The sequence below is a fragment of the Rhinoderma darwinii genome, chromosome 7 (genome assembly GCF_050947455.1).
Source record: "Rhinoderma darwinii isolate aRhiDar2 chromosome 7, aRhiDar2.hap1, whole genome shotgun sequence".
Taxonomy (NCBI): Eukaryota; Metazoa; Chordata; class Amphibia; order Anura; family Rhinodermatidae; genus Rhinoderma; species Rhinoderma darwinii.
In genome coordinates, this window is record NC_134693.1 from 16129397 (window position 1) to 16201485 (window position 72089).

The 72089-nt window shown below is 43.6% G+C and overlaps 2 protein-coding genes across 4 annotated transcripts in view; one reads left to right on the top strand and one right to left on the bottom strand.

The window, feature by feature from the left end:
• Positions 1-5943: 5943 nt before the first annotated feature.
• On the bottom strand, positions 5944-35001 carry LRRIQ3 (leucine rich repeats and IQ motif containing 3). 2 transcript variants are annotated; one of them, XM_075832839.1, is made up of 9 exons: positions 34890-35001; positions 32155-32433; positions 28570-28893; positions 25962-26095; positions 22126-22279; positions 20643-20732; positions 11673-11808; positions 9682-10390; positions 5944-6214 (listed from the first exon to the last, which is right to left on the bottom strand). In XM_075832839.1, the coding sequence occupies exons 2-9, from the start codon at positions 32407-32409 to the stop codon at positions 6010-6012; spliced, it is 2007 nt and encodes a 668-aa protein (XP_075688954.1). In that variant the 5' UTR covers positions 32410-32433; positions 34890-35001; the 3' UTR covers positions 5944-6009. The 2 variants fall into 2 exon arrangements, with proteins under 2 accessions (XP_075688954.1, XP_075688955.1); XM_075832840.1 differs by lacking the exon at positions 34890-35001 and adding an exon at positions 34634-34872.
• A 5016-nt stretch (positions 35002-40017) lies between these two features.
• The window catches only part of LOC142657627 (serine/threonine-protein kinase TNNI3K), a 227442-nt gene continuing 195370 nt past the window's right edge, over positions 40018-72089 (top strand). The window contains exons 1-4 of one of the 2 annotated variants that reach the window (XM_075832841.1): positions 40026-40187; positions 47927-48094; positions 51402-51494; positions 56344-59649. In XM_075832841.1, the coding sequence (XP_075688956.1) occupies positions 40115-40187; positions 47927-48094; positions 51402-51494; positions 56344-57767 (1758 nt within the window). In that variant the 5' untranslated portion in view covers positions 40026-40114 and the 3' untranslated portion in view covers positions 57768-59649. Of the gene's footprint in view, positions 40188-47926; positions 48095-51401; positions 51495-56343; positions 59650-72089 lie in introns of those variants that run through there. The other variant, XM_075832842.1, reaches the window with a different exon arrangement.

The following is a 72089-nucleotide window of genomic DNA, read 5'->3' on the forward strand; positions in this document are numbered from 1 at the left end:
GGCCCCTTTGCCACATAAGAAGACACCAGCATAAGTGGCAAATAGTAGGTGGGGGGGGGGGGCACTGTTACAGATTTTGCACTCAAGTTTTATACTTTATGTGTTTTATAGATCAGCAAAACGAAAAACATTTTAGCTTTTATAAAAATTATTTTTAAAATGTGTCTTTGGCCAGACAATAGTGGGGGTCTATGCGAGGCCACGTATACAGAATAGTCATTGTAAAGGCTGGATTGTCCCTTTATCGCAAGCATATTGAATAAGTTTAAACTATTATTTATACAATACTCAGTCTTATAGGATATTTATACTTTCGCAACCTATTTTTATTGCTTCAGTGCATCTTACATACATTACGTTGTCTGTAGTCTGTAACCATGGAGACCCATAGCTCTGCATAGGAGCTATTTACACAGAATGTTACGATATATTAAAAGAATAGCAAAATTGCTTCATTTTCTTTTATAGAAATTTGGTTGCGTGACATCAAATTGCAAACAAATCGCGCAACAAAAAAAATTCGCTATAGCACAACAATTTTGGGATGCGATTTGCTTGCGCTTTAGGCTTTGTAAGATCCAAAAGACACCCCAAAAATAGAAAAATCTCTGACGTGCCACAAATAAGTAACACGTGGTGTACACAAAAGTCTATTCAGACAAAGTCATGTGACAACGTCATGTGACATTCAGACAAAGACCAGGTTTGGATTCTTTAAACTGTTGTGTGGCGGTGGCTTTAAGCCACGTGTCGTAACACAACCACATTCACAGTCATTACATACAATGTCGCATTGCGACATTGTGATCTTCATGTTGCATTACTAAGGTCACCATGTAGCGCTAGCCTTAAGGCTATGTTCACACGCTTACTAAAAAACATCTGAAAATACGGAGCTGTTTTCAAGGGAAGAGAGCTCCCGATTTTCAGCCTTTTTTTTAGCAACTTGCGTTTTTGCGCCGTTTTTTTACCGCCGTTTTTGGAGCTGTTTTTCTACAGAGTCAATGAAAAACGGCTCCAAAGACATGCACTTCTTTTTCGCGGGCGTCTTTTTACACGCCGTTTTTTGAAAATGAGGCGTAAAAAAACGCCCCGTTGGAACAGAACGCCATATTTCCCATTGAAATCAATAGGCAGATGTTTGTAGGCGTTCTGCTTCCGTTTTTTTCAGCCATTTTTCCAGGCGTAAATGCCCCAAAATACGCCTGAAAACACTACGTGTGCACATACCCTCAGTGGCTACCACCAATAGGTGAAATAATCACATAGATCTCATGAACACACCTGGTCAAATACCTGCACAGGTAAAACAAGACAAAACTAACAAAACTATAGTAAAGAAAACCCACCCTGTTCACACTGAGATTTTTGTAGGCAGAAAAATCTGCCTTAAAATTCAGTCTGGAATTTTGAGGCAGATTTTTACCTGCCTACACACCGTTTGCCGCGTTTTTGCCCGCGGCCACTAAGCGCCACGGGCAAAAAGGCGCCATGAAAAACGCTTTCTCTGCCTCCCATTGATGTCAATGGGAGGTCAGAGACGGAAATGCCCGAAGATAGGGGGAAAAAAAAATTTCTGCCTCACATTGAAATCAATGGGAAGCGTTTTTTGGCGCGGTTTCCGACGCGCTTTCCGCATCAAAAAAACTGTGAACAAAGGGCTGAAATGTTTTTTACTTTCCAGGGCACGCGGCGTTTATAGATGGCTGTGTATTCACGTTACACAACATTAATGACGCCACACGTTACGAAGTCGCCCTGTCAATACTGCTGCTTTCTTTATTAATTGGATTGCTTCACTTCTAGAGCCGGGAGAACCTGAAATGAGATAATCTGCGCGCTGTCAGCTGGATCTACAGCCAACATTAGATGCTGCGACTCTGATTTATTACACAAACAAGCTGATTTGTTTTTCTAACGTACACCCATCAGGATCGCAGCAAGCAGTTATACAATCTTTCCCACCGCCACCTACTTATAGCAGACAAACCTGCGTACAGAATTAATGTAAAGCTCCTCCTATGATTCAGAGCTGTGCACGGAGCCTGTATGGCGACCCGCGGTTCCTGACTACGCACCTCCGTACTGTACTGAATTACTGAGGTGTTCTCTCCTATAATGGAGAATATCTGTCAGATCCTCTATGAAATCGTAGGGCACAGTATTGGACCATATACATCTATGGGTGCCGTATTCTGGATCTGTACAACTCATGACCTTGTGCATGAGGCTAATGTAAAATTTAGCATCTTTGTAATATATCTTCATTGCCTGTTTGCTATTCCTATATAGAAATAAAAACATCTTCTACGGCATGGAAACCATCAACAAGTTGCTATTGACGGATCCTGTTAAGACAATCGGGCTCAGTAACTTTTGAATACATGATGTTCTTTCAAATGTGAACATCTGCGATTGGCTGTTGTAGTCACATGGCGTTTTTCCTGCGTTGCAGTTTCGTGTGGCGTCAGTGTGTGTCCCGGGTGGCATCCGTTTTTTATGTCAGTGTTGGTGCACATTTTTTTATTTACTTCTTTTTTTCCCTGCATTTCGTTAGCAACTGGTGCGTGAATCACGGACAGCTCACGGCAGACATCCGTGTGCTGTCCGTGATTTTCACGCACCCATTGACTTCAATGGGTTCATGATCCGCAAACACGCACCAAAATAGGACATGCAGCGAGTTTCACCCAACGGACACACGCTGCGTGAATACTCACTCATATATGAATAGTCCCATTGAGTTGCATAGGTCCGTGTGGCGTCCATTGTTTTTGATCGTATATATTAGCAATATCCTATCAATGTCTACACTGAGACAGCCCACTAACGCCTCATGCAGACGACCGTGTGCGCCGTCCGAGTCCCGTCAGTGATCCGAGGAAAGATAGGACATGTTCTATCTTTCGTCGGATCGGAGACTCGGACCATTTTTCACGGACCCGATTCACCCACTAAAGTGAATGGGTCCGTGAAGACTATCGGGTGCCACTCGGATGCCGTCAAAAACGGCCCAAGTGGCACAACGGTCGCGTGCAAGAGACTTTATGGTACAGTACATACTACATTGGCTGACTGTTGTATGTCCTCTTGCCCCATCATTCAGTTTTCCCTCTCAGATATGAATATTTGCAGACTATATACATAAAACGACTCATCTGAATCTTCCCGCTGTCATCGGGCCGGCAGAATATCTGTATCACCGTGTGTATAATTGTGAAGACACCGTTCCCAGAAGACCTTCATGAATATGTCGTTGCGAGTTGTCACTGAATTAATCGTGTTCTGAAATAAAGGGTTCCCCTAGAAAATACGTCTGTGCGCTGATATCCATAGACGGCAGCGACATGAAAATCCCATGTAAAAATGATCACCGACCTTCACGAGTGACACAGAAAGATGACAAGATGTCCCAAAGGAGCAAATACTTCGGCACAGGATTCTATTATAGCATTGTGGGCCAACATCCTGTAGGACATCTACGCTTCATGCCCATGACCGTTGCCATTGATCGAGCCGCAAACTACTGATTCTAGTGTCCGTAATGCCTCCGACTTGCTACCGCAACCATTCCGTATGTCTGTATTTTACAGCCGTGCTGTTTCCGTGTGTCATGCGTATTTCGCGGTTAATGTATCCACAAAAATACTGATATGTGCATGGCCCCATAGAAATGAATAGGTCAGTGTGCTACCCAACAAAAAAATGTGGCTAGCACACTGAAGAAAAACACGTCTTGTGCCCTTACAGTTAGATTTTTATCTACTTTCCAATGGCCTTCCAATAATCCAGAATGCTTGATAATTCGGCGCCGGTCGATGTCGTGTTGAAAGCCTTTAATGTAATATGAAATTAGGTGAATGCTTGAGAAAGTAATACAAAATTAATGGGAACCAGTGGCACTTTATTCATAGGGCAAAGGGTGTAGATACTCCAGAATTGGCGTGACTGATCACGTGGTGATGACAACACGTCTGACATTATCACTTGAGGTGCCACAGGGGGTCCACATGTCAGAGTAACTAAATAACGCCTAATGCACACGACGTGTGTGTCCCCCAAGTCCCGTCCGTGATCCATAGAAAGATAGGACATGTCCTATCTTTCCACGTATCTGAGAGTCGGGTCAGTTTTCACGGACCTGATTCACCAGCTAAAGTGAATGGGTCCATGAAAATTATCAGGTGCCGTGAAAAACGGGCCGAGTGGCACTCGGTCGTGTGAAACTGGGCTAAGCCAAGCCCAAAACATCAGGTATAAATGGATCGGGTTGTGGGGCAAAGAGGCCTCTGTAGCTGGCATACTGGGTGGCACATGTGGCTGGAACTCTGGGTGACTTCTATGACTGCCATCTGAGGATTAGGCACTGTATGGGGGCATCTGAGACGCAGGGGTTTTTGTTTCTATCGGCCCCAATGTTGTCTCTTTACAGTCTATGCCAGCCACAGGTATGACCCCTTAAGGAGCCCTCATAAGTCCCTGCCACAGATGCCCCTAGAGTGCCTGCCACAGATGCCCCAAGAGTGAATTTCCACAGATGCCCCAAGAGTGCCTGCCACAGATGCCCCAATAGTGCCTGCCACAGATGCCCAATAAATACCCAGCCTTACCTTTTACCCTAAGCTGGGTTTCACTTTGTGTCTGTTGAGCTACACACATAAGTTGTAGTAGTCGAGCGCCAAAGTCAATTACAGTTAAGTGACGATGCCTCATCGGTAAATTGTGGCTCCTTCTCAGGAATTTCTTCCATTCAGTCAATCGATTGGGCCAAATTGAAGAGAAATCTGAAAAATCTGTACCATGCCCATAAACCTGCCTTCTCTTAGGGTGTATTTACATGGTGCCGTTTTGCCACGTGGCTGAAAACTTCACTGCAAAACTGCATGTGTTTTTACTGTGGCTTCCATGCTAACTGCAAAACGGTGGCATATCGCATTAAAAACGCATGTGGTTTTGCAGTGCGGTTGTTGAACGCGTGGGAAAAAAACACGCACTGTGTGATTACACCCTTAGGCCCTGTTTAAACTGAGTTTTTTTGCAGGCAGAAAAATCTGCCTCAAAATTCCATCTGGAATTTTGAGGCAGATTTTGATCTGCCTGCCCGTCGTTCTCCGCATTTTTCGCCCGCGGCCATTGAGCGCCGCAGGCAAATATACTGCGAAAAACGCTGTCTATGCCTCCCATTCATGTCAATGGGAGGTCAGAGACGTAAACGCCCGAAAATAGGGCATTTCACTTGTTTTTCCTGCGAGCAGTTTTTACCAATAGCGGGGGAAAAATGCCTCCACCTCCCATTGAACTCAATGGGAGGTGTTTTCGGACGTTTTTTGGCGCATTTTCCGAGGCGGTTTCCGCGTCAAAAAAGTGTCATAAAACTCCATGTGAACTCCCCCTTAAAGTTCACACAGAGATTTTTGACACTGATTTTGACGTAAAAACCGCGTCGGAATCAGTGCCAAAAAACATCCAAAGTCGCCCCTCACTGATTTCAATGGGAGGCAGAGGCGTTTTTTTTCCCGGGCGGCTTTTGGCCACTCACGAAAAAAAACCTCTGACCTTCTATTGAAATGAATGTGAGCCAGAAAAAACCTGCAGCGCTCAGTACTGAGTGTTTTTCGCTACATTTTTTGCCCACAGTCCTTGCATTAGCTTCAATGGCCGTGGACAAAAATCGCTGTGAAATAATACGTGCAGGCAGTTCAAAATCTGCCTCAAAATTCCTGAAGCAATTCCGAGGCAGATATTTTTCTGCCTGCAAAAAAACTCTGTGTGAACAGGGCCTTAGAGGGTCTGTTATAGTGGGGAACATTGACCGGCCCGCCCAGTACTTCAGCAATTAACCTTCCCAGACAAATGCAGTACATTGGGTTAAAAGACCTAGAATAATTTCAATCTATTTGATCATTTAAAAAAACAAAACAAAAACAAAGAAAAAACCCTTATTTTATTTCAATGCAAAAATAATGGCACTGCGGCTACCTCCGTGTTGGAACGCTGCCTACAATTATGTTAAGTGCTGCTATGTATTCGTTGCGTCCCCTTGGAAACCGGCTGTTTCACGGGCACTTTATACATAGGCTCCGCCGTGACGCTTTGACCCTTCATGGCTGTGGCATGAGCCCGGGCTTCATGTAACCTGTCATTAGCTTTCTGCAGAACAAGAGACCCGAGCGTAACCTTTTCCGAAGCATTTTCAATCTGCAGCACCAGCTGCCTGTAAATAAAAAAAAGATTGAAAATATAAAACCTTTTGTCTCCAAATTGAATGACTATAATTGAGTAATATTTGCTCTCCGTACATGTAGCACGAGGACTAGTCACCCAAGGTTATTTTGCTAAATTTATTAAATTAAATGTATTTTCATTTTGCTGCTGTGAGGCCTGAACAGGATATAATGCTGAGGAATACATTGCCATTTGACTCCTATATATATATATACATACATACACACAGGGTGGGCCATTTATATGGATACACCTAAATAAAATGGGAATGGTTGGTGATATTAACTTCCTGTTTGTGGCACATTAGTATATGGGAGGGGGGAAACTTTTCAAGCTGGGTGTTGACCATGGCGGCCATTTTGAAGTCGGCCATTTTGTATCCCACTCTTCACACACTGATAGCAACACTGCAGAAGAAATGCTAGCACAGGCTTCCAGTATCCGTAGTTTCAGTTGCTGCACATCTCGTATCTTCACAGCATAGACGATTGCCTTCAGATGACCCCAAAGATAAAAGTCTAAGGGGGTCAGATCGGGAGGCATTTCTTCTGCGGTGTTGCTATCAGTGTGTGAAGAGTGGGAGAAGAGGGTTGCATTGACAATCCAACACAATGGGCAGCACTTTGAACACATTTTATAAGTGGTCAGAATCTTGTAAATAACTCATGAAAGAATAAAGTAACGTTAAAACCAAGCACACCATTGTTTTTCTTGTGAAATTCTCGATAAGTTTGATGTGTCACATGACCCTCTTCCCATTGAAAAAACTAAAGTTGGATACAAAATGGCCGACTTCAAAATGGCCGCCATGGTCAACACCCAGCTTGAAAAGTTTCCCCCCTCCCATATACTAATGTGTCACAAACAGGAAGTTAATATCACCAACCATTCCCATTTTATTTAGGTGTATCCATATAAATGGCCCACCCTGTATATACATATATATATACTAAATAGATGTATAAATTTCCCCTTAAATCAGAAAGTTGTCTGCTTTATACAATCCCTTTTTTTTAGAAGGATCCCCCAAAAGTAGAATGATCACAGATTGCTCAACTGCTAGAACCCACTGCTGTAATCCGCAGGGCAAGTGTTAAATTTGTCTACAGCGCCACCAGAGTGGAAATGAGGTATTACATTAAACTCAATGGACTGTCCGTGTAAAGAAAGAATGTGCCAGGTCCTCCAGAACAAGATGCCCTTTGCAGCCACTCTCGGCTCTGTCTAATTAACAAATGTTCCAAACTAGTGACCCCCCTCCATTAATTATCCTAATGGAGATATTTTGAATCAGACAACTTCTCTAAGTTCTGTTCAGTGTGTTTTAGTCATGTCTGATTCTGAAAAAGATGGGTGACAACCAATATCTGGGCTGCTACCATAAATTCCAGGATTTTCATATTGACACATACAAACTAATTTATGAAGTGAGGAATTCTGGGAAAGTTAAATGAGCACCCAGGGAGTACATGTCCTGTAATGGTTGGATTTGTGTTGGTGGTATATACGGTCAGTGTTTCTAGGTCACTCTCTAGAATGTCAGAGTATATTAAAGTATTAGGATAGCTCTTCATTGGAGCTAAAGGGACCAGCCCAAACCATGAGGAACTTATCCAGATCATATTCCTCCTCCCCACTTTAAAGTTATCATTATGCTTTCTGGCGGGAGGTGTTCTCCTGGAATCCACCAAACTTGGATTTGTCCATCTGACTGCCAGACGGTGAACCATGAAAGGACTTCTCCAGAGAACTTGATTCTGCTGCCCTAGAGTACATGGTGACCTCAGGCTTGCTCAGTAATGGAAACCCAATCCATGAAGCTTTAGACAAGTAGCTCTTGGGTGAAAAGTTGCGCTCAACGGTAGTTGGTAGAAAGGGAAAATAATTCTTGCCCCGCCATTGCTTCAGCACTTAGCCAACCATTTGTGATGAGTGTCTGTGGCATCAGAAGAACTGTTTTTGCTCCTAGACATCTCCACGTCACCAAACTATGGATATGTTGTCTAATAACAATGTCATATTCAGAGTCAAGAAATTCTATATTCTACTGCACATATTTGTCTATAGCATGAGTCTCCAACCTGTGGTTCTCCACCTGTTGCGAAGCTACAACTCCCAGCATTACCTGACTGGAGAACGACAGGTGTATAGCGACTGCAAGGCTGTATGTGTGAACCTGGATGATCGTGGTATGAATGGATGTGGCCAGACTGGCAGATTTTTATCCATACAAGCAATAAAAAATGTGCCATGATCATAAAGTAGAATATAATAAGAAAAAACATTCACATTTTTACAAATTCAAGAGTTTGTGTTTGCCAGGTGTGTCCTTGGAGGCCAAAATACAAAAGAGTAAAAAAGTGAACATTGACGGAGAAAAAACATTGACATTGAGTTAAAAATAAAAAATGTCCATTATTTCTACGAGGCCGAGTACAAGATGTCCAATCGCTTAACGAGAAATCAATAGAACCAAACAAGATTGTAATTGTCTGGTCAATGTTTCTAACTAGACTAATATACTCGGTCATATCTCAGGATCCCACACTGGAGACAACATGCCATTCACAGGAGAACAATGACTGTGGTTGGGTAGTGTTAGAATGATATTACACGACACGACGTGGCAGCTCGTTGATCGGCGCTCATTTGCTCCTTTCACAATGAGTTAGTATCTGGACAAGCTCTCGTTACTCCGATCGCTTGTCCCATACATTTTTATCATGTCGGCAGCACAGGGAGATGTGCTGCCGACAATGATAATAGTTTAGGCACTTAAAATGATGCAATCAGCCGATGAAGGAGCGTTTGCTCGTTCATCTGCTGATCGCTGCCCAGTTTACACAGGGCAATTATCGGGAATGAGCATTCTGTGAACGCTCGTTTGCCCGATAATTGGCTGGTGTAAAAGGGCCTTTACGCACCTCGCCCAGTAACAGTGCCCAGTGCGCGGCCGCAGCTCCTGGCGATGGCTGTATCCAGTTACTAGCCAATCAGATGCTTCCTCTTGCCCTGGCTCCTGGATTCCACCGCGGCACTGCTGGTTCGGACCATGGCTCCCTTGATTGCAGTACACAGTGGTGTCAGGTTGCCAAGACAACTGGCACCAAAAGATGACGTCAGGCTTGGCGGCCTATTTCCAGGAGCATTGTCCTCTGATGCATTGCCTGGTTATTCAGATACATCCTTCCTGGCTCTGTTCTGGTGCGTTGAAATTGCTATTGATCCTGACCTTGGACTTGTTCCTGACTATGCTCCAGCCTTTGGATGCTACACCTGGTAATTGAAGCGCTACTTCAGGTCCTGTTCCTCCGGATATCTCCTGACTACGCTCGTGTCTTATCCCTGAGACAATCAACATGTGTGATCAATGAACATCTATGGTTGCCCTGATGCTATTGCTTGGACCTCGGGTTGGGCAGCAGAGTGTGGAGAATTGATAAACCAGATTCTTACCGGTGTTCCTGGAGACCCTTTGTAAATTCCTTCTTCCTTTCATGCTCTTCCTTCAAAGTTTTCACACGTCTGATCTTCTCCTGCATCTCCTCCTGGCTTCGGATCATTCGATCATGTCTCAGCAAAGTCTTCGCAACAGACGCATGGTGGATATTAAACTCTTTGGCCAGTAGATGTTCAGATTTCTTGGTCTCCTTTTGCTTACAGAACAGTCGGTGTCTATGTTTGACTTTGTCAATAAAGTTGGAGTTGTCCAAGATGTTGCCTTGTGCTTGTCGTTGTAGAGTCCCAGAATCCTTTGCACCTTGATCTACGGCCTCTTTAACTCTGTCTCCTAGAAACTCCTCGATGTTATACTTTGCTTGTTTTCTGTCAGCCTGTATCTTCATTATCAAATTTCTTTTCTTCAGTTGACTGTCATATTTTTCACGATTTTCATAAGCTTTGTCTACGGCGCACAAGGGTAACAGCTTAATTAAATGTCTGCCGTCTCCTGTACATCTCATAGGAGGCTGATCTTTTATGAGATGTGCCGCTTCTCTCTTGGCTTGTATATCTGAGTGGATTTGTTGAATGGAGGACCGGATGTCCTCTGCTGACTTTTCGTTGGACGTCATGACGTCTTTTGAAGGGTCTGACTCGTAGACGATGGCTTTTCTTCCAAAAAGTCCAAGTTCGGTTTCACTTTTTTGGTCTGGCCCTTGATGGTCTAAAAAACACAAACAATTTAGACGGCGTGAATAGTTCAACCTCGTCAAAAAATATTTTTCAAGACGCACAAAACAAGAATTAGGGCACCGGAAACATAATTTACATACAAATTCCTTTAAACCAGTAGTCCAGAAATTCTGATAATCCAGAGTTTGATGCTAACACAGAACTCTAGGACTGGAATCTCCCAACACCAGAGCAAGACAATTTACGAGACTCCGAATGGTAAATTGTTTAAAATCTTCCCGGAGTTTCTCTTCCCTTCAAGTAAATTTGATATACTTTTATTACTGCCTGATAGTCCAGAATATAAGAAGCCATTATTCCGGATAAAAAAGATTTGACTGTGTATTTTGTTAATCTTATAAGGTGTAGCATGAATTTACCGTTTAAATCTACCTGTAATGTTGACTTATACTCTAGTCACATGCAGAGCTGCGTCAAAATGTTGGTTTGTCCAATGACAGAGTCATGTTGAGAGTCAAGAAACTTTTTCGCACGACCCATTCTACTGCACATATTGGTATATAGCATTGGTCTCCAACCTGTTGCTAAGCTGCAACTCCCAGCATGCCCTGACTGCTGGAAAAAAACGGGTGTATAGAGATTGCGTGGTTCTATGCTTGAACCTGGCTGAACCTGGTATGAATGGATGTGGCTGGACTGATATACTTTTGTCATGTGTTATACTTCAGTCACATCTAGAGCTGCATTTAAAATGTTGGTTTCCTGTTAGTTTTCAGGTTGCATGACTTTAAGATAGGTTATCAATGTGTGAATGGTGGGGGTCTGACCGCTGAGACCAACACCGATCAGCAAGAGAAGGGGGCCACATCACACAGGAGCATATTCGTCAATGCGGCTGTGCTTGGTACTGCTGAACAGCCGCATGTATGGAAGCACCGGTGTGTCTGGAACAATAGTAAAGGGGCCATGGAGCTTGCTGATTGGTGGGTTTCCCAAGGTTAGGGATAGGCCATCAATGTCAATACTGGAAAACCCCTTTACATCTTCCTGTCACTTTTGTTATTGCTGCAGTTTTAGTTTCTATAGAATTAATAAGCTGCTAGTCAATTATTTCTGCACACCAATAAATTTATATACAAATCCTGCCCTAGAATAATGTATAAACTAACAATGAGGAGCATGGGAATGATCCCGCCTGCTGGTCATCAATGGGATTGCAATTTAATTTTTTTTCTTGTATGTTTCAAACAGAATATGGTGATCTAATAAAAACAGCTAAACAGTTGGTAAAATAAAAGCCGGGAAGCACCAACCTTGGTCTTTGTGTTTAGAAGCCATTAATTTGATGTCCTTTGCTCTTTTTTCTTCATGTAAACCCTCTGTTATAGGAGGTGGCAGTTGCTGATTTTGCTTCCCCAGATCATAAACAATTTCTGCTTCGGGCAAATCCTGCTCATAAAAGTGACACTCAGTTTCAATTGTGGAAATCAGCTTCTATGCCTGAGCGTTATCTGATACAATAGATGTTCGGCTTTGTTAATGTCATATTGTTTTAAACCCATTATGACTTAGAGGATGTTTTTTTTTACAAGGATATGGGTCCAATGCCGAGAGCGAGATTAATCCTGTTTAAAGGGGTTCTCCAATTTGGACAATCCATACTTGCTAGAAGGGTCCTTTGACAATAAGCTAGTCACAAAGTTTCCCCCTGCTTGGAGCCCTAGCGATCATCTGTAATCTGTGGGAAAACCGGGCAGTAAGTGTCCAATTTCCCTGCAGCGCCACCACAGGGGACATTAAGCATTACACAGTGTCCATTTATATCAATGTGTTGTCTGTGTAATGCAGGACAGGACAGGTCCTCCGGAGCGAGAGATGCTCTATATAAGCGCTCTCCACGCCGGCTATGAGATGAGAATCCTGAACGGAGGATCCCCCTCTATTAACTTAGAAATCCCTCATATAGTATATGACAATATGTTTTCTAAATTAGACAACCCCTTTAAAGGGTAACTAATTGTTCAACAGACTTCTGACATGTCATAGTGAGATTTCAGAAGTTTTGATTGGTGGGGGTCCGAGCACTGAGAACCCCACCAATCGCTAAAACGAAGTGACAGAAGTGCTCGTGTTAACGCTCAGCCACTTAGCTCTTATCGGCTTTTTCCGGAAAGCCGATGTATCGGAATACATGCTCATAGACTTTTTATTGATCCCGTACTCCGCTACATTGATTTCTGGAAAAAGCCGAACTGACACGGAGCGACTGAGCGCTTAAACGAGCACTCCTGCCGCTTAGATTTAGCGATTGGTGGGGGTCTTGGTGCTCGGACCCCCACCAATCAAAACTTCTGACGTCACTATGACTTGTCAGCAGTTTGTTGAGCGTTTAGTTTCCCTTTAACTAGCCAATGAAATTGGAAAAAAGGCAAATACTGATGTGCCCAAAAATACAAAGCAGGCTTCAAAAAGAAAATGTACCTTGAAAAGCTTCCATTGAAAATCCCACAAAAAAGAATTAAAAAAAACATGTGGTTTACTATGCTTTGTTCTTACAAACCCTAAACAAATTGAGGTATAGGGTCACGCAGCCGCCAAAACACTAAAGAAACAAGACAGGAACGTCTCCTAACTGCTAAGGCTATGTCCACATCTGCGTTCAGTACTTCCGTTGCTCTGCGGACACCAAAGCCAGCCAACAGAACCAATCGGCTTTAATGGGTTCTGTCGGGGCGTCCATGGTTTTACTGGAAACAATAGTGCAGCATGCTGCGCTATTGTTTCCGGTAATTTTGTCTGAATCTGCGACAGGGGCTCCTTACGGAGCCTCCAACACAGATGCGAACAAAGCCTTAGCTGAAATCCCATCATGCAACTTATTGAGGAAGATTTGGTTCTACTGCGACGTATAGAAGGAGGTCTGGTTATTCGTACAGACACTGATCCAGCAGAGAGATCTTAGACTTGAGAGCTAACAGGAAAGTAGCAGAATTTTCAATGCAGCTCTGAAGGCGATAAGAGCAAAAAAATTAGGATACTACATAACTATGTACCTCATGAAAAATATTTGCAAAGTTTTTCAACAATGTATGTGGAGTATGGCTGGATCCACATTTTAATGTACATATTACGACTCTAACACCCGCACCTGCTATGTTGCTACTACACCGAATATAGATCACAAGAGAACCGCATGGTCTTAAAGGGTTTGTTTCATAACAAACATTGGCCACATACTGCATGCATGTGATACTATTGTCAGATGGGGGTGGGGTCCAACGGCTGTGACCTCTCCTGATCACTACAACCAGGGGCGGATTAGGGGTACCATGGGCCCCGGGCACTTTTTCAGGTCTGCCCCCCCCCCCCCCGAAAACTCTGAAGACCTTGTACCGTATATATTTGCAGATTTCTGTTTAGGCGGCCGCAGACCTGGCACGGTTTTAATTTAGCTGTAAAAGCAGAATGAGTTATATAGAAGAAAGGAAGCCAAATACTTTGAGACACTGAAGTGGTCAGGAGCTTTATAACTTTTTTATTTTTACGTCAATGGAGTGGTGTGTGAAGGATTTTTTTTTGCGGGAGGAGTTATAGTTTTTTATTGGCACCATGTAAAGTACCATATAATGGGTGAATTGGAAAAAACTGAGATTCCTCCATGGTTTTTTGGATTTAGTTTTTACTGTATATATTTACCTTCTCTTAAGGTAAAAGTAGATTTAACATATACATTTACCTTAAGAGAAGGTAAATATATACAGACCCAGAACCAAGCTCAGCACATATATACAGCCCCAGAACCAAGCTCAGTACATATATACAACACCAGAACCAAGAACAGTACATATATACAGCACGAGAACCAAGCTCAATACATATATACAACACCAGAACCAAGCTCAGTACATATATACAGCACTAGAACAAAGCTCAGTACATAAATACAGCCCCAGAAGCAAGCTCAGTACATAAATACAGCCCCAGAACCAAGCTCAGTACATATATACATCCCCAGAACCAAGCTCAGTACATATATACATCCCCAGAACCAAGCTCAGTACATATATACAGCCCCAGAACCAAGCTCAGTACATATATACAACACCAGAACCAAGAACAGTACATATATACAGCACGAGAACCAAGCTCAGTACATATATACAACACCAGAACCAAGCTCAGTACATATATACAGCACTAGAACAAAGCTCAGTACATAAATACAGCCCCAGAAGCAAGCTCAGTACATAAATACAGCACCAGAACCAAGCTCAGTACATATATACAGCACCAGAACCAAGCTCAGTACATATATACATCCCCAGAACCAAGCTCAGTACATATATACATCCCCAGAACCAAGCTCAGTACATATATACATCCCCAGAACCAAGCTCAGTACATTGGTTCTGGGGATGTATTACACTGTATACACTGCACTCTTGAATATAATAGTACAATGCACTGCGCCCCTGAATATAATAGTACTATACATTGTACTCCTGAATATAATAGTACTATACACTGTGCCCCTGAATATAATGGTACTATGCACGGTGCCCCTGAATGTGTGTGTGTGTGTGTGTGTGTGTGTGTGTGTGTGTGTGTGTATGTGTGTGTATAGGAGACAGCATATCTATTGCACTACGACCCTACAAACTATGGATAGGATTAGTTTGTCTCATAACAAACATTGGCCACATACTGCATGCATGTGATACTATTGTCAGATGGGGGTGGGGTCCAACGGCTGTGACCTCTCCTGATCACTACAACCAGGGGCGGATTAGGGGTACCATGGGCCCCGGGCACTTTTTCAGGTCTGCCACCCCCCCCCCCCCGAAAACTCTGAAGACCTTGTACCGTATATATTTGCAGATTTCTGTTTAGGCGGCCGCAGACCTGGCACGGTTTTAATTTAGCTGTAAAAGCAGAATGAGTTATATAGAAGAAAGGAAGCCAAATACTTTGAGACACTGAAGTGGTCAGGAGCTTTATAACTTTTTTATTTTTACGTCAATGGAGTGGTGTGTGAAGGATTTTTTTTTGCGGGAGGAGTTATAGTTTTTTATTGGCACCATGTAAAGTACCATATAATGGGTGAATTGGAAAAAACTGAGATTCCTCCATGGTTTTTTGGATTTAGTTTTTACTGTATATATTTACCTTCTCTTAAGGTAAAAGTAGATTTAACATATACATTTACCTTAAGAGAAGGTAAATATATACAGACCCAGAACCAAGCTCAGTACATATATACAACACCAGAACCAAGAACAGTACATATATACAGCACGAGAACCAAGCTCAATACATATATACAACACCAGAACCAAGCTCAGTACATATATACAGCACTAGAACAAAGCTCAGTACATAAATACAGCCCCAGAAGCAAGCTCAGTACATAAATACAGCCCCAGAACCAAGCTCAGTACATATATACATCCCCAGAACCAAGCTCAGTACATATATACATCCCCAGAACCAAGCTCAGTACATATATACAGCCCCAGAACCAAGCTCAGTACATATATACAACACCAGAACCAAGAACAGTACATATATACAGCACGAGAACCAAGCTCAGTACATATATACAACACCAGAACCAAGCTCAGTACATATATACAGCACTAGAACAAAGCTCAGTACATAAATACAGCCCCAGAAGCAAGCTCAGTACATAAATACAGCACCAGAACCAAGCTCAGTACATATATACAGCACCAGAACCAAGCTCAGTACATATATACATCCCCAGAACCAAGCTCAGTACATATATACATCCCCAGAACCAAGCTCAGTACATATATACATCCCCAGAACCAAGCTCAGTACATTGGTTCTGGGGATGTATTACACTGTATACACTGCACTCTTGAATATAATAGTACAATGCACTGCACCCCTGAATATAATAGTACTATACATTGTACTCCTGAATATAATAGTACTATACACTGTGCCCCTGAATATAATGGTACTATGCACGGTGCCCCTGAATGTGTGTGTGTGTGTGTGTGTGTGTGTGTGTGTGTATGTGTGTGTATAGGAGACAGCATATCTATTGCACTACGACCCTACAAACTATGGATAGGATTAGATACAGTGGCTCAGCACAGTATCACACATGATAGGATTAGATGCAGTAGCTCAACAGACAGTATCACACATGATAGGATTAGATAAAGGGACCAGCTCGTTGACATTGCGGTTCCAGCGCTGGACCCAGAAAAGGTAAGTATAAGAATTGTTTTGCTTCTTTATCTGTTACTAATTATATTTGTGTGTTTGTGTTATTTTACAGGTTCGGTTGTTGGACTACGTCGGATTCGAGGACTACTTCAATGGTAGCGTTTTTTTTATTCTCAATAAAATGGTTAATGAGGGTTGTGTTTGTTTTTTTATTTCAATAAAATATTTTTTCTATGTCCTTGTATTTTTTAAACTTTATTATTACCGCCTTAATAGCTGCTGGCTGATTGACAACATCCATTACTAAGGCGGGGCTTAATGTTAGCAGGCAGAGAGGCTAACACTAACCCCCATTAGTGGTACTGGGAAGAGCCGGGTACGAACCAGTACCCGACCATCTGTAGTGATGGTCGGGTACCGGGTCAGCCACAGGCCGGTAATATCAGCCTGGGAAAGGCCAAAAAAAGTGACCCTTCCCCCCTGGTAATGCTAGGAAGCTGCTGTGGTATCTGGCGGGGTCCCCCCCATTTTTCATAACCAGCCAGAGACAAGAAAGCAGCAGCAGGTTAACATTACCAGGGGGGAAGGGCCACAGTTTTTGGTCTTTCCCAGCCTAATAATACCATCTTGCAGCCGCCCCATTGCCCGAGCATCACTACAGATGGTCAGGTACTGGATCATACCCGACTTTTCCCGATACTCCTGGTGGCCGTGGGTACCGGGGTAATAATAGGGGTTAGTGTTAGCCTCTGTACTAAGGATCACACATGGGCCATGTATCTAAGCCTACCATGTGCTTATGTAAGATGCTTAGATACAGGGCCCAGCAGACGGGATCACACATGGGCCATGTATCTAAGCCTACCATGTGCTTATGTAAGATGCTTAGTTACAGGGCCCAGCAGACAGGATCCCACATGGGCCATGTATCTAAGCCTACCATGTGCTTATATAAGATGCTTAGACACAGGGCCCAGCAGACAGAATCACACATGGGCCATGTATCTAAGCCTACCATGTGCTTATGTAAGATGCTTAGATACAGGGCCCATCAGACAGGATCACACATGGGCCTTGTATCTAAGCCTACCATGTGATTGGCTTAGATACAGGGCCCAGCAGACAGCATCACACAATCTGTGACCCTGTCTCATGAGCCCTCTAAGCCTGCTACATCGTAGGCTTAAAAGGGATTGTCCAGTCCCTAAACATTGATGGCCTATCCTCAGGATAGGCCATCAATACCTGATGGCTTGGGGTCAGTCTCCCGGGACCCGCCTATCACCTGTTTTGAAGGGGCCGCAGCGCTGTTACTACAGCTGCTTCCCCTTCATTTCACTTACTCGCTCACACTGTGAATCGCTGACACGGATTCACAGTGTGAGCAAGTGACCGGAATGAAGGGGAAGCACCAGCTCTCGTACGAGCGCTGCGTCCCCTTCAAAACAGGTGATTGGCGGGGGTCCTGGGAGTCAGACCCCGCCAATCAGCTTTAAGCAGACAGGGATATGAAACACCCTCCTCTTCAGCAGCGGTGGATGTCCTGACTCTATCCAGGATCAGGATGCTGTGCGCGGCGCATAGCGTTGTGACATCATGTGCTGCGCACCGGAAACAGGAAGGTAAGTACTGTAGTTACTATAGTAAAGGGCCCACGGCTTCCGTTACTATAGTAACTTTTTACTGTGTAGTGCGGCCCCTATAGCTACGCCACTGGTTGGGTGAGCGATCCCGCTTCACTCCGGTTCTCTGAACCGGCTGTAATTTTAACAGCCGGTAAGGGAGAAACGGGGCAAACTGGGCCCCATTCCAGCTTCGAGCCCCAGGCACTTGCCCATATTGCCCTCATTATAATCCGCCCCCAACTACAACACAATAAAAACGGTCCAAGGAATGCACCATGCCATTTCGACTCTGCTTTGCTTTTTGCAGGTGGCCACATGGTCGGCCATTGTCTATATTGGCTGGCCATGCAGCAGTCTGGATAAAGCCAGGCATAGCCGAAAGAGACCAAGTGGCACAATGCTTTCTATGCACTGCTGCCATTTCGGACCCCCAACAATCTGACTTTGGTGGCACATCCTAGCGCTATGCCACCAATGTCTGTGATGAGACGACCCCTTGAATTTGTAAATTAATGTAACCAGATGCTGTATTCTAATTGACTCAACCATTGGGTATCCTCCAGGAAAGATGGCATCCTGGTATTAGGCGTAGGTATCATAGGTACAGTCTACAACTTGGAACATGATGCCCATTTCAGCCAGGAATTCTTTGCATATTGGCAGGGCCAATTTATTCCCTTCCTCTTGAAAGAGAAATCATCTTAATGTACAGGACATATATCTATTTCCATGTCAATATTTGGAAAGATGGCGTGCACCCAAGGCAGGGGGAGCAGTTACGGGAGATCATTTCCAGATATGCAGAAGAAGGCATTAATTTCTCATTTTTACTGTACAATGCAGAATTTACGATTCTAACTCTCATCATAATTTTATTGTTTATAGATTGAAAGCAGGTTCCGCTTCACGAAGCAGAATGAGTATTTAAAACTTAAGCTGATAAATCCAAGAAGCCTAAATAGCTTTCTTAGAATGAATTCTGTATGCTCTTAAGCCATTCATTGCTGTATAAATTGTCTACCGGCCGCAAGCATAAAAACTCCTACAAATATATTAGTGGTGAATCAGTATCTCGTAATGAAATATACACAGAATAATGTAGATTAATCCGCCACGTGACAAGCGCTGATGGACAGAATGACAAAACCGTGTCACACGGGGACAAGATATGTTTTCTTTATAGGAGTTTCCCCATCTTACAAAGTGATGGCATATCGCGCGATGCCATCACTTTATGATCGTGAGGGTCTGACCACTGGGATCCCCATCGATCCTGAGAATGAAGGGTCTGCAGCTCTGATTTAGCGCTGTGTCCCCGTCTATGTTTTCCCTCCAAAGTGATGCTCCAAGCCACACAGCTGTGCAGGGAATTGCATCCGGCTCCATTGAAAGGGAACTAGGCAGGCTGCGGTCCCCCGCACATCCGAGAGGCGCCAGCGTGCAGGGAAAAATAGCGAAGGGGACGCAGCGTTAATTCAGGGCTGCGTCCTCTTCAATCTCAGGATTACTGGGGGTCCATGAGTTCGGATCCCACCGTTTATAAAGTGATGCGATATTCTAGAGATATCACTTTATATGATGGGAATACCCCTTCAGGCCGGGTTCATACCGTAAATACTGCGGATATGCTATAAATGTCTGATTGATTCGGGTACCAGAACCTATGTAAAAAACGGCGGTCACTCGAGTATGCGGGTTCGGCTGTTTCCGCAAACTCCCATAGGAATCAATAAGGAAAGCAGCGTAAATGTGTGTTCTCGGTGTAATGTCCGTGGCTGCGGGCCGTCAGCTTCAATCCCTCCCTGACAGCCGCAGCCACTAGTCGGCAAGCGCTGGCCCCAGCCTCCTCCTCAGGAGACGCCAGCGCTCACTTCCACTCACCTCAGCCGGATCCCAAAGGGTGCGCACACACACTCGTGCCCGCTCTTAAAGGGGCAGCGAGCGCACCGGACCTTTGATGAACTTTGAAATCGTGAGTACCCTGGACTATAAGAGGGGTCCAGTCCCCTGCTTCTATGCCTGAGCGTTGCTGATGTTTCCTAACTTTGTCTATGTGATGGCCTCCTAGTGTTTTCCTGTTCCTGTTCCCAGCATTCCATACTATCCTGGTTGAGCACTGTGCTGTGCCAAAGCCGCGTCGTGCTGTATCCCACGTCTGACCTGCTTCACCTCGCCTGACGTCTACCTGCTGCCTAGTCCAAGCCGAGTCTGCCCTGCTGCTGTCCGAGCTGCCACAGGTACCTATACGAACTATAGACATTGACCTGCGCCCTGTTGGCCAGCTGCCTTGCCGCCAAGGCGGTACGGCCCAGTGGGTTCACAGACCCTTCGTGACACTCGCCTGGATGCGGCGGGACAGAGGTCAGGTGACGCGCATCTATTCTGTGGATATGCTATAAATAACTCAGGTGGGAATACCCCTTTAAATAAACCCCTTCAGCTCCATGTTGTGCTCCTCACCTGCAGAACATCTTTTTGTAGTTTCCACAGATCCACCGTAATGTGCATCACTGGCTGCAGGTCCGGGGTGCTGTTTACTCTTCTCACGGGCTGTTAAATGTTAGTAATAGAAAAAAGCCTCATGAAATAGCGTCCTTATACACAACAATGTCACAGCGTTATGATCCCGTCTCACCAAGGTCACACAATGCAGTTTATGGTTTAAATTATGTTGTGTTTAACTTTTGTAGTCCAAATAACCTCCCCCGTCCTCAATAAAGCAGAACTGTCACCATCTTCATAACCTCCATATACTTTTTATTTATACTTAAAGGGGTATTCCGGTTACAACAAGTTACCCCATATCTGTAGGGTAAGGGGTAACTTGCTGATCGATGGGTGTCCGACAGCTCGGACCCCCACATTTTACAAGAACGGGGACCCCGAACTTGCCCGAACTCCTGTTCGAACCAAGCAGCATGTCGCTCATGCGCACTGCTGCTCCATTCATTTATCTAAGGGAGCGCCGGAGATAGCAAAGTGCAGTGTTCAGCTTTTTCGGGTGCTGGCATAGAGAATAAATGGAGCGGCATTGCGCATGAGCGACCTGCCACTCGGTTCAAACTTGGGGTTCGGGCAACTTTGGGCTCCCCGTTCTGTCGGACACCCACCAATCATCAAGTTACCGCTTACCCTCAATATAAGGGGTAACTTGCTGAAACCGGAATAGCCCTTCAAAGGGAAACTCCACTTTTGATCAAAAATGTATAACATTTCACAGTTAAATTCCACGTCCTTGTAAATACTTTGCACTGATTTTTTTTTACTTTAGACATAAATAGAGGAGAGATCAGAATTCTGTCGGTTTCCTGTTCCCAGAGAGCAGTGCATTCTGGGAGCTCCAATGGCAGATACACAGTCAGAGCTTAGCTGTCAGGTCACATGTTTGACAAAAGGGCGGAGGTAAACCACTGTCTGTTTCCAAGGACGACCAGCAGAATTTTGAAAGCAGCATAAAGTAACTCAACATCTGTCAGAAATAGTATTTGGAAGTTACTCAATATGTTATGGTGATTTCGGGGAAGAAGTGTGTTGGAGAACCAGATTTAAACATTTCAGATGCAAGTAAAAAAAAAATAGGAAGCCTGACAACACATTGTCCACAGTGTAGTCAGCCACGCCCCCTTCCCTGCATTACTCACAGGTCTTGCCCACCTTAATGTCCTGCTATGCAGATTCCCGGTCAGAGATAGAAGAGATGCTACTCTATGGGTGTTCTGCTCGTTGCACGCACACAGCTTCAGACAGGCTTTTAGAGGAGTGGCTGTTGCTATACACATGCAGCAGCTCCCTTGCAGCGCCACCACAGGGGAAATTCAGAATTCCCATTGAAATCAATGTGCAGGAAACGCTCTTTGTAGCCGCATAGCCGATCATAAATAAACATTATGCCTTTAAGGCATTTATTTATATAGATACCAGATACCTCCTTTTTATTTTTTACCAGTTTAATCACAGGGACTCTTCTGCGGTTCAACGGAAGGTCCCAAAAAGGATGTCTCAATACAGCTTTAACAAGAGGGCTCGTTCTGTTCTCCTGGCTTCCCCTGCTCCGATAATGTAATTTCTTCCTCTGCTTCTCCAGCTGAGAAATAAGGCTACAAATATACACACACAACATATTATTTTTTTAGTATACTTTGCAAATATTCTAAGCCTGGGGTAATATATGAAGGATGAAAAGTCGCAAAGTGACCCTGCACATTAATAATGGAGATTCGTATTGCAGTCATAGTGAAGATTGGATTTTCTGTATCTTATTTTATTTTGTATATGGATACTTCATTTTTCTTTTTTATGTCGCCATCACTTCTCCCTAAGTCCCAGTGCTCTCTTTAGCTTTGAGCTATCTCTCATCTACCTGCTCTGTCTGAGCTCCCTTCAGTTTCTAACTCTTCACTGAGACAGGTATATCTCTCGAAGGAAAACTCAGCAGCATTATCCAGATCAGGGGCTTAGTGAACAGTAGATCGTGGGCCGGGATTATGAGCAAATGCAGCAATATTGCAACAAAACAAGGCAGAAGTCTAAATATGTTTTAAGCCTTGGATTTAAAGGTGTTGTCCACTTTGGTCAATTTCTACTTGTTAGAAGGTTTTCTTGACAATAAGCAAATGACAAAGTGTCCTCCTGTTGAGACCCCCAGTGATCAGCAATAATAAGTGGGGAAACCGTACAGTAAGTGTTCAATTACCCTGCAGCGCCACCACAGGATTAACTATGCATTACATCGTGTCTATTCAAAACAATGGATTATCTGTGTAATGCAGGACAGGACAGATCCTCCACAATAAGAGACACTCTTTGTAGCCGCTCATGAGGATCCTGAACAAAGGATTCTTCTATATTAATTCTGAATTCCCTTATAGGGATTATGAAACTGGGTTTCTAAACTAGAAAACCCCTTTAAAGTAATAAAAAAGGCGATTAATGTATAATTTGTAATGAAAAAATAAAAATGTAACTTGTATTTTATGGATTTTAATCCTCACACTCTCTTATAAGTCCACAATGGTCTTACTCAATGATTGACAGGGTTCCTGTTACTCACCTCGCACCATCCCAGCAGCGCATCTCTGCGAGAGGTCATCTCCATGTCCATTGTACAGTCCGTTCTCCACAGCCAGAAAACTCCAAGGCCTAGGTAAGAGAGGGGAGATCGCTTCGGGCCTGACACTTTCTTGCCCGATGATAAAATCCTGTTACTTCCTGGATTCTGGCACACCTGGAAATTTTATTGAATATTAGATTTCAGATTCCTCTCGTGTCTCTTCAGAAGCCCATATGTCTCACGTCGGTCAATGGATACTTTACACCACAGGGATACGTCACGCTTCAAATGGTTCCAGTCCGGCTTCAAGTCGAGGTCCTTCATGACAAAGAGTTCCTGTCCCTGGTCCCTCAATGTTCTTGTGGTACTGTGTTCTTGGGATTACGCTGGCTCAGACTATACTCTTCTACTAGTGACTGGACGTCTGGCCAAATTTTCTCGCTGGGGATCTTCCTGTTTTTAGTATTGCCTTCTTGAATTGAATTGTAATTTGGAATTACCGCTCAGGTCAGCTGCTCAATCTGAGCTGCCCCCTCCATGCTAAAACTTTGATGGCGTATTTTCTAAAAAGGTAGCAAAGACCCTCCCAGCACATTGTCCCTACGGCTGTGGTATTCTGCTCCTTCCTGGCCACACTCCTCCCAGGTGTAGGGAGTACCCGCTATCCCTACCAGAGACTAAAGCGGTGTCTATATCAAAGAGAACTTGGAGAAAGGGTTTATTCCGGAACACTCTTCCCTAGCTGGAGATGGATTCTTCTTCGCCAAGAAGAAGGATGGAAGCCTGATGAATTGATTATCGTGGATTCAACAAGATCACTGTGAGGAACAGACACCCGCTCAGAATTGTTTGATCGGATTAACGGAGCTCGTTATTTGACAAGTTTGGATCTGCTGGGGCCTATAATTCAATCCTGATCGAGGAGGGAGAGGAGTGGAAAACCGTCTTCAACACCCAGGATGGGCATTATGAATTCCTGGTGATACGTCCTGGTCTACCTAGATGACACCTTAATCTGCTCGCAAGATCTGAAAACTCAAAGTGCTCACGTCTGTTAAGTATTTCTTTGGATCCAACAGAATTCTCTAAATGCCAAGTTGGAGATCCAGTCAAGGATTCTTATTTTCCAAATTGGCCTCAATTAGTGGGTCTCATGGCTCCCCAAAGATTCCTGAGCTTCACAAACTATTATCGTAAATTCATTAAAAATTTGTCCCTGGTGTCCTTTCCACTCACTGCCTTAACCCGAAAGAAGACTAATTGCGTTATTGACCAGCTTTTGCAGTTCAAGCCTTCTTCCATTATAAGACATGCTTCTCTTCGGACACGGTTCTCCATCATCCTGATCCTAATAAGCTGTTCTTCTTGGAGGTTGATGCTTCCTCAATTGGAGTTGGAGCTGTTCTCTTCCAACAGTCGGAGGGTAACAAACATATTCCATGTTGTTTCTTCCCTAAGAAGTTCTCTCCTGCCAAGAAAAACAATTCCATCGGAGACAGAGAATTGCTAGGAGTGGAATGTGCCCAAAAGGAATGGTGATATCTATTGAAAGGACACAAAATTTCCCATCACTATCTTCACTGACCACAAAAATTTGGAGTATCTCCAGCCTGTAGACTCAATCCACACCAAGCAGGTTGGAAACTCTTCTTTTCACCTTTTGATTTAATCTTTCTAGATCTCTATAGCATGTATGTATATAAAAAAAAATAGAGTGCATGCAAAAGGTGAATAGACAATTTAAAGGGGTTATAACATGTCAATAGGAGATGTCAAAACTCAAACTGGATGGTTTCTAACGCATTTCGGTGGATGAGAGTTACAGAAACTGCTCTCACTCAAAAAGTTTGCACAAGGTCTAGACATAGACATGTTATGAAGGACTATTTTGGAAAACCTATTAGCGAATTTTTTGGAGTTAATAGAGGGGGGTGCTACGTTCAAGATCCTCATCTCTTGGCCAGAGTGGAGAGGGGTTACATAGAGCCTCTCTCTCTGGATGACCTGTCCTGTCCAGCATTACACAGACTACCCATGAATTTAAATAGTCACTGCGTAGTACTTTGTTTCCCCTGTGGTGGTGCTGTTAGGAAATTGAACATTACTGCTAGGCTTCCCTACAGATTTCAGATGATCGCCGGGGGTCCCTGCTGGGAGACCCTTTGTGATCTGCTTATTTTCAAGGGACTCTTCTAACAAGTTAGGACTGCCGAAAGCAGAGAACCCTTTAAGCTTGTTATCACATGACCGGAATACGATTTGTCGAATATTATGAACTCAATGTTTTATTTTATCAAGGGCTACATAAAATAATGATGTTGGGGCTGCAGAGAGTTACCTTACTTGATGGACCGGGAGTCTTAATGCTGTAGGTAACCCCAATAACCTTTATTTATAGCCTGAAATGCTACACTGAGCCAGATGAACTCCGAGACTGCATTTTCTACTCTTTCAGCCACTTACACTCCAACGTACACAGGAGAATGAATATTTTCACTGTGCTCATGCCCTCCAGACTTTGCTACTTAAGACTTTATTTCACCCAAAAGATCAGGGCTAAGGGAGGTACGGGCTCTTTATGGAGGCCTATTACTGTTATATAGCAGTATGTTCATGACACGCTGGGGCCCGAAAACTTTATGGGAACATAAACCACTTTCTGAAACATGGTTTTTTTTGCCCATCTTGCTCGAAACAAACATAAAATAATGTGAACGTATTCCACGTACCCCATTCTCCGGCGCACTAAATATCCTCGTATCCATTTCTGGACAATTAGCACCGGGGAACAACGTGCCAAAACGCGATTGATTTTTCTAATGATTTCATTCACTACTTTCATTTCATTCTCCAGGCTGATATCCTGCAACATAACAAGAGCATAATCAATGCGACACGTGATGTCCTAACAAAGAGACGCTGTGCACAGACGCTCGTTTGAGGCTTAAGCATGAAATATTGAAGATTCGCCACGGAGAGGGAGCTTTCAGGTTGTACGGATTTTAAATTCGTAGTAAACAAAGCATTGTCTCATTAATGTGTTACAACTGGATGTGTGGAATAAAGGAAGGCCGAACGTGATTACCGAAAGGACAATTCCATTTACTGGAAAGGTCGATAGGGGATGTTCTAACCTTAAGGCTGGATTCACACGAGCACATTATGTCCGTAATGGATGGAACGTATTTCGGCCGCAAGTCCCGGACCGAACACGCTGCAGGGAGCCGGGCTCCTAGCATCATAGTTATGTACGACGCTAGGAGTCCCTGCCTCGCTGCGGGACAACTGTCCCGTAATCATGTTTTCAGTACGGGACAGTAGTTCCACGGAGAGGCAGGGACTCCTAGCATCGTACATAACTATGATGCTAGGAGCCCGGCTCCCTGCACTGTGTTCGGTCCGGGACTTGCGGTCTAAATACATTCCGTCCATAATGTGCTCGTGTGAATCCAGCCTGACACCTAAGACGTAACCCGTGCACTAATGTCTCACTTACCAGCGCCTCGTTCTATAAAAAGGACTTTCTGGCATCCTAAAATATACACTGGAGAGCGGAGGAAAAGAATTGCAAGACCAAAGTGATATTAATTATTTGTGAAATGTAAAAATAAATTTTGGCAGATGGACAGTGAGACGTATCCTTATTTTTTTCTATCCTTCACATTTTCATTACAAAGATTAAAGTGTAGGTCAGGGTTGATCAGGACAACCGGAGAATCCTCTGCTGGACCCAGGTCCTGATGTGATAATTGCTCCTGCTAAACGTAGTACCCATGAAATCCAACAAGAGGTGTAACTTGAAGCTACAGGGCCCCCACTTACTATGTGCCATTTATAATACTGGCGTCTTCTTATGTGGCAGAGGGACTTTTGGGCCATCTCCGGGACCAGGTGTCCGACTGCTATCTCTGCCCACCTATAGGGTGAAATTACGCAGTGAAACACGCTGCATTTCCGCAATGGAGTGGACACCCTGCGGATTCTGCAACAAGCCCTAAATTATTCACGGATGTTTTACACTATATGTGGATGGAGTTATCAAAACCTCGCTCACATGGATTGTACTGGATTTTCTCTGATTTTCAGTGCGAAATCCAAATAGAAAGTCTGCTACAAATACACGTTTAAATGTGGCCTAAGTGTGCAATTATCACCCCCCAACGATCGCGAGAATCCCCCGTTCTTTATTGAATGGAACTGCATTTACGCATGTGCACTGCCGCTCCAATGTCTATGGGGCCAACACAAACAGCGCTGTACTTTAAATGTAGCGGCAGCGTGAATGTGTGACCGCCACGCTATTCAAAGTCCTCTTCACCGCAGTTGAGCAGTGAGGAGGAACATGGGGTTCGGGACCCTCCCTGTTGAGATCGTTGGGTGTCCCAGCGATCAGACAATAATCACCTATTCTGTGGATAGGTGATAATCGCCAATTCTGGTACAATCTCTTTAAGCTTAAAGGGGGTTTTATACTGGACGATTATGGGGCAGACGAGCGTTCATAAAACGTTTATTACCAATAATTGCCCCGTGTGAATAGGGCAGCGAACAGCATATCATCTGCTGATCGTATAGTTTTAAAAAAGTAAAATATTATGGTTGTCGGCAGCACATCTTGCTGTGTAAACAGGGAGACGCGCTGCCGACATGATAATAACGTATAGGGGACGAGCGATCGGAGTAACGACCACTCGTCCCCATCCATAGCACCGTGTGACAGGAGCAAATGAGCGCCGATCAACGATGTCTTGTTGATCGGCGCTCGCTGCATCGGCCTTTACACAAGGCTCATTCATATCAATGTGTTGTCTGTGTAATACAGGACAGGTCCTCCAGAGACGCTCTATGTAACCGCTCTCCACTGAGGCCAAGAGATGAGAATCCTGAACAGAGGACCCTCTTCTATTAACTTATAAAACCCTAATAGGCTGTGTGAAAAAGGGTTTTGTAGACTGGACAACCACTTTAAAGCAGGGGTTTCCAACCAGGGTTTGGTAGACTCACTGAGGTTCTTTTGAACACAGTCAGTGGTGCCCTGGCAGAAATCTTCAGTGCAAATGGAGGGTTAATCTTTAGTTCATTTTAAAATGTTTGTCATGTGGTGGACATTTACGGGGTGTTCACACGTCGTGGTCAATTTAGCACCCGTAATGCTTTCCCTGCCCTTACAATGACTGTTATTGTACGGATAATGAAAAGGGGTTCTTCAGGATGGGAAAACATAGTCCGTCACTGCCATTTTTTAATTGTAAACTGTTGCTAAAATTTAACTTTTTGTAAATTTGTCTTTTCATGTTGTATATCCTTAGATCAAAAGAAAGTCCAAACTTACATTACCTTGCTGGACACGGGTAACAGGTTGATGTATAATTCAGGACTAAGAGCCTTGAACTTTCCCTGAAGGTTCCAGTCCTCAATAATTTCTTCATCAGAAACCACAAAGTTATCCAAGGCTTTTAACGACCATATACTGTTGACGACCATATGCCTGTAACTCTTCTGTAGGCTCAGTGGTGTATCATACAAACTCAATGCAATGAGATTTGGACAAGAGGACAGCGATTCGACATTTTCCACATTTCTGATCCTGTTGTTGTGCAGATAAAGCAGCTTCAAGTCTTTTAATTCCTTCCAAAATCCATGACCAGGAAGATTCTGAATCTGAAAGAGACAAGTACTGTGGACATTACTCATAAAGGCCCAGAGGGGTAACTTGGCCCCAATGCAAAATCTTTATCCTTCCATGTGCCATTTATAATACTGGCGTCTTCTTATGTGTCAGAGGGACCTTTGGGCATCTCAGGCAGCAAGGCCCGGGTGTGGATGCCACCTCTGCACCCCTGTAAAGGCCACATATGGTCACTTATATAGTACACCTATTATTTTATCAAGAAAAAAAAATTATGTAACTACACATTCAAGGACCAATAGGTCAGTTTGCTTAGTAAGAAGACTAGAATGGATAAATACGTATAGTGGATGAGTTAGAAGATGGTTTCATTTAAAGGCTATGTACACCTTTGAAAAAGTTTTTTGTTTTATTTTAATAAAAATGTCTATCCGTGTGTTTAATGAAACTTTCTAATTACATTTTATTAAAAATAATTTTTACTTTTTGAGATATAGCTGCTTTGTATCCTGTAAACAAAGCAACTGTATCTAGGGCTGAAACCTGTATCCATCAGGTCAGCGGGACTGACGGGTTTAGTGTCAGCAGGTCCTGCGTTTCTCTGACAAGCAGGATCGAGCTGTTACCAATCACATCTAAGTTCACAATATAGATGTGATCGATAACAGGTGGATCCTGCATGTCAGAAACGTGCAGGACCCGCTGACACTGAACCCGTCAGTCCCGCTGATTTGACGGATTCAGGTTTCAACGCATGATACAGCTGCTCTGTATACAAGATACAAAGCAGCTGTATCTCAAAAAGTTTAAATAATTTTTAATCAAATGTAATTAGAAAGTTGTACCAAACACACAGATTTTTATTGAAAACAAAACAAAAAACATTGTTTTCAAAAGGTGTGCATAGCCTTTAAGTACAACATTATTGCATGGATACGGTTCTCAAAAAAATATCCATTCTAGTCTATTGACAGATAAGGGCAGTTGGGACCCACCTGTATCACCCATGTCATATTTGGTCACTATGTTGACTGGATAAAACTGTGACTTATCATAGTATCCAACCCACGAAAACATCTGTGTATCCATATTTAGGGGCAGTTAACATGGAGGACATGCTCCCACCCACTGTGTAGAAGGCTTAACCCTTGCATTGGTTTTTAGGCTTCAGTTCCTCCCTCACTACAAAATGCCAATTTCCAGTGGTGAACCTGCCATTGAGATAAGCCATGCCACTATTATTGGGTCTGGAAAGTGAGGGAGTCCGATGCCAATTTGCTTCCCCCCACTCCATTTATGGGGAGGGGTCTTTAGCACTGGGTAAGCCACGCCTTTCTGTTGGCAGACGCGCAGCTCCGCCCCTGCGGAGCAGATGATACTAGAAAAGTGGGATAAATGCAGTTGGTAGATGGTGACGACTACTGGAGGGTGAGTGTGGTGACCAAGGGCCAAGACCAGAATGGCGGGAGGAACCACATTAATTTTGCTATCTAATCCGCTTTCCTTTCTGTGCTCCCCTGCCCATTTCCAAAGTATCTCTGACATTGAAATATAATGTTTAAGTTGATTAACTTTTAATTTTATATATTTTAAAAAAAGATATTTTTGGAAATGTTCATCTTGAAGCCGGAGCAATGTTCTCAGACTCCAGAAAATGCATATTTAAATTACTTTATTTTTAACATTCATTTGTTCATGCAACAATGGACAGCCGGTCACCTGATCGCACTTATGGACCTGATTAAAAGTGCTGTCAGCTGGGAGAAAGTACAGAGGAGATAAATTATGCTCTTCCAATTAAATTGTTCTTATTGTACTTCAACAGGAAGCTTCCCTGGTTAGTTCACTAAAAATAAATGAGATGCTGTGAACTCTTTTCATCATCTGTTCCTTAAGAGTTCATACCTAAAAGTTAGAAGAATGTTGCAGTTACTTTAAAAGTTTTTCATGTTAATTATAGGATGCTTATAAGTATCCGCATTAGGGCAGTCCATCTGCTAACCCTATGGGTTGTATTGGGTCCATTGTTTTGGTCCCTCTGAACCCTTCAATAAGCCTCAATGTCAATGACTATAATGAGAATGAAAATCCTCCGTCATTACAGCCCCTCTAAGGCCCTGTTCACACAGAGTTTTTGCAGGCGGAAAAATCTGCCTAAAAATTCCTTCAGGGATTTTGCGTCAGATTTTGACCTGCCTGCACTCTCTTTGCAGCGTTTTTCGCTGCATTTTTCGGCCGCAGCCATTGAGCGCCACGGGCCATGAAAACCGCTTTCTCTGCCTCCCATTGATGTCAATGGGAGGTCAGAGACAGAAATGCGTGAAGAAAGGGCATGACGCTTATTTTTCCCGCGAGCGATTTATTTATTTTTTCGCTTGAGGGGAAAAAAAGCTCCACCTCCCATTAAAATCAATGGGAGGCATTTTCGGCCGTTTTTTGGAGCGGTTTCTGCATCGAAAACCGCCCAAAAAAAACTGTGTGAACATACACTTAGGGGTCCGGGAGTCCAGGAAGTTTTTATAGTCCGGGGGCTGTCATTGGAAATTTTTTGACACGTTGCCTAATGAACACGACCGTGTGTGCCACCCGAGTCCTGTCCATGATCAGTGGAAATACCAGGCCCAGTTTATGGACAAGAGTGGCGCTGTTTCTGGACAAAAGCAAAAGTGTTTCTGATCTCAGACAAAGCATTAAAGATTATTCTTACCCTTTAAATAAAAATGTTAACATTTTAATTGGGCTGAGCTGCAATACCAATGCAGCCTATGGACAAAAGTGGCGCTGTTTCTGGAAGAAAGCAACCATGTTTTTCGAATTTCGTACAAACCCATTGACAAATATTTCCCATTTAAATAAAAAATAGATGGATACAAGTTTTAACGCTTGAATGGAGCTGAGCTGCAAAACCTCAGGACGCAGATACAATTGAATGCAATGGTAGAGCAGGGGTCCGTTAGCTCCCTGCCCTACAATTCACTATGTAACGCCGTCCGCTCATGGCTCAGCGCAGACAGGCGTGATGACGTCACTGCCTCGCACCTGCCTGTACTGAGCCATGAGCGGCTCGGCACAGAAAGACGTCATTACGCCTGCATGTGCCGACGCACACAGGCCGGAGGAGCAGAGGACTCTCCTCCACTCTTCTTTCGAACGGAGTTAGGTACGTATGTATTTTATTATTTTTATTAGGCACAATTGGGGCTGTGTGGAGGGCCGCTATTGGGGCATCTGTGGGGCATTATACTGCGTGGACGAATCTGTGGGGCACTTATCGGAAAAACGACAGTACCTACCTGATTGCCGTGCAAGTCTAACTTAATGATCTGTACGCAGTTCCTGAGCGCGGTGATGTCCGTTATGTAGTTATTAGCCAGGGCGCAGGACCTCAGAGCGGTGCAGGACTCCAGGACGTCCACTTCTTTTAAGAGCCGTTTATTTAAATATAAAATGACAAGTTTCTTGAGCTCCGCAGTCCGACGATTATCAAGGGAGCGTCCGTGTTCAAGTAAAACGCTCTCCGAGGCGAATACAAGATAACTTTCCTCCATGTTGTCAAATCATTGACCGGGATCCTATAAAGATTCAGAATGTCACAAATAAAAAGTGTAAATCTATATGGATGCGTTCACAAGTCGTGGCCAGGGCCGGTATTAGAGGGTGGCAAACTGGGCAATTGCCCCCTAATACAGGAACACCACCCAGTATGAGGGTATGTTCACACGGCTTATTTTCGGCTGTTTTTCGGGCCGTAAACGCCGAAAAAACGACCGAAAAATCGTAAGCAGAACGCCTCCAAACATCCGCCCATTGATTTCAATGAGAAAAACGGCGTTCTGTTCCGACGGGCCGTTTTTTTACGCGGCCGTTTTGAAAAACGACCGCGTATAAAAGCAGCCGCGAAAAAGAAGTGCATGTCACTTCTTGGGACGTTTTTGGAGGCGTTTTTCATTTACTCTATTGAAAAAAGCTCCAAAAACCGCCGTAAAAAACGCAGCGAAAAATGCGAGTGGCACAAAAAAACGTCTGGAAATCAGGAGCTGTTTTCCCTTGTATTAGGGCACATTCAGACGTGGCGAACAGTCCGCAGTTGAATTCTGCAGCAGCCGTTTTTTTTCTATACATTTTTAGGAAACTTAGTTCAGACGTTGTAGAAAATAACTGTGTGTAAATCAGGCTGCGGTGCAGATTTTTCCCTCCGCATCATGCACATTACATTGCGGAGAGGAAGCGGAATTTCACTGCGTATTTCAGCCTTTGCCATGCAAAAACTGAAATCTGTGGCAAGTCCGCTGTGTTTTCTGCAACGTCTGAATTACCTGTCAAATATGCAAATGTTGGTGCAGATTCGTTGCGTAATTCCGCCACGTGTGAACATGGCCTTAGGATATGTTTACACGGGCTATTTTCAGCCGTTTTTGGGGCCGTGAATGTCGTGATTCGGAAGCAGAACGCCTACAATCATCTTCCCAATGATTTAAATGGGAAATACAACATTCTGTTCCGACGGGGCGTTTTTTTTACGCATCATTTTCAAAAAACGGCGCGTAAAAAGAAGTCCTGTAAAAAGAAGTGCATGTGGTAATGCGATAGATATTGATTGCAGAGTCAAGGGATGATAGACAAGATAGTTGTTGCTGGCGATGGCGGCTGTCAATCAGAGCCATGCCCTCACCGGTGATTGCACGGGCACAACTATGTACAAGCTCCCAGCGCCGCTATATTTAGGTCTGGACGACCCCTTCTTATATTGCATATCACCCTGCAGCCGCTCAGTATTCATTGCTGTCAATGGACGGCTGGTGTCCTCCGCTTTGCTGGACTTGGTTCTTGGGATTGGCTAACAGACTATGGCCCCATGAGCACAACCGTAGTTTTCAGCCGTCATTACAGACCCGTTCATTTCTAATGGCCACGGACACCTTTCAGTATATATATCGATGTGTGTCCGTGCCGTAGAAAAGAACCGCAAAATATAGAACATGTCCTATTCCTGTGCACAATTGTCGCCCATAAAAGTCTAAGATGTGTATTCGTAGCCGTCGGATCCATAAAGGTGGACAGTAAAAACCATTACGTTCCTGTGCATGAGGCCTAAGGGTCTCCTCTGTTATAGATGTAGCAGGGCTGTATTTGTAATTTAAAGTTTTTTTTTCTTTTACAATAGACATGTATGGAATATCAGCAGGATATGCCATAATTTCTGATAGGTTGGGGTCCCACTTCTGAGGTCCCTTCTTATAAGGAGAATTACGGTCCGCTTATTGAGGCGTCCAGGTGGAGAATGAATGAAGAGGTGACCACGCAGCTGCACATCTCCCTTCAAGTCTATGATAGGTATGGAAACAGTGAAGCAAACTTTTTGGGACCCGCCCCTATCAGAAATGAATATACCATGAATGTATATGGTGAGAAAAGCCCTATAATTGTTTCCTTTGTGGAATAAGACAATGCTACAGGTTTACATATGAAAAACCCACAGATAACCAAATGACAAACTCAGCTCTGCTACAACTGCATATCATAATTAGAGGACAACTCCTTTCACAACACACTATGGTAAGGGCTACAAAGCCATCGTCGCAGGTGACTTTGCGACCCGAACCCAAAATGTTTTTGCGTCCTTGTTTTTAATAGGGAAAGATTAAGGTCAAGTCTGTTTAGTCGCGCCACATACGCCCCTGTTTAGCTGCAGCCTGATACATGAACCCCAGATTGTTTGCAACTATTTCTACCAATATTGTGGGTGCAAAATAAAGTCAAAGAGAACTATACCTGCTATTTATAATAATCATACAATATCACATGGTGATACCGGCAAAGACCAGCGGGAGAGAAAGAGTTAATTATTATTGCAGAGGTCCCTGCGGCTCAGTCCTGGTGAGTTACAGGACTGCACAAACCCTGACAGCAGGGAAATCGGCGCCGGCTCATGTCGTCAGCGCCCATTATAGTAGAGGGCGGTGTATAATATACATTATATAGCTCGCTATTCCCAGCTGGCAGCTTCCTGAGAGGCGGCGACAATTACCTGTACTCAGCCGCTTGTCTCGCACTGGGAAGTTCGGATACATGATGTGTGTTACATTCTGCTGCCATGGAAACCACAGAGGGCCAGAGCCATCAGGACTGACACGCCTCTCCGTTGTCACACTGCAGGGCCAGGACATGAACAGTTAATAACAGCCGGGATCTGCAGAGGTTCTTACCGTGAACAACCGCGACAAAGACGCTTCAGATGCTGCGAATACTATGTGATCCTCTCACAAAAATAGATTTTTTGCCATTGAAATGTAATAGTTTGTAATATTAATAATAAAAATAATGTAATAAAAATAATGTAATAACAATATAATAATAATACAAAAATAATAATGTAATAATAATATAATAATAGTAATGATACCTCCGATTATCTTTATTATTATTATTATTATTGTGTAGCACTAGAATTAACAATTTTTGGTCTTTGGGACCACACAAAAAAAAATAATTATTCATTTAAGAATTTATTTATTTGTTGTCTTTTTATATGGCTGACATAAAATCAATATATATATATTTATTGTACATGTTGTTACAGATATGGGAATACCAAACATCACCAAGGCCACAGCCCTCTACTGCCCCCCTGACAACGCCCATGTGAAAATTGTCTGCCACAATGTTATGTGGGCATCTAAAAGTGTTATAGGAGGTTTCTGAGGATGGCACAGGGCTAAATAGACATGATACTGGCATAGAGTTATATAGACACATGAGACTGGCACAGAGTTATATAGACACATGAGACTGGCACAGAGTTATATAGACACATGAGACTGGCACAGAGTTATATAGACACATGTGACTGGCACAGAGTTATATAGACATATGAGACTGGCACAGAGTTATATAGACACATGAGACTGGCACAGTTATATAGACACATGAAACTGGCACAGAGTTATATAGACACATGAGACTGGCACAGAGTTATATAGACACATGAGACTGGCACAGAGTTATATAGACACATGAGACTGGCACAGAGATATATAGACACATGAGACTGGCACAGTTATATAGACATGAAACTGGCACAGTTATATATAGACACATGAGACTGGCACAGAGTTATATAGACACATGAGACTGGCACAGAGTTATATAGACACATGAGACTGGCACAGTTATATAGACATATAGGGCTGGCACAGAGATATATAGACACATGAAACTGGCACAGTTATATAGACATATAGGGCTGGCACAGAGTTATACAGACACATGAGATTGGCACAGTTATATAGACACATGAGACTGGCACAGAGTTATACAGACACATGAGACTGGCACAGTTATATAGACACATGAGACTGGCACAGAGTTATATAGACACATGTGACTGGCACAGTTATATAGACACATGAGATTGGCACAGTTATATAGACATATAGGGCTGGCACAGAGTTATAGACACATGAGACTGGCACAGAGTTATATAGACACATGAGACTGGCACAGAGATATATAGACACATGTGACTGGCACAGTTATATAGACACATGAGATTGGCACAGTTATATAGACACATGAGACTGGCACAGTTATATAGACATATAGGGCTGGCACAGAGTTATATAGACACATGAGACTGGCACAGTTATATAGACATATAGGGCTGGCACAGAGTTATAGACACATGAGACTGGCACAGAGTTATATAGACACATGAGACTGGCACAGTTATATAGACACATGAGACTGGCACAGAGTTATATAGACACATGAGACTGGCACAGAGTTATATAGACACATGAGACTGGCACAGAGTTATATAGACACATGAGACTGGCACAGTTATATAGACACATGAGACTGGCACAGAGATATATAGACACATGTGACTGGCACAGAGATATATAGACACATGAGACTGGCACAGAGATATATAGACACATGAGACTGGCACAGTTATATAGACACATGTGACTGGCACAGAGTTATATAGACACATGAGACTGGCACAGAGTTATATAGACACATGAGACTGGCACAGAGTTATATAGACACATGAGACTGGCACAGAGTTATATAGACACATGTGACTGGCACAGAGTTATATAGACACATGAGACTGGCACAGAGTTATATAGACACATGAGACTGGCACAGAGTTATATAGACACATGAGACTGGCACAGAGTTATATAGACACATGAGACTGGCACAGAGTTATATAGACACATGAGACTGGCACAGTTATATAGACACATGAGACTGGCACAGAGTTATATAGACACATGAGACTGGCACAGAGATATATAGACACATGAGACTGGCACAGTTATATAGACACATGAGACTGGCACAGTTATATAGACACATGAGACTGGCACAGTTATATAGACATATAGGGCTGGCACAGAGTTATACAGACACATGAGATTGGCACAGTTATATAGACACATGTGACTGGCACAGAGTTATATAGACACATGAGACTGGCACAGAGTTATATAGACATGAGACTGGCACAGAGTTATATAGACACATGAGACTGGCACAGAGATATATAGACACATGAGACTGGCACAGTTATATAGACACATGAGACTGGCACAGTTATATAGACATATAGGGCTGGCACAGAGTTATATAGACACATGAGACTGGCACAGAGTTATATAGACACATGAGACTGGCACAGTTATATAGACACATGTGACTGGCACAGTTATATAGACATATGAGACGGGCACAGTTATATAGACACATGTGACTGGCACAGAGTTATATAGACACATGAGACTGGCACAGAGTTATATAGACACATGAGACTGGCACAGAGTTATATAGACACATGAGACTGGCACAGAGTTATATAGACACATGAGACTGGCACAGTTATATAGACACATGAGACTGGCACAGAGTTATATAGACACATGAGACTGGCACAGTTATATAGACACATGAGACTGGCACAGAGTTATATAGACACATGAGACTGGCACAGAGATATATAGACACATGAGACTGGCACAGTTATATAGACACATGAGAGTGGCACAGTTATATAGACACATGAGACTGGCACAGTTATATAGACATATAGGGCTGGCACAGAGTTATACAGACACATGAGATTGGCACAGTTATATAGACACATGAGACTGGCACAGAGATATATAGACACATGTGACTGGCACAGAGTTATATAGACACATGAGACTGGCACAGAGTTATATAGACATGAGACTGGCACAGAGTTATATAGACACATGAGACTGGCACAGTTATATAGACACATGAGACTGGCACAGTGGTATAGACATATAGGGCTGGCACAGAGTTATAGACACATGAGACTGGCACAGAGTTATACAGACACATGAGACTGGCAGAGAGTTATATAGACACATGAGACTGGCACAGAGTTATATAGACACATGAGACTGGCACAGAGTTATATAGACACATGAAACTGGCACGGAGTTATATAGACACATGAGACTGGCACAGTTATATAGACACATGAGACTGGCACAGAGATATATAGACACATGAGACTGGCACAGAGTTATATAGACACATGTGACTGGCACAGAGTTATATAGACACATGAGACTGGCACAGAGTTATATAGACACATGAGACTGGCACAGAGTTATATAGACACATGAGACTGGCACAGTTATATAGACACATGAGACTGGCACAGTTATATAGACATATAGGGCTGGCACAGTTATATAGACACATGAGACTGGCACAGAGTTATATAGACACATGAGACTGGCACAGAGTTATATAGACACATGAGACTGGCACAGAGTTATATAGACACATGAGACTGGCACAGAGATATATAGACACATGAGACTGGCACAGAGTTATATAGACACATGAGACTGGCACAGAGTTATATAGACACATGAGACTGGCACAGAGTTATATAGACACATGAGACTGGCACAGAGTTATATAGACATATGAGACAGGCACAGAGTTATATAGACACATGAGACTGGCACAGAGTTATATAGACACATGAGACTGGCACAGAGATATATAGACACATGAGACTGGCACAGAGTTATACAGACACATGAGACTGGCAGAGAGTTATATAGACACATGAGACTGGCACAGAGTTATATAGACACATGAGACTGGCACAGAGTTATATAGACACATGAGACTGGCACAGAGTTATATAGACACATGAGACTGGAACAGAGATATATAGACACATGAGACTGGCACGGAGTTATATAGACACATGAGACTGGCACAGTTATATAGACACATGAGACTGGCACAGAGTTATATAGACACATGTGACTGGCACAGAGTTATATAGACACATGAAACTGGCACAGAGTTATATAGACACATGAGACTGGCACGGAGTTATATAGACACATGTGACTGGCACAGAGTTATATAGACACATGAGACTGGCACAGAGATATATAGACACATGAGACTGGCACAGAGTTATATAGACACATGTGACTGGCACAGAGTTATATAGACACATGAGACTGGCACAGAGTTATATAGACACATGAGACTGGCACAGAGTTATATAGACACATGAGACTGGCACAGAGTTATATAGACACATGAGACTGGCAGTTATATAGACATATAGGGCTGGCACAGTTATATAGACACATGAGACTGGCACAGAGTTATATAGACACATGAGACTGGCACAGTTATATAGACACATGAGACTGGCACAGTTATATAGACACATGAGACTGGCACAGAGTTATATAGACATATAGGGCTGGCACAGAGTTATATAGACACATGAGACTGGCACAGTTATATAGACACATGAGACTGGCACAGTTATATAGACACATGAGACTGGCACAGAGTTATATAGACATATAGGGCTGGCACAGTGGTATAGGGGCATTTCAGGCTGGCACATATTGGATGCATTTGCGGAAATGTATTAATAATCAGATATACTTCTAGTCTAATACACTCGAAACATATTTTATTATGAGTAGATGACAGATAAAATCCGTCTAAGAACATCCATCCCACACACGGGTCACTGTACCCCGGTCACCCGTCACCCTCCCCTCAAACAGAGCCCCGCCTACTGCGCGACATCTCACGCTCACCGCCTTACCTTTCAGCCTCGCCCATAACAAAAATGGCCGCTGCTAAGTAGACGTGGTAGGTGACGCCAGAGGTCAGAGGTCGCGGAGCTTGTGATTTGCCACCACCTCTGTCTCTACTGCCAGGATGTGTGACCTAGGAGCTGACAGTCTACAGGGGGAGACGCGCCGTAGGCTGGCACAGTACAGCTCCCTCCGAGGTACAGACATTCCGCCCACCTGTAGATCACGTCCACATAAGTGTGCAGTACATTATAATAATGCTGGGAGTAGTAGTACATGACTTTACTGCAATAATAATCCTGTCATGTAATATGTGTATAATGATCTCTTATTTAAGTTCGCAATATGGTGGCTGGTGTCATGTGACTCTGTTTCCTTTAAATGGACAAGACGCACAAGATGGCTGTTTTTCGCTTCTTAGTGTCGTATCGCGCAAAAGATCCAACTGCTGAAATTCTCCGTATTATGGACACATGAAAAATTGCCGCAGGAGATCAGCGCACTTCTTACTCATAACAACCAATCAGAGCTCAGCTTTTATTTCCTGAACCGCACTGGTAAAATGAAACGTGAGCGCTGATTGGTTGCTATGAGCAACGTGACCGGTATCTATCTGTAATAATAGGGATGCACGGCGAGTTCTTATCAGACAGGAAAAACCTCCGGAAGACGCAAACGTGTCTGAAAATTCTGCTGTAATATGTCGCCTGTCGTTTTTAATTTTTTGCCCTATACGGAATAATAGAAATTGGAGAACGCTGTAGTTCCGATACAGTGCAGCAATTGTGAGAGATTTAGGGCTAGTTCACACAGAGTATTTTTGTGCTGTTTTTGACGCGGAGACCGAGTCGGAAATCGCGCCAAAAAACTTCCGAAATCACGATGGGTAAAAAACGCTTGTTGGAAAAAGAAGCGACATGCCCGTTCCTCAGGCGTTTCCGTCTCTGACCTCCCATTGACATCAATGGGAGGCAGAGATCGCGTTTTCCGCGGCTACATGCACACGTTGCGTATTTTGCTGCGGAAAATACGCACTAAAACCACAGCAATACGCCGGAAATTCGCAGGTAGAAACCGCACCTAAATGTGTTTTCCACGGCAGATCCAATTCGCATTTGGAAACGCAAGATAAATTGACATGCTGAGGATTTTAAAATCCGTACCGCGGGTAAATTTACGTGCAGAAAAATACCGCAGCGTGTACGCGAGATTTCCTGGAATCTCATTGACTATGCTGGTACGGTATTACGCTGCGGATTTACCGCACGCAAACACGCGTGGCAAAACTGCACGTAATACGCGTCGTGTGCACTGAGCCTTAAGGGGTTTTCCGGTTTTATATCAGCGAAGCTTAATCCCTGTGTAATGATTCTGCAACTTTCTAATATAATTTGTGTTTCTGTTTAATATCTCTGCTTGCTGCCAGTGAATGGAATCACACAGAGTCTGAAAACCTGTTCTGGCTATTTCCAGCTAGCACAGGTGAATGGGTCAATATAAGAAAGAGCTCTAAAGCCGGGTTCTCACGTTGCGGACGCACTGCAGTCAAGGTGCTCCCGCGATGCATCTGTAGCAGCGCCGACATGTAGATTGGCGCGTTTTTCAAATTGACAGGTGAAAGCGTTTTCATTGTTAATGACTGAACAATAAATTGACGTTTAGCTACAAAACCGCACGGCCATTAAAAGTTGAAGCGCCTTTACCTGCAGTGCTTTTGCCCACCGTGGACGATCTACATGTCGGTGCGGTTTTAGCCACATCACAGGCACACCTCAGCCGCGGGGGCGTCTGCAACGTGAGAACCCTGCACCTGTGTCACTGGTCCATAGTCGTGACATCCTCTGTCTACCTCAAAAAATATATATTCACCGACTGCAAGTAGAGATCTTGAAAATCGTTACATTTTATTTACAGGGCGGTATTAGCACCAAAATCGGTTGCGTTTTTCATTGTGTTTTTTTTTTTTTTGTCCAATTCAAGTCAGTGGTGGGAAAACGCAGGTGTAAAAGCTCAATGAATTGTGGGTATTTTCTGTGCAGATTTTGCCTGTAATCTGCGCCAAAAATACAGTGACCGTTTCATCACATCTGAACCAGTCCAAAGGAGGGGGAGGGGAGTAGTCACACCCGATAGCCGTATCTGCACATAAGACGGCTTTGTCCCCGAAGTCCCCCATAAGCGTGCACACTCGAACCGGCAGAACACCCAAGCTTTCTGCCATAGTGAGAGGAGGATAAGCGGCTGACAGACACTACTGGCACCGCTTATCTCACAGTGGAGGGGGGGGGGGCAAAGTATCAGGCATGTTGAAATCCAAGATTTTTATCGTTTCCTACGATGCAATCCCCTCCCGTTGCCGGTGACAAATGTACAGCTCCATGAAAACACGCAGAGCGCTCGAATCGGAATACGTGTGGCAGTGTAGGGGTTAACACCGGCTGCCAGCCGACTGGCGTGGAGAATGGGATAATGCCGCTGCTTAACAATCCGGCGTCCCGCCTCATCCTCGTACCTGCAGCCATTACTGATAGGCGGCAGCACAGAGGGGAACGCTCGTAATTAAGTCTCATTTAAATATCCGGTGACAGAATCTTCGGTAAATGAACAGTAAACGCTTCCGATTTGACAAGCGAAGACGCGGCACCGGAGCCTCCGCACCCTCAGGCCACTCCTAAGTTTTAATGAATCTTGTTTCCTTCCTCTGTCTTTAGCCGCCGCGCCTCCTGCAGGTCCCCCGGGAGCCGGGTTACTGTGTCAAAATTGATTCTGTCACCAAGCGGAGGCGCTGCATGCAAATGGGAAGCGAACGGGCGCCGTGTCTTATGTGACGGGGATCTAGCGGGAGGGAACTCGACGGCCGGGGACTGTCATTTATTTTCCTGGGATTGTCAGGGATGTTACAATTCTGCACTCACATTCTATTCAGGAATATGTTATAGATAGTTATCTGTTTCTGGGAAAGCTGGGTGAAGGGTTGGATTTTGGCTTCCGCAGTGGTTACCACTCAGCTTTCCTAAAGTTCTGAAGAACCATTCTGCCTAGTTCTGCAAGTATATGAAAACGGGGGATGCATGGCGGCATTACTAGGCAAAATTGACGTTCAGGAATCTGGGCGAGCTGGGTGACTACCCCTGTTGCAGGTACACATGAGCGAGTGGTTTCTCCTCATTCGAGACTCGTCGAGTTTATCATTCGGGCTTGTCCACACGTAACGGATTTGCTGCAGAAAATTTCTGCAGCATTTACGCATCAACCAGCAGATAATCGCCATCATTTCATGCATGTTTTTTATTGCGGAAAATAGTGCAGATTATTGCTGTGTTTTTTTGGTGCGTTTTTTTCGAGGGCTGTGTCATGTGATATTTATTTTTCCTGTGATGTCATTTCCACCCCCTGTAAGAATTTCCGCAGCAAATGACGCAGAACATCAGAAAAACTCAGGAAATCCGTCCACTGTCTACAACTAAATTTACACACCCCGGGTGAATTTCTGGACTGAATTTTTCTGCAGCGTGTAGATGACATTTGTTTAAATCCCACCCACTTTGCTGCTACCGCAAAAACTCAGGCCAAGTTATTTTACGGTCCGGATTTGCAGATTCACATCCCCATGTGGCCGGTGATTCCACTTCAGGAAAAGCCCCTGTCGTCTGTGTCCATTTTTGGACACTGAACGTTACTGGCTTCTCCTGGTGTGGAATCCCCGGTCACAGAGTGTTCGGGGATTCCGCTTCAGGAGTTTCCCCTGATGTCACCGTCCATATATGGACAGAGACATCAAACGCTCTCTCCAGCAGCGGAATCCCCGAACACACGGGGATTCCGCTCCTTCAGGGAGCTAAAGTGGGACTAGCACGCACATAGCAGAGCAGAGAGATACCTCGCTGCTGTGCTATAGTGGCGTCGCTACAGTAGTAGCAGCAGCTGCTAGCGGCGCCATCGGTCATGGAAGGTGTCGCCGGGCCAGGGCGCTTTTAAAACAAGCAGGGGAAGGGAGCCAGCGCAGCGCTCCCTTCCACCTACTGTACACCCCGGCCCTGCCACACAGTACCCCTGTATACAGCACCCCCACATTGTAGAATCTTACCTCCAGCATACAGCGCTTCGTCCGAATGGCATAAACTCCTCCTCCTCCTCCTCACATGCACTCTGCGCTGTGAGGAGAGAGCGAGCGACGGTAGACACGGCCGTCACTAGGGACATATTCCAGTCATGGCCGTGTATTACCCCACCCCATAGAACGGCCGAAAATAGGGCATGTCCCATTTTTTGACGTCCGGGTTTTCCCGGCCCGTCAAAAAATCGGCCGTGTGAATAGCCCCATTAGGGGTATATTGTTCCTACTGTGGCCGGGTGACGGCCGTTTTATGAACGGCCGTCACCCGGCCGGGAAACCCTGACGTGTGAATAAGGGCTTAGACAGTTTTATATATGGGGCCTAATGTTTCTATTGGAGAATTCCCCTGTAATTTGTCATCTGATGAAGCATGGCAAAATATTTTTTTTTCAAACAGATTCCATATGTGAGAATAAAAACGTCCATATGGAATGGGAGGCGAGCGGACGTACAATATGGGCCCATAGCGGTCTATGGGCGCCGTGTTATGGATCCATAGAACTCGTTGCCCATAGCAACCAATCAGAGCTCAGTTTATATTTCCTAAACTGCTCTGGAATAATAAAAGCTGCACTGTGATTGGTTGCTATGGGCAACAAGGCCAGATTTTCCATTAGACTGTCTTGATAAAAAAAATAATTTTTTTTGTAGAATTTGAAAAGCCTCGTAATTATCTTTCATAGATAATTATATGTGAAATGGGTCAATTGTGATTAATAGGAATTCACGCTGCATTAATCAGGAGTTATATAAGCAGCATATTGGCAGATTTTACACCTCTTGTCATATATATATATATATTGCCTCCAACGCGCTGAAAATATTGAATATTGAGGGGGTGTCGTCAAAGTGAGCACCATCTGTAAAGCCTGTCTGTATATTATAATAATATATCACTACGGCAGGGCTGGGCTAATCCCGGCCCGGCATCTGGTCTAATGACCTGAACTAACTGCGTCGTAGGATCTACATTGCTGGTAATTCGGATTATTAGGGCTTGTCCGCACGCAGCGGAATTGTGTCGTTTTCTCCATCCGGTATTGCGGACGGAAAATATGCAGCAGAATACGGTAGCACCAAAGTGGGTGAGATTGAACAGATCTCATCCACACGCTGCGCAAAAATTCAGAGCCGAAATTGACCTGCGGTGCGTAATTTTCGGACTGCAGCAGGTCAAATCCTGCTGCGGAAAGTGGACAGATTTGCTGCGTTTTTCAGAGGAGACGTCACCATCCCCCAACATTGTGAAAAACGCAGGAAACGGTGCATTTTAGCCGCAGCGGAAAGTCTGTAACTTTCAAAGGAACTGCTGCAGAATTCTGTTGTGTGTGGACAAGTCCTCAGACCCGTGGTCAGGTCGGGGTTTGTGGTTCTAATGTTGGCGCAAAAATATACTCATCTGGTACAATTTTATGGTGCCCACAATGTTGTCCCTTTTTTTGCCCCATGTAGGAGTAAGGCCAGATAAACACGAGCGTGTGCGTTTTGCGCGTGCAAAAAATGCGGCGTTTTACGCGTGCAAAAGGCACTTAACAGCTGCGTGTGTCATGATCATATGATGCCCGGCTGCGTGCTTTTCGAGCAGCCGCCATCATTATGACACTCCATTTGGATGTTTGTAAACAGAAAAGCACGTGGTGCTTTTCTGTTTTCATTCATACTTTTCACAGCTGTTGCGCGGATCATGAGTGTACCACGGAAGTGCTTCCGTATGGTGTGCATGATTTTCACGCACCCATTGACTTCAATGGGTGCGGGATGAGCGAAATACGCACAAAGAACGGACATGTCGTGAGTTTTTCGCAGCGGACTCACGCTGCGTAAAAATCACGGACTGTCTGCACGGCCCCATAGAGTAATATAGGTCCGTGCGAGGCGCGTGAAAATCACGCGCGTTGCACAGACGTATATCACATTCATCTGAATAAGCCCTAATAGGGCAAGGGAAGCTCCTAATTGGGGCACCGTGTTGTCATGTCCTTCTTTAGGCCCATGAAAAAGGCATTTAGGGCCCATTTACTAAGCAGTGTGCACTAGTTGGTGGCATAAACTGGGCCAAAAAAAGATGCAAGCGGTGACGTGCCACGAATCTGCGATAAAATTTGGGCTTTTCGTGTCATTCGCCAAGTTTAAAAGTGATGAGTAAATGTGGGGTTTGTTCTCTAACAAGGCTGAGTTTAGGCTACGTTCAGACATAGCAAAATTTCACTGCAAATCCATGCCGAATCCGTGGCAAAATCTGAATGCGTTACAAGCGTATTTTGCTGCGGATTTGCTGTGCATTTCACCTTATGAATTGAAAAGAGTGAAATTCACTGCGAAAATCTCCAGCTTTTCCACAACATAATGAGCATTCCCACCTACGAGAAAGGGGCTTGTACTAGCTCCAAAAAGGAAAACGGGTGCTGTCTAAAAATTAAAGGGATTTTCCACACATATCGGACAACTGACGACCTATCCACCGGATTTTTCATCCGTATATGATCGGTGCGGGTCCGACACCCAGACCCCGCACCAATCAGCTGCTCCGGCTGCCTCCAGGCTTCGGACGTCCATGTCGGCAGCAGATGGCTCCGGTCACGGAATAGCGGCCGAGGTCCTATTCAAGTGAATAGGAGCAGAGCCGCAGTTCTACAGAACGGCCACTATGCAGTGGTTGGAAGCCATCTGCTGCTGGCTCCAACTACTGCATACCGTTCAAAACATCCCAGAGGCGGCTGATCGGTGCGGGGTTTCGGGTCTCGGACCCTCACAGATCATATACTGATGACCTATCCGGTGGATAAGTTATCAGTTGTCCGATCGTGGAAAACCCCTTTAAATACCTCCTACTAAATGACAGAAAAGGGAAAGTGCAAATGCTACGATCAATGTAACCGGATAAGTATACAAGGACCGGAGAAAAGTATAAAGTGCAAAATGCATAAAATAAGCCAATCAGATACCTAGATACAGGAGAAGTGGAATATACAGACCATGGGGTAACAGAACCCCAGAAGATGCAGGGCGAAACGCGTGTCGTGGCGTATTACCCGTTGGTCTGTATGTTCCACTTCTCCTGTATCTGGGTATTCGATTGGCTTATTTTATGCATTTTGCACTTTATACTTCCCTTTTCATGTATTTTTATCTATTTATATGTAACAATAAAGTTTTCATTGAATTTATAATTATTTTGCGATGTTGCTGTGATTTAGTAGGAGGGATTTAACATAATGAGCGTGCTGCGGATTTAAAATAAAATAAATAAACATATCAAATTTCCGCAATGGAATTTTTCTGCTACGTGTGGATGGAGTTTCATCGGTCAATTGCTGTGGATTTGCGGTGTAGGATCCGCACCTAAAATCCACAACGTCAGAAGAATACATTAAAAGGCCCTTTTGCACATGCAGGTCAACGTTCGCCAATCGACAATACGTTATATGGATCGGCGCTAGTTTACTCCAGAGCTCTGATCGGAATGCACGGGGACGAATCATCATTAATACGATTGTTCGACCCTATACATTTGCAGCACATCCTGTTTACACAGCGACCGTTTTTTCTGCCGCAGAAAAACGCGGCCACCCGACACACCAGGCAAAGGATCGGGAACGATCATTCCCACGAACATTCATTGGCCTGATCATCGGCTCGTGTAAAAGGGCATTAAGGCCACATTTATTAAAGCAAGCGCAGTAAAATGGCGCAAATTCTGATCTCCTTTACTCTGGCGTAAAACAAAGCATAGAACTTGGTGTAATGAGTATTTTAGTTTATCAAACTGGATGGTTCTCCGCGTTGTCTGATTCTCTTTATTGCTTATACCCCGTGCAGGTAAAGAAGTGCAGCCCGGGGAATGCTGGGATGTGGTTGTCATTACCGCGGCCGACAAACAACAGGAGCGGGCTTATCAACAGCAGATAGCTGATAAACTGGCGAGGAGAGAACTTCCTCTCGGAGTTCGTTATCACGTTTTCTCTGATCCATCGGGACCAAAAATAGGTGAGCTCTTCAGCTATTTTTATAATTGGTAGTCTTAAGCCCGGAGCAGAGATTCCACCGGTGGCTTTGTGTCTGCCGCTGTGCACACGGGTTGCCAATTAGCGTTTGATCTGAGCCTATAAATATCCGTCCTTCCCTGAGCCTTATTGTTAGTTAGAGAAACAAACCGGCGTCCCCTCTAATCTTCTCTACAACACTTGACTTCCCAAATAACTGCTGTGCGCACCCACCGGGCACTGCCACATAATGAACTGTCACCGAATCGCGTCAGGTGCGGCGCACACAACACAAAGAATCGGCGCCTCTGGTCCCTGAGCGTGTCGTATGTACGTAGACAGTAAAAAATCATTTCATCTGGAGTTGTTGGGACCTGGTCGGTGCCGTATTATCAGATGTTCTGGATTATTGGACATCGTAGAAGACGACATACAATTTATTCGTAGAGGTAGAGGGCTTCCGGGAAGACAGACTGGAATGAATGCTGGTGCAAAATATGCTGCGGTCAATCGGGTTGGGATGACATGATGCGGTCGTGTGAGGCACGCTCAAAAACGGCACGCGTTTTACGGCATATTGGCACGGTTTTGTGATGTGGTTATTGGCCGAGCATTTTCTATAGGTGAAACACTTTGAAAACATTGATTCCATTAATGGAATTTCACCGTATAATATTATAAAATTTGTGGCTCACTGGTTGCGGGATTTCCAGACTATAAAGTGACAGATTAATGGAATTTCACTGTATAGTATTATAAAAAAAAAATCTATGGCTCAGTGGTTGCTGCTGTTGCCTGACCCCTGGGTTTGGTTGCTGCTGTTGCCTGACCCCTGGGTTTAGATGTGACCAGAGCAACGTCTACTATTCCATCCAAGGAAAGACGTGCTGGATAATCGGAATTTCCAGGATGTCAGATGCCGGATTAAAGGAATTTTTACTGTATTTATGTCTTTGCCAGTCCCTGATTATCTGGTATATTCGGACATTGAAATTTAGGATAATGGAGATTTACAGCATCTTTAAAATCTCTGCGATTTAAACGATCCCTATGTTTTCTCATAGATAGTGACAGCATTAACCCCCGGCTGCTGTGCGGGAGCTGGGGGAGCAGCGGGGGTCTGGAGGCCGGTCACATCTGTCACCCACAGTCAGTGTTAGTGGGGTTATCAGCCATTTATGAACCGCCTCATTTTGATCAGACCCTTCTGCAGTTTATGCCGAGATTAAAGTATTTACCCAGGTCCAAATGCAAATCTGATACCTAACATTGTTTTTTCACCACCTAAGAATAATGCCAACGAGGGCTGTCACGATACCAGAATTTGGACTTCGATACCGATATTTCGTGTAATATTGCGATACTCGATACCAAAACTATAATAATTTAAAAAAAAAGTTCTTCCATTTTCTGATGTGAGGCGCGTGGTGTGATGGATTTTGAACCTCCATCAGCCTCACATTAATAGTAATTAACCCCATCATGTTCCTCAGTCGTAATGGACAACATTGGGTTAATGTGTGAGGTACATGATGGGGTTAATTACTATTAATGTGAGGCAGATGGAGGTTCAAAATTAATCTCACCCCGTGCCTCACATTAATAAGTGAAAGAATGATGTTATTTTATAACAGAGTAAACATCATAAATGACGCTATAAATTTGTTATTACGGTCGCGACGATACCGAATGTGTGTTTTTTATCTATTGAGACTTTTATTTTAAGGTTTATTGTAAAAATGTGTGTGTGTGTTTTTTATTTTTTTATTTAATATTATTATTTATTTTACTTTTTTATTTTGAATCTTTCATATACCGGCATATATCTATATACTGATAGTACACAGGCAGTTGTTAGGACTTACCTCAGTATGCCCCAACAGGAAATATGGTCAGACAGCCCTGGGGTCCTTCAATGGACCCTGAGCTGTCTGCCCATATATGGTATGTCCCTCGATCGGGTCACAGGGACTCCCCGTGATGCGATCCAAGGGGCATCCCCCCTTCTCATTTTCCACTTGAATGCTGCAGTCAGCTTTGATCGCAGCATTCAGGGGAATAGCGGCGGAGTTGAGAGGTTTCTCTGATCTCCGCCGTTGGAGCGGGGCTGCGGCTGTGTAATACAGATATTGCCCGGCTCCTGACAATAAGTGTGTGCACGCGGTCAGCATGAGATGATGCGGCCGGCGCTGCACTAAGGAGCGGCGGCGCCGGCACTGAAGACAGAACATGGGGGTGATTTGTAGTGCGCCCTCCATGTTCTGTCTTCATTGCCCGCGGATGATCACGCCCCATTAGCTAAGCTCTGCCCACACATTTGAGTGTCAAATTTTTTGCCACTTCTGGGCAGTTTGCGACATTTTTATACCAAAAAGGTTATTTGATTTCCCCCTCAAAGTTGTACAATGAAGGACATCGCCTATCCACATGGTAAGTGAGAAATGTTTAATTGCTGGAGGGTCCTACTGGTCACTAGAGCGGGGGTCCTTGCCCCCCCCCCCCCACTGCAGCACCGGGAATGGGTTTGAATTGACCTGCGGACAAGCATGCGCCCTGCCCTTTAAATTTCTATGCTCATTTCATTCGGCTCCTAGACATTGAATGGAGTGTCAGGGCGCAAAAGACAAGCCCCCCAAATAACTATGTAGATGTAATAATGAAAAAGTTATCGCAGACGGAATGCAAGAAGGAAATAAAATAAAATAAAAATTACCTTGGCTTAAAGGTATTAGTCTACTTTAGAAAACCCATTGTCATACACCCTATTAGGGAATTCTGACCAGCGTGGAGAGCGGTTACATAGTGCGTATCTTGCTCTGGAGGACCTGTCTGGTCTGAATGGACACTGTGTAATGCTTAATTTCTCCTGTGGTGGCGCTGCAGGGAAATTCAACACTTAATGCCAGATTACAGCTGATCGCTGGGGAGACCCTTTCTGATCAGCTTGTTATCAAGGGACCCTTCTAACAGGTAGTGATTGTCCAAAGTGGAGAACCCCCGTAAGGCAAAAATTTGACTTCATCCTTAGGGGGTTAAACAGTAGGAATATTACTTTTTGCGGCACAATATTATTAGTATAAGAGTATTATCCTTAGGGGTCGGATAACAGTATTATCCTTAGGGGTCGGATAACAGTATTATCCTTAGGGGTCGGATAACAGTATTATCCTTAGGGGTCGGAAAACCCTTTGGCAATACTTTTGTTAATGACCCTCCTCAATCATTAGAGATCGCAGCGTTTACCTGGGTTGTTCTTCTGACCTAGAAATGTTCTAATATAGAATTTTTGTATTTTATTCTTGTAAATAAAGGAAATGGAGGATCGACCTTGTACGCCCTGCACCGCCTCCAGCAGCTGTATCCCAGAGAATTGGATTCCTATACGGTGATACTGATTCATGCCGGTATGTCTGTACATTTATCAATCACAGCATTTCTTTGATAATTTTCCCATTATACACGTTGTTTCGACAATGAATAATTAGCCAGCCCGGGATATGTTGTTTTTTTTTTTTTTTGTCAATAGATAATCTCCAGTGATCTTGTTTTAACTAATTAAACATAATCAATGCGCTTAAATTGAATGGGTCTCGTAATGATTTTCAATTATCCAAACATCCTTTCCCGTGTCGAGTAGAGTTTGTCTAATGGTCTCTGTCGGGGTCATTGCCTGCTAAGGGCTTTATATTCCCATCACAGAAAGTGATCACTAGGATCGCTCTCTGATCGCTGGGGGGTCCAACCTCTAGGACAGTGCTGGTTTTGGCGCTCCATCCACTACATTGTTTTTCCCTGCACAGCGGCGCATCCGGCCACCGGCTGTGCAGGAAAATGCATCGCAGAACTATTCAAGTCAATGTGATGAGCTGCAATACCTGACACAACCCATAAACAAGTGTGGCGCTGTTTCTGGGAGGGGAAAAAAAGCAGACCCCTCTTTTCTTTTTTTTTTTTAAATTCTGGACAACTCCCTCAACAGTTTGTTTTGGTCTCTTCCCTTACAAGTGAGTTGATCTACTTTTCTATAACCGTCCAATAATCCGGAACATAAGTCCATTATGCTGTGTTCATCCAGAGAAAGGCACAAATAAACCGCTAGGAGGCAATTACTGACGGTCTTCGTTTTAGTCGGGGGGAAAAATTCCTTTTCCACAAATATGGCCATAAGGCCGGATTCACACGAGCATGTTCGGTCCGTAAAGGACGGAACGTATTTCGGCCGCAAGTCCAGCACCAAACACACTGCAGGGAGCCGGGCTCCTAGCATCATAGTTATGTACGACGCTAGGAGTCCCTGCCTCTCCGTGGAACTACTGTCCCGTACTGAAAACATGATTACAGTACTGGACAGTTGTCCCGCAGCGAGGCAGGCACTCCTAGCGTCGTACATAACTATGATGCTAGGAGCCCGGCTCCCTGCACTGTGTTTGGTCCGGGACTTTCGGCCGAAATACGTTCCGTCCTTTACGGACCGAACATGCTCGTGTGAATCCAGCCTAAGAATGAATCCCTGGATCAACGAAACCTCCCAAGCAGCTACTACAGATCACTTGTCATGTGACATCTTTCTGAGAAGACTTCCAAACCCCTATTAAATTGATTGAATGAGCCAATGTGAGAGTTTCTTAGGGCCCTTTCATATGAAGGCTCGTTTGCCCGATCATTGTCCTGTGTAAACGGGGCAACGATCAGCCGATCAACGATCAAATGCTCGATCATCTGCTAATCTGCTTGTTTATGCAGCAGGAAATATTATCGTTGTCGGCAGCTCGTCTCCCTGTGTAACCCACGACGTGCTGCCGACATGATGGAAATGTATGAGAACGAGCGATTGTAGCAATGATCGCTCGTCCCCATACATAACCGATCATCGCTCCTTGTGAAAGGAGTAAACGAGCTCCGATCAAAGAGCTGCCTCGTTGATCGTCGCTCGTTTTCACGGCTTATATCAGGAATAGGGCCGATAGGGTCATTGCTCTTCTGATATCCGTCTTTTACTAAATTAAATGGTCCTATATACAGGAAAATTCCAATAATCCAGCACCCAATGGTTTGGAAATCCCATAGCATAAAAACAATTATCATAACACTGACCTGATAGTCTCGCGGGTCCTGATAATAAATAGAATGTATTTAATGAACCCCCATGTACATTAATTATTGCAGACCTCATATGGTATAGTTCTTAATGCTTAAATGTCTGCATCCTCACGTTGGCGCCGCGGTGATGACAATATGGCGCGGACATTGCTGGAGGTTTGTAGTAGTTAATATTGACACCGGTATGGAGACTCAATAGATAATTAAAAAAAAAAACATTTTAAATGGATCTCCAACATATTTAGTCTTAGGACCCACCCGACGGTCAGGATTTAAAATGACACTATTTTTGTCACCTGCCGGATTATTGGGATTTCTGGACCATCAGGTGTCTGATGTAATTACCCTTGTATTACCCTTGTATTTCCCTTGTATTTCCCTTGTATTTCCCTTGTATTTCCCTTGTATTACCCTTGTATTTCCCTTGTATTACCCTTGTATTTCCCTTGTATTACCCTTGTATGACCCTTGTATTTCCCTTGTATTACCCTTGTATTTCCCTTGTATTTCCCTTGTATTTCCCTTGTATTACCCTTGTATGACCCTTGTATGACCCTTGTATTACCCTTGTATGACCCTTGTATGACCCTTGTATGACCCTTGTATGACCCTTGTATGACCCTTGTATGACCCTTGTATTACCCTTGTATTACCCTTGTATTACCCTTGTATGACCCTTGTATGACCCTTGTATTTCCCTTGTGTTACCCTTGTATTTCCCTTGTATTTCCCTTGTATTTCCCTTGTATTTCCCTTGTATTACCCTTGTATTTCCCTTGTATTACCCTTGTATTTCCCTTGTATTTCCCTTGTATTACCCTTGTATTTCCCTTGTATTTCCCTTGTATTACCCTTGTATTACCCTTGTGTTTCCCTTGTGTTACCCTTGTGTTACCCTTGTGTTACCCTTGTATTTCCCTTGTATTTCCCTTGTATTTCCCTTGTATTTCCCTTGTATTTCCCTTGTGTTTCCCTTGTGTTACCCTTGTGTTTCCCTTGTGTTTCCCTTGTATTACCCTTGTATTACCCTTGTATTTCCCTTGTATTACCCTTGTATTACCCTTGTATTTCCCTTGTATTTCCCTTGTATTTCCCTTGTATTACCCTTGTATTACCCTTGTATTACCCTTGTATTACCCTTGTATTACCCTTGTATTACCCTTGTATTACCCTTGTATTACCCTTGTATTTCCCTTGTATTTCCCTTGTATTTCCCTTGTGTTTCCCTTGTGTTTCCCTTGTGTTTCCCTTGTATTTCCCTTGTATTACCCTTGTATTTCCCTTGTATTACCCTTGTATTACCCTTGTATTTCCCTTGTATTACCCTTGTATTACCCTTGTATTACCCTTGTATTTCCCTTGTATTACCCTTGTATTTCCCTTGTATTTCCCTTGTATTACCCTTGTGTTACCCTTGTGTTACCCTTGTGTTACCCTTGTGTTACCCTTGTATTTCCCTTGTATTACCCTTGTATTACCCTTGTATTACCCTTGTATTACCCTTGTATTACCCTTGTATTTCCCTTGTATTACCCTTGTATTACCCTTGTATTTCCCTTGTATTACCCTTGTATTTCCCTTGTATTACCCTTGTATTACCCTTGTATTTCCCTTGTATTACCCTTGTATTACCCTTGTATTTCCCTTGTATTACCCTTGTATTACCCTTGTATTACCCTTGTATTACCCTTGTATTTCCCTTGTATTACCCTTGTATTACCCTTGTATTACCCTTGTATTACCCTTGTATTTCCCTTGTATTACCCTTGTATTACCCTTGTATTACCCTTGTATTTCCCTTGTATTACCCTTGTATTACCCTTGTATTACCCTTGTATTTCCCTTGTATTACCCTTGTATTACCCTTGTATTACCCTTGTATTACCCTTGTATTTCCCTTGTATTACCCTTGTATTTCCCTTGTATTTCCCTTGTATTTCCCTTGTATTACCCTTGTATTACCCTTGTATTTCCCTTGTATTTCCCTTGTATTACCCTTGTATTACCCTTGCAGTCCTTAGGGTTGGAACACACTAGGCGTAAATACTGCAAGATTTTCCGCAGCAGATTTAATTGCAGAAAATCCGCAGCATAATACAGTAGCAGCGGAATGGTTGGGATTTAAACAAATCTCATCCACACACAGCGGAAAAAATCAGCCAAAAAAAGGTTCACAAAAAGTTTTATTTTTAAAGCCGCAGCATGTCAATTTATGCTGCGGAATCGCTTCCCTTCTGCTGCGGGTTTTCCCGATTGAATTCAATGGGGCGGTAAACTCCGCAACAAAGGGGCATATGTTGCGAATTTTGCGGTGTAAACGTTGTCCCGCCGCAAAAATCACAAGTGAGAGAAAAAAAACACTTTTGTTTTTTTAAACGAATAAAAAGTTTATATTTACCTGGCCGGAGTCCTAGCGACACGATCCTCTTTTCTGAGCGCTGCCCGGCATCCTGGGATGATGTTTCGTCCCATGTGACTGCTGAAGCCAATCAAAGGCTGAAGCGGTCACACGGACTACAGCGTCATCCAAGGAGGCCGGGCTACGCTTAGAAGTGGGGGGCGCGTCTCCATGACTATGGCCCGGGGTAAGTATAAACTTTTTTTATTATTATTATTCCTGCAGGATTTCCATAGCGACCATGCCGTCCGAAACTTGCACCACAATTTGGTGAAGTTTATTTAGACAGAGATCCTTGCGGTTTCCAGGATGGATACACCGTGTGCTTTTACCCACGTATCTGCCCAGTGTGTTCCTACCCTTATAGAGCCCATATTACTACTACAGGAATGTCTGCGTCATGGCTTCCGCTACATAGGACCACATGGATCATTAGCGGATCTCCTTTTTATTCATTTTCTATTAGGATTCAACCCAACTTCCCGTAGTCTGACATGTTTGATAATCTAACACATGGGTCGGCAACCTTCAGCACTCCAGCTGTTGTGAAACTACAACTCCCAGCATGCCCTGGCAGCCAGAGGCTTTATCGTTCCATCTAAAAACTGCCAGGGCATGCTGGGAGTTGTAGTTTCACAAGAGCTGGAATCCCGAAGGCTGCTGACCCCTGATCTAGCACTTCTCCCTATAGTTGACTATATAGTTCTACTTCAGTTCAATATGATTTTTTTTTCATTTTTTTTGTCTTATTACAGGCGGCTACAGTCAACGACTACCGAATGCAAGCGCACTGGGAAAGATTTTCACGGCTTTACCTTTCGGAGACCCCGTTTATCAAATGCTAGACCTGAAACTGGCCATTTACGTAGACTTCCCCTCCAATATGAATCCAGGCGTATTAGTAACATGCGCGGACGACATAGAACTTTACAGCAGCGGCGGTCCGGCGGTAGCATTCAACAGGCCGGGCATTACAGCTTTGGCGCATCCATCGACACTGGAAATCGGGACGACGCACGGGGTGTTTGTGTTGGACGATTCCGATTCCGAATATCAAGATTTACAATATAGAACGTGCAGATCTTACCTCCACAAGCCCAGCATTGACAAAATGCACAAGACGGGGGCCGTAACCCTTCACCCCGCTCTTTCGAGGACCCAGTCGGATGTCTCTAGGTCCGAAGCGGTTTATACGGATAGTCTATTTTACATGGATCACGATACTGTCAAGGTGTTGCTCCGATTCTTTGAAGAATTGGGGCTTATTAACTGTGAAATCGATGCCTATGGGGATTTTTTGCAAGCCCTGGGTCCCGAAGCAACTTTAGACTATACAGAAAACACGGCCAACGTCTCGAAAGTAGAATCCCAGCTCACGGAAGTGCGGAGAAAAATCTTCTTTCTTCTTAGAGGAACGGAATTCACTGTCGTCGTTTTAAATAACTCCAAATTCTATCACATCGGGACTTTGCAAGAATATTTATATCATTTTACTTCGGATACTTCCCTCCAGGCGGAACTCGGATTACAGTCAAAAGTTTTTAGCATCGTTCCGGATCAAGATGAAAATTGTAGTCAAAAGGCCCGTGTCATTCAAAGCGTAATAGATGCAAAATGCAAAGTTTCGCCTCGCACAGTCATTGAATATTCCAGGCTGGGCCCCGATGTCTCCGTGGGGGAATATTGTGTTATCAGCGGCTCATGCATAAGTATTAGATGTGTCATCCCAGACAAATCTTTCGTGAGTTCATTAAGTCTGATGATTGATGGCCGAGTAATGTATGCAACCGTCTTGTTGGGGATTGAGGATAATTTAAAGAAAAACGTGGCCTCCTTGTCGGATCTGAACTCGCTTCAGATATTCGGAACGAGCCTCGTTCAGCGTCTGGAGCTCTGGGGCGTCCGGGTTTCTGACGAGCTTTTCTCCGGCGAACAGAAGTCTTTGAGTTTATGGCAGGCCCGTCTTTTCCCGTGTTATGCAACGTTGCAGGAATCCGTTGCGGCCTCCGTGGAGATGCTGAAGGCCGTAAACAGCAAGTCAGCGGTGGATCTTGGGGAGGCCAGGAGGCTTTCCATCCAGGAGATGTTGTCATACAAGAACATCAATGAAATGTTGAGCTTCAGACAAGTCCTGTATGAAGAAATCCAGACTCAGCGGCAAATCGGAGCCGCTTCTTAATTGGAAGCCATATTTGTTATGTCATAAGACTTTAGGGTCAATGCACACGATGCGGATTTGCGTGCGGGAAATCCGCAGCGTAGTACACAACCAGCATAATCAATGAGATTGCAGCAAATCTCGTGTACACGCGGCGGTATTTTGCAGGATGGAAATTGACCTGCGGTGCATTTATTAGAATCCGCAGCATGTCCGTTTATCTTGCGTTTCCGCTTCCGAATTGTATCTGCCTAGTGCTGAGGAAAATCGCACCAAATTTCGCAGCATGAAAATGCGCCGAAAAATGCATCAAATCGTAAAAAAAACGTACTGAAAAACGCACGATCCGGTGCGGTTTTTGCCTGCAAATTTCCTGCGTATTGCTGCCGTTTTGGTGCAGATTTTCCACATCAAATTACGCAAAGTGTGCATGTAGCCTAAAGGCTTGTCCACATGCAACGGAATTTCTGCAGCAATTTAGCAGAAATTCCGATGCGGAAAAAACGCATAATTTCCTGCGTTTTTTTATTGCAGAAAATGGTGCGTATTTTGCTGAGTTTTTCACAATGCTGGGGGATGGTGACATCTCTGAAAAAAACGCACCGCAGGTCAATATCTGGTCGGAAATTTTACGCAGCGTGTGGATGAGATCTGTCAATCCTCACCCACTTTCCTGCCACCGTATTCTGCTGCGTATTTTCTGTCCGCAATTCCGGATGGAAAGAAACGCAGCAATTCCGCTACGTGTGGACGAGCCCTTAGGGTTTGTGTAGTTCGCATTTAGTCTGCTGTGTGGGTTTCTTCTTGTCCTTTCTGCATATCGGGTAGGGTCACAATAATCGTCAAATTAAAGGGCTATTCCTATAATACACTTTAATGCAATAAATTGGGATTGGTGGCGCTCTAATATATGTGAATTTAACCGAGGAGGGGCCAGGTCTGGTCACTCTTCATTACATTAAAAGGGGTGGGGGGTTCTATGCCATAAAATGTTTTATGGGAAAAGTAGGTTAAAGGGGTTTGCTTTTTTTCCCCAGAAAACAGCAACATGTGGGTACATGGACAGTGTCTGGTATTGCAGCTCATCCCTAGTCAAGTTACTGCGGCTGACCTGCAATACCCGACAAGGCCTATGGACTGGAGTGGTGCTGTTTCTGAAAAAAATTAAAGAAGCAGACTTTTTTTTTTCCTAAACAATTCCTCTGACAGATACAAAAAATTGCACAGGGGAGTTGTCATATTCACCTGAACGTCCTCCCTAATAGTGAAGATCAGAATTGCTCTGATCTTTGCCTTTGAATCCAATAATTCTGCTGTCAATACTGACATCATGGAGGAAACCCCAGATATGAACCCCAGCGCGGACCCCAGGGCATTCCAAGGACCATGCCTAATGCGAGGAATAGTAACTGGTATATATAATATATCCAGTATAATGTAATGGCATAATAACCTGTGCCGGAGAGGGGAGATATTTGGCATAAAAGCACTGACTACTAGTAATATATACGGATTGGGATTAGTGTAACAGTAACAACCTACACTATAGTCTGACGTCTAGTCCCCAGAAACATCAATTATCGTTTTACTGGGCCGGATCATTTTTTGCTGTCGGTGGTCCTCTTTATCCGCAGGCCTAGTTTGTGCAGTTGAGCCCGGATTTTAGTGGCACACTTCAGGTCTGCCCCATAATTGCAGCAAATAAAGCATGTTTGACATACCGGGCATTTATTGGGATCACCTCTTAGCCTAAATTGGTCCAAAATTCTGTGTTCATTCATTATTTTTTATATCTGTGTGATAGGTTGTTCCTTTTGAGCTCCGAAACCGCGGCAATTTTTTTTTTTTTATCTCCATGTATAACCAACACTGGTAGTTAAATAAAACAATTGCATTGTTGTAATCATTAGCGCAGTCTTTCTTCTTTCCGCAACCTGGTGATTTTTTACAGCCGCAGCCGCCATGTTGGGGCCTTCTTCATCAGCCCCTGCATCCAGTACATTCTCCCTCTTAAGCCGCCCCGCTCATACATGCATGCTCACCGAAACTACATCTCCCAAGATCCCTCTGTGATCAGCCCAGTTAAGGCCCCATGCACACGGCCGTGCCCGTAATCACGGCCCGCAATTGCAAATTATGGGAGCACAGCCCGGAAAATACAGAAAATAGGACATGCTCCATAATTCCCGGCACCGTTCTTCGGCACGGACACCCATTACGTATTACGGTCCGCGGTTTTACGGTCGTGTGCATGGGGCCTGAGGGGGCGTGTTAAGCAGATCTACATGGAAAGGCAAGGGGCATAATTTCATTCATCAGGCTATAAGTAAGCAGTTCAAACTAATTCCATACAATCGCTGCCTAGGAGGGCTTTGTCCGGCATGAGGGGAGTCACGTCAGCGTAGAGGCAGCAGCCATGACCGAAGGGTTATTGGCTTGGGAGAGCAGCGTTCAGGCAGTGCGAAGTAGAGGGAGACAAACTTGTAGGCAACAGGAAGTGGGTAACGCAAGCTGATGGTGATCCCCGGCACAAAACACGGGACCCTACAGTCACGTTATTAAACTGCCTTGAAAAAGGGCACTGATTTTTGTGCTGAAAGTAGTAATTGCACATCTATATTATCTGGCATAACACCGGTAGAGGCATAACAAAAACATTTAGCAGAATTCTGGCTTCCTGCAGCCACCACTAGAGGGAGATGTGAGGTGATTACTGCATACTGTTTCATTACAGTCAGCTCCTGAGCTCCCCCTGGTGGTGGTTGCAGGCAAACAGAATTAAATTCTATGTCCATACAAAGGGTTCAGAGCTCTGACCGCTCTCCACAAATGAAGGCAATGAGAAAAAAACATCATACCTTGAATATTTGTTCAGAATGTAGGGGTGCTTTTTTTTTTTTTTTTAATGACACGACCTAACTCCGCTTTCAGCAAATGTCTGCCTGTAGCCTTCGGTGGATTTCTGCAGAACAACCAAGCCCAACGTGGCGTCTTACGATAACGCTTGTAAATAAAGCATTTTTCTGGGAGGGAGCCCTAGAAGTGAGCTGCAAGTGAAGGATTTAGTGATCATTCTCATTAATTACTATTATGTCTCGGAATAAGAAACGTCGAAGAGCATGTCTGGCTGTGATAATGGATTAGATTACTTTCTTAATGTGACACTCGCTGTAATTTCCCCTCTGTGTGATGGGAGTGTTTATCGCATAACATGGAAAATAACATAAGATCATTATATAGTGATATTTAACATTGTGCCTATGTACGGGCTCTGCTCCTTCCAGGATCGGGGGGATAAGCAATCTCTGATTTATTCGCTTCTGGAGGTATTTTCGGCTCTGTTCTCATTGTATTTGAGCCCATGGGTGTATAACGGCTCCCAGTGGTACAGAGCTGTAATTCGGCACCCATAGTTGTCAATGGGGTCCCACCGTACCTCTGTATACCTCCCAAAAAAATAATTGTTCCTTTGGATGCCGTATTAGGGAGGTATTCAGAGAATTTCTCGTGTGGAGTAACTACAGCTCCATCGTATGAAGCCATAGGTTGTCGTGCGCTTTGTTCTAACAGCCTTACCGCTATGGAAGCGTCATCTTGTAGGTAGACAGTATGGGAAAGTCAAGACTGAAGAGTTGTACATCTGCACAGACGGTTACCACCCTCATGTGTGTGCTGTAGATGGTGCTTGCGGTCATCCTGATGTCTCTTAGATGGACACTACTGACCTGTACACTAACCTGAGAGAACCATTGTGCAGAAAGACAGTAGGGGGCAGTCACGTGTATCAATCAAATATTAGCCATTGTATCAATGGACACCTTCCATGGACTGCCATATCTGACTGGTTGCTCTGTTCACATTCTATGTTAAAACGTTTGGCGTATGTGCATGGAAATTACCGGGCGTAAACATGGAACGTAACCATAGGTCCCCATTGACCCGGCAGAGGCCAAAAGATTGTCCCTTTGGCCTATGTTTTTTTTTTATTAGGAGAATGCAGTGGGTCACCGCAAAAAGAAATAGATACTGAAAAATAAAAAATTTTACATTTTGGCCAATGGCTGACGTTTGCCAGTGTAGGGTTATACAGTGGCATGAATTGGAGGTATACACCGGGGAATACTCATAATGTATACTTCTTACGTATAGCCCCAACACAATGTGAACAGAGCCTAAAGTTTGCATTAACATTTTTTTTTATTTTATTTTTTTTTTAAATAGCTGCTATTTCATAAACGAAACAAATTTGTAATGTCCGCTTGACCACAGGAAGACACAGGAGAGAATAGAAATAGAAAAATCTGCACATTGTGTTGTGTAGTCTGGACCGCCCCTAACTGCCTTGTAACAGCTGTAAGGGGGCGGTCCAGACTACTCAACCAGAGCAAACCAATCAACTTTATTTTATGGTTCTTGGTTACACAAAGCTAATGAAATTATATTACAAATATCAGTATTTTTAGATTTACAAGCCGTCTTTTTAGCCAGTCATCTAAATAATTTTTTATTTTTTTTATATATCATTTGTTTGAGATTATTAACTGAACAGCAGGATATTCTATCACATTAAATATATTTCATGGTACTGGGTTACTTAAGCTGTTTTTATATGTTCAATGTGCCTCCAACAATACATCAACCTCGGGATCACTGCCCGTGTCTGCTCCTCTCTCTGCACATAATTATAATCTAATCAATAAAGACACAGGGATTATAAGTGACACCTCCGCATCTATTATACACATTTCTTTTGTGTCCTCTGGCATGCCTGTGGGGTGGAGGAGTGGGTTAAATTCCTATACACTGAACAACAAAAACATTTAAGAGAACACACACACACACACACACACACACACACACACACACCCCACCCCCAATGGTTTACCATGACAGCCGAGGGCCTAACAAAGGCCATCATGTCTGCCAGTGGTATTAGCCTATTGCATTATGCAAAAGATCGCAGCTTCAAGTCCCTTAGAGGGACTAATAAAAAAAAAAAAGCGTAAAGTATAGTAGTAAAAAAAAATATGCAAAAAGATCAAATAAATAAAACACTACAAAAAATACATATAGTTTATCGCTGTAATAGTAACGACCGGTACCATAAAGATAACCTAATATTTATACTACACGGTGCATGGCGTAAAAAGAAATCCCAAAAAAAGCCTCCTTTAGGCTATGTTCACACGGAGTATTTTGGGGGAGGAATATCTGCCTCAAAATTCAGTTTGGAACTTTGAGGCAGATATTCCTCTCCCTGCACGCCGATTTTCGCGGCAATTATCGCGCCGTTTTTCGCCCTCGGCCATTGAGCGCCGCGGGCATAAAACAGCGAGAAATACGCTTTCTCTGCCTCCCATTGAAGTCAATGGGAGGTCGGAGGCGGAAGCGCCCGAAGATAGGGCATGTCGCTTCTTTTTCCCGCGAGGCAGTTTTACTACTCGCGGGAAAAAGACGCCGACGCCTCCCATTGAAATCAATGGGAGGCGTTCTCGGGCCGTTTCTGCCGAGTTTTGCGACGCGGTTTCCGCGTCAAAAAACTCGGCAAAATACCCCGTGTGAAAGGGTATGTGCACACACTAATTACATCCGTAATTGACAGACGTATTTTGGCCGCAAGTCCCGGACCGAACACAGTGCAGGGAGCCGGGCTCCTAGCATCATACTTATGTACGATGCTAAGAGTCGCTGCAGGACAACTGTCCCGTACTGAAAACATGATTACAGTACGGGACAGTTGTCCTGCAGCGAGGCAGGGACTCATAGCGTCGTACATAAGTATGATGCTAGGAGCCCGGCTCTCTGCAGTGTGTTCGGCCCGGGACTTGCGGCCGAAATACGTCCGTCAATTACGGACGTAATTAGTGTGTGTGCACATACCCTAAGACCCGAAATAGGCCGGTCCTTGAGCGGTTAAAAAAATCTGATTTTCTTATGGTCCTGTCCCGGTGCCCATCTAGTTATTGGATTAGGTCTATAAATAGGCAGACGGGTACATTTGCTTGGGAGCAGACATCTTAAAGTGTAAGTATTGTAAAAATTAATCTCGCTTCTCGGAGCGATTGTGTCGGGCTGAACTTCTGTAATGGATTTTGCAGAGAAAAAAGTTGTAATTGGTGTAGAATTGTCTGCGCTGTCATGTCAGTTTAATATTGGGTGATGGATTACCAGGAGAATGGCATCCAGGCTTTCATTAGAAAGGTGTTTGTGCAGATTAGTGGTCTGCGGCAGCGCAGCGCTGATAATTCTAATAGCCAGACGGCAGGTAATTAATTATTTTTTAATCAAGTTAATGGCAAGGGACTAAGAAAAGGGCCAAGATGTTACAGTCCTCCTCACATCAATACGGCCTCTAAAAAAAAAAGATGTCTCCTGGAACTGGATTGATCACGTGTGCGGTATTTAATGGGGATAAAATCATCCGGAAAATTAAACATCAATAAATAAGGTCTACAAAAAAATAGTAATTTTAAAACTTTTTTTCATCTGTTTTTTTATTAATTTTGGAAATCGATTTAGTCCCGTTCATTTATAGCGCTGGACTTTTCTCAATGGCCTGAATTACCTACTTTTGTCTAGAGGAAGCTGTCTCTAGGATTGGCCCTGTTAAATTCCACTATTAGATATTACTGTATATTTTAGATGAACTATGAAAGTTGAGCTAGGGGGCGCAACTGTACCCTATACAGTCTTCCAATGTATCCAGCGGAGGCTGGTAAATGACTTGTCACATGTTACTCGCTCTGCAAGCCCTTTTGGCCACTCAGCAGAGCAGACAGATCTCACATGACACGCTTCCAAGCTGCCCTAAAAAAAAAATCATCTTGTTTAGGAGTCAAGTGGGAGGGGCTCATGTCTACTGGCACTTTTTTGGTACATAATGATGTGCTCTGTGGCTCGGCTTTGTTAGCGGTAACGTACAGATGTCTTATAGGGATTGTCCATATGACCTATTCGAGCATATGGGTGTCATAGTCTCCCACTCTTGAGGGCTCGGCACGATCGATATGTTTACGTGAGTATCCAAACTTCTAAGGCCTTATTCACACGAACGTGTTTAACGTCCGTGATACGCGCGTGAAAATCACGCGCGTCGCACGGACCTATGTTAGTCAATGGGGCCGTTCAGACATTCCGTGATTTTCACGCAGCGTGTGTCCGCTGCGTAAAACTCACGACATGTCCTATACTTGGCCGTTTTTCGCGCATCACGCACCCATTGAAGTCAATGGGTGCGTAAAAATCGTGCACGGCACACGGAAGCACTTCCGTGTGTCACGCGTGATTCGCGCAACAGTAGATCAAGAAATTAAGGAAAAATAAAACCACTTCCTTCATTTATTTTTCTAAACATTAAAACCGCATGTCATAAGGCTGGCATATGCGTGAAAATCACGCAGCCAACACTGATGACACACGCAACTGCAACGCGCGCAAAACGGAGCATTTTTTGCGCTCGCAAAACGCACACGCTCGTGTGAATCCGGTCTAATAGTTCGGACTTTCTGATACTCCAAGACCTTGGTGGTGCCAAGCATGACTAATTATCAGAACTTTACTATATGTAGATATCTAATTAAAGGGGTATTCCTAACGCAGACATTTATGGCATATCCAGTGTCTAATAGATGCAACTACCATCTCTGGGACCCGCACGTATGCCAAGAATGGGGGTCCCCCAATCTCTTGCCGGCCAGGTAAGGCAGCTGCTGCATGCAGGCAGAGAGTGAATAGAAAGGTGGCCGCGCATGCTCACTCCATTCACTTCTATGGGTGGTATGGAAACAGCTGGGCATCTCTCCATGCATTCTCCTGGATCTGGCCGCCATTTCACCAGATGGGACGGGGATATCAACACTAGTCCAGTTACGTCGTTCCATTCTGCATTTGAAGAGCTTAAAAGTCTAATTTCTGACCACACACATAAACTGGGGCAGTCAATGAACCTGCCGCTATGTATGTAGACCAGGGGCAAAACAACGAGGTGGACTGGTGGTCATTTGCCCCAAGTTCTAAGTGTGGGGCAAAGGGGGTGGTGGTAATAAGCGATTCTGCTATGACCAGGGTATTTAGATACAAGGCTAGGACAGCACAATGTATCTTTGGCCCAGGTCATTTAGGCCATGGAAGGAAACCACATTTTTGGAAGACCTTAAAGGAGTTTTCCACCTTCTGACAACTGATGACCTATCCACCGGATGACCCCGCACCGATAAGCCGCTCTGGTGGCCTGCGGGCACTGGATGTTATGGCACAATGCTATGTATGGAGCCTGGAAGAAGTTGGCTCCGTAGATTGCATAGCGGCCGTGCTGCAGGTCTGCTCCTATTCACTTGAATATAGTACTGCAGCTCGGCCGCTATTCCGTGGCCGGAGCCAACTGCTTCCGGCATGTACGTCCGGTGCACAGAGGCAACAGACTAGCTGATCTGTGCGGGGCCCGGTTGTCGGACCCCCACAGATCATGTACTGATGACCTATCCGGTGGAAAACCCCTTTAATGGGACAATGCATTCTCACATGCAAAATGGCACCAGTAGGCCCTGTTCACACAGAGTTTTTTGCAGGCAGAAAAATTCTGCCTGAAAAAATCAGCTCCATTTTTTTTAAGTGGTTTTGCACCACAAGCATTTTTTTGCCGTGTTTTTCTTACCTCCTCAACAGGCAAAGGAAAAAACGCAGCGTTTTTTCCGTCTCCCATTGATTTCAATGGGGTTTTCGAGGCAGAAAACGCCTCAAGATAGGGCATGTTGCTTATTCCCGCGAGCGTTTTTTTCTGCTCGCCGGAAAAAAACACCTCCACCTCCCATTGAAATCAATGGGAGGCCATGTCGGCTGTAAAAAAAACTCAGTGCGAACAGGGCCTTAGTGTGGCAAGTGGCAAAACCGCACTTCTTTTTATACGGCAGTTTTGCGATGGCACGCAGCTTCTACACAGCTCGGCTTCTACAGATGAAACAAGTTGATAGCAGTTGTGGGTCCTTTACACTCTGCACGGCCATAAAACATGTGTGGTTTTGCCGTGTGGCACGCGAGAACGCACCCTCATTGACGGGGGAATACAGAAATGTTATGGCAATGGAAAATTACACTATTAACCCTTCCTTACAAGGATTTACACATCTTATTAGATGACATTTCCTTATTCATTTTTCTAAAATCGCGCCAATTTATTAAATTTTATCATTTCGAAGTCGTGCATTTATCGGAATAATTGGCTGCATTCTCCTAGGTAAAATAAAGATCCTATGTAGACTCTAGGCTGATGGTTTTATATGCCAGGGGGTTTACACAGAAGACCTTAAACCCCCTGGTGACAGACGAGGCAGTCCTGATTCGTGAACTTAATTTGATCCCTTTCCCACGGGTAAAAAAAATTGCACTTATTTTTACAGTATGGGATCTTTGGGGTCCATTATGCCCATTTAAGGTGGCAAACTAATTCCACCCGGCAGTGAGACGGCGGACGTTTTACCTTAATGCGTCATCTAGGAACATTTTAATTTTAGAGCTTTTGTTTTAATATAAACATAAAACTAACAGAAATGTTGAGCGCAAACAGTCGTAAAATTGTCTAATTATTAAATCTCATAAAAAGTAATGATCATTCTCATTCATTAGATTCTAATACAGCATCTCCATCCCGGCTGTAGACATTAGATAAAGTATGATGTCTGACTTATGAACATTATCGCTTCATACAACACAATTCCCCCGTGGGCAGAGCTTAGATCTCTCGCATGGCTAATCGCCGGAGAAATAAATTCATCAATTGCCGGAAATTATATCTAAACAAAGGACTTGAAAGTATAAATTATTTATTGCATTATGATAGCAGGCAGACCGTATTAGTGAGATGGTAATTTGGGGAAATTTTCTTGAAAAAAAAAGTTGTCATCAGAGCATTAGTGGTAGAGTGGGCCAAGTTATGGATCCATCACCAGTGGAATTCAGTGCCAGTCAGAAGACACCGAAGAGAGGTCTACAAAAAACTCTCCATATCAATCCTCAAATAGTCCATTCTTCCGGCAGTCCCATAGACAGAAGACTGAGCAGTACTGCGCATGTTCAACCCCCGCTCCATTCACATAAGGGATTCGGGGGGTGCCCGTTCTAGTGATCAGTGGGAGTCCCCCACCAATCAGACATTTTTTAGCTGTACTGTAGATAGGTGATAAATTTTGTATATGGGGAAATCCCTTTGAAATAATGGTAAGTTCATCCTGTCTTAAATCCTTACAGATGTGTCCTCCCTTTACTTCTCCCTTGGCTTGACATATAAGTGATGCGAGATGACATAGACTCCCTTGTAAAAAAAAATGTTGGATACTTTTTTCCACTGGAAGACACAAGAATGTATCGAATTTGTATCCTGAGAAATTAAGTAAAGTTAAGGGAGGACACATCTGTAATTCTGATTCTTCATTATACCATATTCTTGTAGGGAGCAGTATTATAGTAGTTATATTCTTATATATAGGAGCAGTATTATGGTATGTTCACACGGCCTATTTACGGACGTAAATCGGGCGTTTTTGCCCCGAATTACGCCCGAAAATAGCGCCTCAATAGCGCTGACAAACATCTGCCCATTGAAAGCAATGGGCAGACGTTTGTCTGTTCACACGAGGCGTATATTTACGCGCCGCTGTCAAATGACGGCGCGTAAATAGACGCCCGCGTCAAAGAAGTGACCTGTCACTTCTTTGGCCGTAATTGGAGCCGTTATTCATTGACTCCAATGAATAGCAGCGCTAATTACGGCCGTAATGGACGTGGCGTTCAAGCGCCTGCACATGCCGTTACGGCTGAAATTACGGGGATGTTTTCAGGCTGAAACATCCCCGTAATTTCAGCCGTAACGGACGCCCTCGTGTGAACATACCCTTATAGTAGTTATATTCTTATATATAGGAGCAGTATTATAGTAGTTATATTCTTGTATATAGGGGGCAGTATTATAGTAGTTATATTCTTGTATATAGGGGGCAGTATTATAGTAGTTATATTCTTGTATATAGGGGCAGTATTATAGGAGTTATATTCTTGTATATATGAGCAGTATCATAGTAGTTATATTCTTGTATATAGGAGCAGTATTATAGTAGTTATATTCTTGTATATAGGAGCAGTATTATAGTAGTTATATTCTTGTATATAGGGGGCAGTATTATAGTAGTTATATTCTTATATATAGGAGCAGTATTATAGTAGTTATATTCTTGTATATAGGAGGCAGTATTATAGTAGTTATATTCTTGTATATAGGAGCAGTATTATAGTAGTTATATTCTTGTATATAGGTGGCAGTATTATAATAGTTATATTCTTGTATATAGGAGCAGTATTATATTAGTTATATTCTTGTATATAGGGGGCAGTATTATAGCAGTTATATTCTTGTATATAGGGGGCAGTATTATAGTAGTTATATTCTTATATATAGGAGCAGTATTATAGTAGTTATATTCTTGTATATAGGAGCAGTATTATAGTAGTTATATTCTTGTATATAATGGGCAGTATTCTAGTAGTTATATTCTTGTATAAAGGGGGCAGTATTATAGTAGTTATATTCTTGTATATGGGGGCAGTATTATAGTAGTTATATTCTTGTATATAGGAGCAGTATTATAGTAGTTATATTCTTGTATATAGGGGCTGTATTATAGTAGTTATATTCTTGTATAAAGGGGGCAGTATTATAGTAGTTATATTCTTGTATATGGGGGCAGTATTATAGTAGTTATATTCTTGTATATAGGGGGCAGTATTATAGTAGTTATATTCTTGCATATAGGGGCAGTATTATAGTAGTTATATTCTTGTATATAGGGGGCAGTATTATAGTAGTTATATTCTTGTATATGGGGGCAGTATTATAGTAGTTATATTCTTGTATATAGGAGGCAGTATTATAGTAGTTATATTCTTGTATATAGGGGCAGTATTATAGTAGTTATATTCTTGTATATAGGGGGCAGTATTATAGTAGTTATATTCTTGTATATAGGGGCAGTATTATGGTAGTTATATTCTTGTATATAGGAGCAGTATTATGTTAGTTATTTTCTTGTATATAGTGGGCAGTATTATAGTAGTTATATTCTTGTATATAGGGGGCAGTATTAGGCTGGGTTCACACGTGGCGGAATTTCACTTAAATTCCGCTGCGGACACTCCGCAGCGTTAATCCGCAGCGGAGCCGTTTGTCCATTGACTTCCACTTTAATTTAGCAGTGTTCGTTTAGACGATGCATAAAATTCCGCTGCGGAGCATAGGCTGCGGAGCGGAATTTGGTGTCCGCAGCATGCTCTGTCTGTTGCGGAGCAGTGGCGGACTCATGGCGGAATTTCTCCATTGACTTCAATGGAGATTCTAATTTCCGCAATGAAGTCCGCAGCTGTCATGCACATGTTATGTGTGCTGCGGATGCGTCTTGCTTTTTTAACTTGACATTTCTTCATTCTGGCTGGACCTATGTATTTCTAGGTCTACAGCCAGACTGAGGAAGTCAATGGGGCTCCCGTAATGACGGGAGCGTTGCTAAGAGACGTCTGTAAATAGTCACTGTCCAGGGTGCTGAAAGAGTTAAGCGATCGGCAGTAACTGTTTCTGCACCCGGGACAGTGACTACCGATCCCAATATACAGCAACCTGTAAAAAAATATAAGTTCATACTTACCGAGAACTCCCTGCTTCTGTCTCCAGTCCGGCCTCCCAGGATGACGTTTCAGTCTGTGACGGCTGCAGCCAATCACAGGCCAAGCACAGGCTGCAGCGGTCACATGGACTGGCGCGTCATCCAGGGAGGTCGGGCTGGATGCCGAAAGAGGGACGCGTCACCAAGACAACGGCCGGTAAGTATGAAATTCGTTTACTTTCACTAGGGAAAGTGCTGTCCCTTCTCTCTATCCTGCACTGATAGGGAGAAGGGAAGCACTTTTCCCGCAGTCCGCAGCAGCTAGTCCGCATCAATTTACTGCACATTTTGGGCAGATCCGCAGCCGTAATCCGCAACCCGGATTAGGTGCGGCATTGATGCGGACAGTTGCGGAGGAAATCCGCCACGTGTGGCCATGCCCTTATAGTAGTTATATTCTTGTAGATAGGGAGCAGTATTATAGTAGTTATATTCTTGTATATAGGAGGCAGTATTGTAGTAGTTATATTCTTGTATATAGGGGGCAGTATTATAGTAGTTATATTCTTGTAGATAGGGAGCAGTATTATAGTAGTTATATTCTTGTATATAGGGGGCAGTATTATAGTAGTTATATTCTTGTATATAGGAGGCAGTATTGTAGTAGTTATATTCTTGTATATAGGGGGCAGTATTATAGTAGTTATATTCTTGTATATGGGGGCAGTATTATAGTAGTTATATTCTTGTATATAGGAGCAGTATTATAGTAGTTATATTCTTGTATATAGGGGGCAGTATTATAGTAGTTATATTCTTGTAGATAGGGAGCAGTATTATAGTAGTTATATTCTTATATATAGGGGGCAGTATTATAGTAGTTATATTCTTGTATATGGGGGCAGTATTATAGTAGTTATATTCTTGTATATAGGAGCAGTATTATAGTAGTTATATTCTTGTATATAGTGGGCAGTATTATAGTAGTTATATTCTTGTATATAGTGGGCAGTATTATAGTAGTTATATTCTTGTATATAGGAGGTAGTATTATAGTAGTTATAGTCTTGTATATAGGGGGTAGTATTATAGTAGTTATATTCTTGTATATAGGGGCAGTATTATAGTAGTTATCTTCTTGTATATAGGGGCAGTATTATAATAGTTATATTCTTGTATATAGGAGCAGTATTATAGTAGTTATATTCTTGTATATAGGAGCAGTATTATAATAGTTATATTCTTGTATATAGGGGCAGTATTATAGTAGTTATAGTCTTGTATATAGGGGGCAGTATTATAGTAGTTATATTCTTGTATATAGGGGGCAGTATTATAGTAGTTATATTCTTGTATATAGGAGCAGTATTATAGTAGTTATATTCTTATATATAGGGGCAGTATTATAGTAGTTATATTCTTGTATATAGGGGACAGTATTATAGTAGTTATATTCTTGTATATAGGGGGCAGTATTATAGTAGTTATATTCTTGTACATAGGGGGCAGTATTATAGTAGTTATATTCTTGTATATAAGGAAAGTATTATTGTAGTTAAATTCGGCACGCTATTTTCTCTGTAAGGGTATGTGCACACACACTAATTACGTCCGTAATTGACGGACGTATTTCGGCCGCAAGTAGTGGATCGAACTCAGTGCAGGGAGCCGGGCTCCTAGCATCATACATATGTACGAT

Bases quoted from the DNA above. Each gene is read 5' to 3' on its own strand.
- LRRIQ3 (XM_075832839.1), bottom strand. From the start codon at position 32,409: ATGGAGGAAAGTTATCTTGTATTCGCCTCGGAGAGCGTTTTACTTGAA. The intron at 22,280-25,961 runs GTACGTGGAATA...GTATATTTGTAG, and splicing joins TTAGTGCGCCGGAGAATGGG to CCTTATTTCTCAGCTGGAGA. The intron at 20,733-22,125 runs GTAAAAAATAAA...AACATTTAACAG, and splicing joins GAGTCCCTGTGATTAAACTG to CCCGTGAGAAGAGTAAACAG.